This window comes from Schistosoma haematobium, chromosome 2, assembly GCF_000699445.3.
Source record: "Schistosoma haematobium chromosome 2, whole genome shotgun sequence".
NCBI lineage: Eukaryota > Metazoa > Platyhelminthes > Trematoda > Strigeidida > Schistosomatidae > Schistosoma > Schistosoma haematobium.
The window spans coordinates 17,478,296-17,539,243 of record NC_067197.1 but is presented as its reverse complement, the minus strand read 5'-3'; the positions used below and the strand labels follow the sequence as shown (position 1 = coordinate 17,539,243).

At 36.8% G+C, this 60,948-nt stretch overlaps 3 protein-coding genes across 5 annotated transcripts; 1 reads left to right on the top strand and 2 right to left on the bottom strand.

The window, feature by feature from the left end:
• Positions 1-3,733: 3,733 nt before the first annotated feature.
• On the bottom strand, positions 3,734-11,971 carry MS3_00000252 (uncharacterized protein). The gene has a single exon (XM_051208093.1). The coding sequence runs from the start codon at positions 9,188-9,190 to the stop codon at positions 8,387-8,389; it is 804 nt and encodes a 267-aa protein (XP_051067665.1). The 5' UTR covers positions 9,191-11,971; the 3' UTR covers positions 3,734-8,386.
• Positions 11,972-12,615: 644 nt separating this feature from the next.
• UBQ1 (Polyubiquitin-A) lies at positions 12,616-16,342 on the bottom strand. Its single transcript, XM_051219174.1, has one exon. The coding sequence runs from the start codon at positions 16,312-16,314 to the stop codon at positions 12,661-12,663; it is 3,654 nt and encodes a 1,217-aa protein (XP_051067664.1). The 5' UTR covers positions 16,315-16,342; the 3' UTR covers positions 12,616-12,660.
• Positions 16,343-25,443: 9,101 nt separating this feature from the next.
• UTP18_1 (U3 snoRNP protein) lies at positions 25,444-42,969 on the top strand. Of its 3 annotated transcripts, XM_051214482.1 has the most exons (9): positions 25,444-25,563; positions 25,595-25,731; positions 25,763-26,045; positions 28,198-28,320; positions 33,142-33,297; positions 34,382-34,472; positions 35,525-35,654; positions 40,352-40,526; positions 42,702-42,966. In XM_051214482.1, the coding sequence occupies exons 1-9, from the start codon at positions 25,495-25,497 to the stop codon at positions 42,864-42,866; spliced, it is 1,329 nt and encodes a 442-aa protein (XP_051067663.1). In that variant the 5' UTR covers positions 25,444-25,494; the 3' UTR covers positions 42,867-42,966. The 3 variants fall into 3 exon arrangements, with proteins under 3 accessions (XP_051067663.1, XP_051067661.1, XP_051067662.1); XM_051214483.1 differs by having other exon boundaries at positions 25,595-26,045; positions 42,702-42,969; XM_051214481.1 differs by having other exon boundaries at positions 25,595-28,320; positions 40,352-42,966.
• Positions 42,970-60,948: the final 17,979 nt, after the last annotated feature.

Genomic DNA, 60,948 nt, shown 5'->3' with positions numbered 1-60,948 from the left:
GATTGTACATTTCCGTTCCCTAATTATTACTATTATTATTACTACACTACCCTACACTAACCTCTTCGTTATTGTTCTCTTTTTTTTCGCCTCGAATTCTCACTGTTTTGTGTGGCGCATATATATTGGCGCTCTCTTGTACCGATATTTATGTGTTCAAATAAAATAAATTACTAAAATAAATGGTGAAACAGAGATTGTTGATAACTGTGTTGACGTCATTTATTTTTTATGTCATAATCACATCTCAGACAATAATCGGCGTTTGTGTCTAAGGCAGTATATGAGACTGTTTTTCGAAGCCTAAAATGTTTACAAAATGTATGATTCATCTCACTGATATTAACATCGAACCGGGCAAATTTGGAAAAAAACGACAGTATTGCGGAAAATCTGGAAATTTCAGTTACTGAGTTGGAAACTATGGTTTACCGAATGTTCACTTTCCACTCATGATTTTCAAATGTAACAATAGTTATTATTAAAAAAATAAGCGAAAGTCATGTGGTATAACTATGGGGAATGTTTAATAAATAAGCTGAAAAATATTTCTATGCATGTGATTGTTAAAATCAAGACGACAACAGATTATGACTAATATAACTGATTTATTTGATTTTTCGTAATTTGAGAAAAACATGCTCTGTCGAAATATTTTAGCACATGTGGTCCAACAAAGATAGGAGTTTTTGAAAAAAGACAACAGCAATAATTCATATGATGACGCCTAATATGCACTTTTCTTGATGCAAAACGATATGATTCCATGTTAATGTGATACAAATTATATGTTAGGTTTGAAATGGCAATCGTATACAAGAGTCGATTGCGTCACAAGTGAGATGGTAGCATATCTTGGATATAGGTGTAGTCTAATAGACCAACTAACTGGTTAAAATGTGGGATGACTATCGAGCGGTATGTGGGTCGTGGTTCCTCTGGTATGTGAGTTGATGTACGAAGTTTACCTAGTTTTAAAATAAACCGAGGTAGTATTTCAGTGTTCCTTACTTATCCTAGCTGATATATTTTCGCGATGAAAACTATTTCCAGTGGGATATATTCCTTTATAAAAGAATAAATGTCAATAGCACCCTCTCCAAATGCTGATGTAACTGGTTCTGTTAAACTGCAAGCTAAGCGTCACTGAGTATTACAGCTCATAAAGTTAGATCAATACTTTGATCTCTAAGGATTTATGATGAGTTGAAATAAGGTTAATTTTACTGGGGTACTCTCATTGAGCCAACGTGTTTTTGAGATAATTTGGCTATGTAATGCACTAATAAAAATGTAGAAACATTCGATTCTTCAAGGAAATGTGGTTTCTTACCATCATTTTTACCAAGAAGAAACGTCTTGGAATTGATACTAACTGATCACTCAGCAGTAAGCTATATCATGTTGTCAAGTCCTTATTTCTGAAATGTGGATGTCAGTTACAGATCCACGGGTAACATAATTGGTTGTGATACTGGCCAATGGGAGTGTAAATTCTGTTTGGAAAAAACAGTACCCTCGGGAGTGTAGGTACAGCTCTCCAACGAGCGCCGACGTTCACGAAACCTAGTTCTAGAACCTCCAATATCCTAACAATGCAGTTCACCAGATTTAGAGCACCAAAGATGGATTTAGAAACAATTTACCTTAGGGTTATCAGTGTGTATAATAGTTCCAGAGCAATATACATATAAATGACGATTTAATACAATGATTAGTGAAATAGTCAAACGTATTTGCTAAACAATTTTAGTAGGAAAGTATCTACTTATAAGTAGTATTTCCCACAAGTACAAAATTATGAATATTGGGTAATTTATAATTCAGTCACATATAGGCAGTCAGGAGATCCTGAAGTAATTGAGTTAGAAACTAGTGAATTCGGATGAGAGCGGCATCAAAGCCATTCTCTCATGTTACATACAATATATCAAGCAGGAACCCGTAAATTGAAACGAAGGTCCTAAAGCGAAATATCGTCTTAGGTATTACTGAGACCACGTAAGGGTCTAAGCTGAGAAATCATTAAAAACCAAGAGGCGTTGGACAGCTGTGTCTTCTTATCATGGGAACTCTCAGCAATGTTTATTCACGACTGCACCACAGGAGTCGAAACTAGGACCCAAAATGTTGTGAACCAGGTTGAAGTTACACATGTTCATCACTGGATTCCGACTCAGTATTTTTGAGGCTGGGTGTTCGCGCGTGATACCGAAGGTCCTAGTTTCGACTCCTGTGGTGCAGTCGTGAATAAACATTGCTGAGAGTTCCCATGATAAGAAGACACAGCTGTCCAACGCCTCTTGGTTTTTAATGATTTCTCAGCTTAGACCCTTACGTGGTCTCAGTAATACCTAAGACGATATTTCGCTTTAGGACCTTCGTTTCAATTTACGGGTTCCTGCTTGATATATTGTATGTAACATGAGAGAATGGCTTTGATGCCGCTCTCATCCGAATTCACTAGTTTCTAACTCAATTACTTCAGGATCTCCTGACTGCCTATATGTGACTGAATTATAAATTACCCAATATTCATAATTTTGTACTTGTGGGAAATACTACTTATAAGTAGATACTTTCCTACTAAAATTGTTTAGCAAATACGTTTGACTATTTCACTAATCATTGTATTAAATCGTCATTTATATGTATATTGCTCTGGAACTATTATACACACTGATAACCCTAAGGTAAATTGTTTCTAAATCCATCTTTGGTGCTCTAAATCTGGTGAACTGCATTGTTAGGATATTGGAGGTTCTAGAACTAGGTTTCGTGAACGTCGGCGCTCGTTGGAGAGCTGTACCTACACTCCCGAGGGTACTGTTTTTTCCAAACAGAATTTACACTCCCATTGGCCAGTATCACAACCAATTATGTTACCCGTGGATCTGTAACTGACATCCACATTTCAGAAATAAGGACTTGACAACATGATATAGCTTACTGCTGAGTGATCAGTTAGTATCAATTCCAAGACGTTTCTTCTTGGTAAAAATGATGGTAAGAAACCACATTTCCTTGAAGAATCGAATGTTTCTACATTTTTATTAGTGCATTACATAGCCAAATTATCTCAAAAACACGTTGGCTCAATGAGAGTACCCCAGTAAAATTAACCTTATTTCAACTCATCATAAATCCTTAGAGATCAAAGTATTGATCTAACTTTATGAGCTGTAATACTCAGTGACGCTTAGCTTGCAGTTTAACAGAACCAGTTACATCAGCATTTGGAGAGGGTGCTATTGACATTTATTCTTTTATAAAGGAATATATCCCACTGGAAATAGTTTTCATCGCGAAAATATATCAGCTAGGATAAGTAAGGAACACTGAAATACTACCTCGGTTTATTTTAAAACTAGGTAAACTTCGTACATCAACTCACATACCAGAGGAACCACGACCCACATACCGCTCGATAGTCATCCCACATTTTAACCAGTTAGTTGGTCTATTAGACTACACCTATATCCAAGATATGCTACCATCTCACTTGTGACGCAATCGACTCTTGTATACGATTGCCATTTCAAACCTAACATATAATTTGTATCACATTAACATGGAATCATATCGTTTTGCATCAAGAAAAGTGCATATTAGGCGTCATCATATGAATTATTGCTGTTGTCTTTTTTCAAAAACTCCTATCTTTGTTGGACCACATGTGCTAAAATATTTCGACAGAGCATGTTTTTCTCAAATTACGAAAATCAAATAAATCAGTTATATTAGTCATAATCTGTTGTCGTCTTGATTTTAACAATCACATGCATAGAAATATTTTTCAGCTTATTTATTAAACATTCCCACAAATATCATAGTTATACCACATGACTTTCGCTTATTTTTTTAATAATAACTATTGTTACATTTGAAAATCATGAGTGGAAAGTGAACATTCGGTAAACCATAGTTTCCAACTCAGTAACTGAAATTTCCAGATTTTCCGCAATACTGTCGTTTTTTCCAAATTTGCCCGGTTCGATGTTAATATCAGTGAGATGAATCATACATTTTGTAAACATTTTAGGCTTCGAAAAACAGTCTCATATACTGCCTTAGACACAAACGCCGATTATTGTCTGAGATGTGATTATGACATAAAAAATAAATGACGTCAACACAGTTATCAACAGTCTCTGTTCCAACATTTGCTCAATGCTGAGGTCAGGTAACAAAACTAAACTTATCTACTCAAGTATTAATGTGATAAGACTAGACCTTCACAACCATTGTCATTCAAAACTGGGTTCAAAGTAGGTTTGATCGAAAACCATCCATTTATACAGCTTGTTCAAAACCTTTAAGTCTCATTCGTAACCAGCCTTGGACATATTCTTATCAAACTCTGCAGTAAACCATAAGTACCTCAACGGCCTACACATCAAAATCATAGATTGATCAGTTTCCACACAGATATTTGTTGATATTCCCACCTAGGCTAATAACACTGATTCCACCGACGAAGTTACTGTGAGCGCTAACGACTGATAGACTCAAACAGTATTCACACAATTCATTAATCAGAATACCAGAAAGATCACCCAAACACCTTGTTATTCGAAGTCAAGAACTCACGTGACAAAACATAAAATGCTAGACTACAGAAAATCAAAAACAATAAACCTGCAAAGATATACACACTGGAAATTTGCAACAAATAACAGATTTATGGCTAATTAACTGGAACGTATTGAGGTGAGAAATATCACAACGGTTAGTGGGAGTTAGTAAAAGCCTACAACTCAGATAATATGAAAATACCATAAATCAAACTTTTAACATCTACAAATGAGGGATAACCAAACTGATTCCTACGAAAATCACTTCACGTGTTTTGTAATCTCCTCTTCATGTCTCATCATAATAACATCATGTGCAGACAATCAATACCACCAATTATACTCATTCATCACTTTCAATAGCCAATTCTATAGTACATCTCTCTATCTCTGTTGCTAGAAGATCTTCAGCATGATAATTTTATTCACGAACGACCATCGACTGAAATACAAGAGATTGTATGACAACGGCGTCACCCACATCCGAAACATTTTCGCAGTGTATATTAATGAATACACAAAGATTATGACTCAATGAATTAAAAGTATGGTAACTGTTGTAAAACTTGGTGAGGAGTTTGAAACTAGGACAAATTAACTTTCCTGTACCTTATTGAACCTTTCGAACTAAAAATCATAAATACGAAAAGACGACGACACTGATATAGTTCATCGGCAAGGTAGTTTCTAAAAGACAAGGTTTATATATCCATTGGCTAAATAAGTCGTTCAGTACTTAATGTTACCTATATGGAAAACTTTATCTGTCTACATTCACTTTCCTCTTGACAATCAGGTGGTTATCTGTTTCTTCGTTCTCACGTCTTCCATTGACCTTCTGAATGTATCTTAGTGATGCAAATATAGCCGATCTCGTTCTCTGTAATGTGATCCAGTGAGACCCATGTGGCTTTGTGTACGCGTTTGTGGGGGAGAGGAATACACTACCACCCATAACCATTTTGTTGAATGCATGTGAATCTGCAGATCTCTCGCGATTGTCATTCTTTTCTCCCAGTCCATGTCGCCCGATGATATCTTCTCACCTGGCGTTGTTCATTCCAACCTTGGAGTTTAGGTCTCCCGTCAGGATGGTCAAGTCCGTTCCTGTACACTTCACTACAACCGATTGCGTCCTTTCGTAAAACTGGCCTTTATCATCTTCATTGATATAGTTGGTGAGTGCATGACATTGGATAGGACTCTTTGTGATCTCCTTTGTTTTGAAGGATGCTTTGATGATTCTGGATCCACGAGATTCACATCCTATAAGTGTTTTCCATGCTTCATTGGACAGCATCTCAGCAACTTCCTGAGTGTGTGGAGCGTTTTCTTCTTCATGATCAAAGTACAACAGCATCTCTCGCGAATCTAATCCTTCCTGTCGAGCTTGGATCGAATGCGTTTCACTGATTCCGAGCACCTCCAAGTTGTATCTCCTGATTTCCGTAGCTATTTGATTGATCCTATCGGTCTCCCATATTGTCCAGACATTTCATGTACCGATCTTAGCTGTTGCTCTGGTTGTTAGAAGGGGCATCGGCCTCGTTACTTCCAAAGAATCTCGACTCTCACCATGAGGCGTCATAATCCTTCTGAATGAAGATCCTCCAACTCCCAGGGAAGATCTCAAATGGCTTAAACTGTTCATTCTGGTTAGTGTGCTTTTAGCAAGGTTGTTTTCTATGTAGTGGGGTTGTTGATTCCATGTCCAACCCTTCTCCATTGTTCGGGCTTGGGACTGGCATAAACCCTAAGAGAGCTACAGCAAAAGTTGTCTGGATTATCATCTTGCTTCAATTGGTGACTGCCATGCATTTCCTGGAATCCTAGTAAATATTTATGACATGTGAATCTAATCAGATCCACGTTGAGATGAAAAATCAATGGTAGCAGTAGATGAGGATTGTGGTTTATAAGAAATGGACTAAAGTGGTCTGACACTATGGTGTTCTTCTGCAGACCTAAAGATCTTGGCTCTCATTATATGTAAGTGCACTCCCAGTCAATGTTTGAGATTCATTGATAATACTCGGTTATCCAAACTTAAGTATGGAGCGGTCTTGCACCCAAAACCTATTAGTTGAAAGTGGGATGTTTTAACTAACAATCCATCGTTATGTTGATAGTTACTAAAAGGATTATACCATCTAGCGAGATATGCTTCAGTAAATGTCACATTTACGGTATACATCAGTAAATTTGCTTGAAATCGCTTTAGTTAATACCTATTAACAACCTAATTTTCGTAACAAATCCATCTGGATGGTTAGCAGACAATCTTGGTTTTTTAAACGTAATACTGATCAAAAACAGATTGAGGTGCCTGATCATAAGCAAGAATAAATAATCTTCATAAGCTAGACTTCAAAGCTAGTTGGGCTAACGTCCGAAAGGTCTTTTCCATACGACAACCTCATATCAGTTACACAACCAAAAACATACTTGGTACATTGATACTACACCATGCATTCAGAGTAAAACTAAGAATTGTTTACCCATCAGGTTTATAATATTTCGAATCCACAGCGCATAACCAAGTTATTTCTCTCCCTTAAAGTAATTAATATGGCGTTTACTTTTATTACTATGCCTGAGTATAGTGTATAATCTAGGAACTGAAACAACACTTTTATTTGACGTTGTATTTATACAAAGAATATTGTGGGTAGCTTGGAAGCATTTTTAGCTTCCTTTTACTCAGACTACATTTGGGAAATCGATTTAGTGTTGTCAGTTTAATTAAACATCAGTTTTCAGTAATAAATATTATAGGTTGAAGGTTGATTTGGCTGTAGCAATTCTTACACTAAGTATTTCTGTTAAGCTTTAGTTTCTTCTCAAAAGGTCCATTGAGGAAACTGATATGACTTGTCCGGATAGAGGATCTTGTCGATCTGAATAATCCATACGATGTTAATTCAGTTCCGTGATCAAATGTGTTCAGTGGGATGACCGCAGTATACTTTCTAGATGATATAAAAGTCTGGAGAATAATAAGTAGTGATAATACTAAGCTCGAGAGTAAGCTGGTTCAAATGAATGAGCTAGGTGCTCGCAAAGTTTGGATTGGAAGACCAATATCAGAAAGTGACCGAGTGCACATCAGCCACAACAACAACAACAACGACCAGAATTACATGACAAATGGAACGCCACTCTCACAAGATTAAGAACACCTAGAAACTTTAAGTCGTGACTTGAAAAAGACCTCACACTACAATGCAACAGCTGCTAAATGGTGCTGCGTAGTATGGTCACTTCGCAAAATCTTTAGATTCCTTGACGAAAATATATTTCAGATTTCATACCCCATTCACCTGACACTTCACCTAAAATACTGCATCCACGCAGCTAATCCATGTCTTTTTAAAGATACTGACACTCTCGAGCGTGTCTGACAAGTAAGTAATAACACAGTAAATGTCCTGACCAGTTTCTCGCATCATAAGAAATTACAACACTTAAATTCTCTACCTTATAATCAAATGTGCGGCCAGGTTACATTGGAATTTCGTACCCTTAACGATCAGTTATGTGCTGACATGTCTACCTTCTTGTTAGCTTGAAGACTAACCATCCTCGATGCCTTCACAAAAGATAAAAAGACTCACAATTAAACACACTCAAGATAGGATTCTATTTTCTCAGTGGTCATCGACAAGATCCTCTATCCGGACAAGTCATATCAGTTTCCTCAATGGACCTTTTGAGAAGAAACTAAAGCTTAACAGAAATACTTAGTGTAAGAATTGCTACAGCCAAATCAACCTTCAACCTATAATATTTATTACTGAAAACCGATGTTTAGTTCAATTCACGTATTTGTGACATGTTTTGGTCTGGTCGCCCCTCGCTTTCTTCCATCCTACTCCTACACCATAAAACATCGCTTGTCGGAGTAACAGAGTCAAACGTCGCCTTAAGTCGAAAAATACTACTATTGTGGAACGTCTGAATGTTCGTCTATGTTCTAGGACCTGACGAATTGGGATTATCTGGTCTATACAGCCACGTCCAAGTCGGAAACTAGCCTGGTTTTCTCTAGTCTGCTCTGCACGAGCTTTAGTTAGGCGTCGAAGTATTATTAAAGCTAATATTTTATACACTGCATTAGTCAGACTGATCCCTCTGTGACTGTTACAAGAGGACTTTTGTGCCTTCTTATAGACTGACACAATCAGTGATTGAGACCAATCAGACGGGATTACGTCCAGTTCCCAGATTCTACCTAAGACCTTAGTCAATCTCACTGCCAATACTGGACTGCCATCCTTAAAAACCTCAGAGGTAAACCTGTCAGGGACTGCTGCTCTCCCTCGCTTCAGATTTCCTATAGCTTTTTCAACTTCGTTAAGTGTTGGAGGACCTACATCAACATGCCATTCAGGTCTAATGTAGATTGAGGGGAACCGAAGTGTGGCTGAAGGCCAGTTGAAATGATCCCTAAAGTGTTCCGCCCATCGATCCAATCTCCTGGATTGAGAGTGAATGATATGTCCATCTTTTCCCGAGATAGTTTCGCTAAAAGTTGGATTCATAATACCTGTGTCCTTGACAAGTCTTAACAGTTGTCTGCTGCTACTGCAGTCAGACATAGAAGTAACTTCAAACATAGTCCACGTTCTATTCAGGAAGATCTCGGGGAAGAACAAGTGCCGCAGATAGACTAGAAAGAAGGATATTTCATCAAGATATCACAAAAAGATCTGAGCAAGTGTGAGAGCTACAGGGGCATCACACTACTATCCGTACCAGGAAAAGTTTCAAAAAAGTGTTATTGGACTGGATGGAAAGTTCAGTAAACGTTCAGCTTCAAGACCAACAGACCTGATTTAGTAGGGATCGGTCGTGCACAGACCAAATCGCGACACCAGGATCATTGTTTAGCAATCGATTAAATGGAACTCGTCACTATACATCAACTTCCTTGACTACGAGAAAGTATTCGGCAGTGTATGCAGGAGGACTTTATGGAAACTTCTTCGGCACTATGGAATGAGTACCTAAGAACATCGTCAACATCATACGGAATTCATACGACGGACTACAGTGCAAAGTGGTGCATGTAGAACAGCTGACAGACGCATTCCAAGTAAGGACCGGAGTCAAACAAGGCTCATCGGCGAACAAGGAGGACCTGATGCAGATGTAAAGGCGAGGATTGGCAAAGCAAGGACAGCATTCCTACATTTGAAAAACATATGGGACTCAAAACAACTGTCTATAAACCAATATCAAAGTCAGAATCTTCAAAACGAACGTCAAGACAGTTCTACTGTACAGAGCTTAGGCTCCGAGAACTATTACAACCACCATCAAAAGGGTACAGGTATTTATAGGCAATTTTCGACACAGTCAGTTGTGGGTTCGCGAAACGTCCCGCTTATAAGCACTGGGTTTCTTCTGGTTCCTTACAACTCATTGAAGCCCGTCGGTCTACTCCGGGTGACTGTGAGTTTGACCACAAACAAAGGATGTTACGTAGTGAAATTGGGCACAGCTTGCGTAAGGACCGAGAAGCCCGGTGGTCGAAGCGTGCTAATGAGCTGGAAGCAGCAGCTGCATCCGGTAACTACCGGAAGCTCTTCCAACTCATCCGAGCCACTGGCAGCAAGAAGTCTGGTGTGAGCGAAACAATCTGCGAGGATGATGGGATGCCAATCACTAACATCCATCGACGTCTTGGACGATGGGCAGAATTTTTCGAAGGGCAGTTCAACTGGCCTACTGCTCCGGTAACATCGGTCGAACTGTCCTGCCTTCCATGGCCGGTGACGACTGATCCATCAAATGAGGCGAAAGTCCGCAAGGAACTCCAACTCTTGAAGCGTTACAAATCACCTGGCCAAGATGATTTACCTCCGGCTCTTTTTAAACATAGTGGTGACTTTCTGGCTAAGAAACTGACGACGTTTACAAAAATCTGGGAGCTAAAGAGTGTACCAGCATCATGGAATCAGTCGATAGTTGTCCCTATCTTTTAAAAAGGTTCACATCGTCTCTGTAACAACTATCGGGGGATAAGTCTACTTCCGATTGCGTTCAAACTGTCGGCTTCCGTCAAACTTCGTAGATTGCTCAAAACCCGAGAAAGATTGACTCGCGAGGAGCAGGCTGTTTCGTTCTGGTCGAGGATGTATTGATCATATCTTCACACTCCGTCAAATGTTAGAATACCGTCATATTTATCAAAGGCCAACAATCGTAGTGTTTCATGACATTAGGGCTGCCTTCGATTCGTTGGACAGGACTGTTCTCTGGGATTGTCTATTGAAGAAGGGTGTGCCTAAGAAGTTTATTAACATCCTAAAAGCCCTATATACAAACACCTCAAGCAGAGTGAGGGCATACAACCACCTTTCTCCATTGTTCTATTCGAGCAGTGGGGTTAGACAGGGTTGCCCAATCTCACCATTCCTCTTTGATTTTGCCATCAGTGACATTCTGGAAACAGCTCTGATGGATGTAAGTAATGGTGGTGTGGATCCGTCGCCTGGAGAAAGACTTCTCGACCTTGAGTATGCGGATGATATTGTCTTACTGTGCGATAGTGCCCAAGGCATGCAATCCGCACTTAATCAGTTGGCGATCAGTGTCCGTAGGTATGGTATGTGCTTGCACCTTCGAAGTGCAAAGTACTTCTACAAGACTGGCAGGATTCTAATCATGTTCTCACCCTGGATGGTGAGCAGATAGACGTAGTCGAGAAGTTCGTGTATCTAGGTAGCAGCATAAGTGCTGGTGGGGGTGTGAGTGATGAGATCAATGCACGTATAGTGAAAGCCAGAGCGGCTTATGCCAATCTGGGCCATCTTTGGCGCCTTCGTGATGTTAGTCTGGCTGTAAAAGGTCGGAACTACAACGTGTCGGTGAGAGCAGTTTTGCTCTATGCTTGTGAAACCTGGTCTCTCCGAGTTGAAGACGTTAGACGACTCTGTGTTCGATCATTGCTGTCTCCGAAGGATTGCTGACATCCAGTGGCAACACCATGTCAGTAATGCAGAGGTTCGGCATCGTGTGTTCGGGCACAGAGATGATAATGCAATCGATGTCACCATCTTGAAACACTGACTTCGGTGGCTTGGACATGTTCTCCGAATGTCGTCCCAGAGAATTCCACGTCGTGCATTATTTGCCGACTCTGGGACTGTTTGGAAAAAGCGGAGAGTTGGTCAGTGCATGACATGGTGTCGTGGCATGAAAGGAAACAGCAAAGGACTGGCTTGTGTTGGTCCTTCACGACCCCCTGGTTGGGGTCCGAGAGATGGTACAACACTGTGGCTGGAGACGTTATTAGATATGGCTCAGAATAGAAGCCAGTGGCGATCCTGCTGTAACTTTCTTTTACTTTCTTCATAGAAAGTGGTTGTCTCCCTTAACTAAAAGATTTCTTCCGATTGTACTTTCCGTCCCCTCCTTACTACCACACTACCTTAAACCAATCTCTTCGTTATTGTTCTCTTTTTTTACGCTTATTACCTGTTTTTTTCTCTTTGAATTCTCATTGTTTTGTGTGGCGCATGTATATTGGCGCTCTCTTGTACCAATGTTTGTGTTCAAATAAATAAATAAATTCTACACAAGATACTCATTGTCCGTTGGCCGGATACCATCAGCAACAGCCTACCGCGGGAGAGAACAAACCAGCATCCAACTGAAACGGGAACTAGGAAAAGACGCTGAGAATGGGTTGGACATACAAACTCAAGTCTGATATGCGGTCGATATCTACAGGAAAGGAATGTGTGATGTCACGAAATCGGTTGTAATATGACGATCAATTTATTTGCGGTTACTTTCCCACAAATTTCAAAACGCGTATCCTTACTCAATACCATACAACTCCTAATGCCTATGTCATCAAACACATTGTGTCCAAACAACTCGTCCTACATTATTAAACCATGAATGACTTAGCTGAAATCTAACCAAGCTCGAATATCCATCGACCGTATCACACTGTTAAAACGCACTACTTAGTACAACACAACAGACCAACATCATTCGCAGCTCGCGAAAACAGAACTACGTTTAGAAATAAAATCAAACTAAAATTTATTTTTCAATTTTACTTTAACAGAAATCACATGCCTCCACGTAGGCGCAGAACAAGATGTAAGGTTGACTCTTTCTGGATGTTGTAGTCAGACAGAGTACGTCCATCTTCCAACTGCTTACCAGCGAATATCAAACGTTGTTGGTCAGGAGGAATACCTTCTTTGTCTTGAATTTTAGCTTTCACATTCTCAATAGTATCACTAGGCTCAACCTCCAACGTAATCGTCTTACCAGTCAACGTCTTCACAAAGATTTGCATTCCACCACGTAGACGAAGGACAAGATGCAGAGTCGACTCTTTCTGGATGTTGTAGTCAGACAGAGTACGTCCATCTTCCAACTGCTTACCAGCGAATATCAAACGTTGTTGGTCAGGAGGAATACCTTCTTTGTCTTGAATTTTAGCTTTCACATTCTCAATAGTATCACTAGGCTCAACCTCTAACGTAATCGTCTTACCAGTCAACGTCTTCACAAAGATTTGCATTCCACCACGTAGACGAAGGACAAGATGCAGAGTCGACTCTTTCTGGATGTTGTAGTCAGACAGAGTACGTCCATCTTCCAACTGCTTACCAGCGAATATCAAACGTTGTTGGTCAGGAGGAATACCTTCTTTGTCTTGAATTTTAGCTTTCACATTCTCAATAGTATCACTAGGCTCAACCTCCAACGTAATCGTCTTACCAGTCAACGTCTTCACAAAGATTTGCATTCCACCACGTAGACGAAGGACAAGATGCAGAGTCGACTCTTTCTGGATGTTGTAGTCAGACAGAGTACGTCCATCTTCCAACTGCTTACCAGCGAATATCAAACGTTGTTGGTCAGGAGGAATACCTTCTTTGTCTTGAATTTTAGCTTTCACATTCTCAATAGTATCACTAGGCTCAACCTCTAACGTAATCGTCTTACCAGTCAACGTCTTCACAAAGATTTGCATTCCACCACGTAGACGAAGGACAAGATGCAGAGTCGACTCTTTCTGGATGTTGTAGTCAGACAGAGTACGTCCATCTTCCAACTGCTTACCAGCGAATATCAAACGTTGTTGGTCAGGAGGAATACCTTCTTTGTCTTGAATTTTAGCTTTCACATTCTCAATAGTATCACTAGGCTCAACCTCCAACGTAATCGTCTTACCAGTCAACGTCTTCACAAAGATTTGCATTCCACCACGTAGACGAAGGACAAGATGCAGAGTCGACTCTTTCTGGATGTTGTAGTCAGACAGAGTACGTCCATCTTCCAACTGCTTACCAGCGAATATCAAACGTTGTTGGTCAGGAGGAATACCTTCTTTGTCTTGAATTTTAGCTTTCACATTCTCAATAGTATCACTAGGCTCAACCTCCAACGTAATCGTCTTACCAGTCAACGTCTTCACAAAGATTTGCATTCCACCACGTAGACGAAGGACAAGATGCAGAGTCGACTCTTTCTGGATGTTGTAGTCAGACAGAGTACGTCCATCTTCCAACTGCTTACCAGCGAATATCAAACGTTGTTGGTCAGGAGGAATACCTTCTTTGTCTTGAATTTTAGCTTTCACATTCTCAATAGTATCACTAGGCTCAACCTCCAACGTAATCGTCTTACCAGTCAACGTCTTCACAAAGATTTGCATTCCACCACGTAGACGAAGGACAAGATGCAGAGTCGACTCTTTCTGGATGTTGTAGTCAGACAGAGTACGTCCATCATCCAACTGCTTACCAGCGAATATCAAACGTTGTTGGTCAGGAGGAATACCTTCTTTGTCTTGAATTTTAGCTTTCACATTCTCAATAGTATCACTAGGCTCAACCTCCAACGTAATCGTCTTACCAGTCAACGTCTTCACAAAGATTTGCATTCCACCACGTAGACGAAGGACAAGATGCAGAGTCGACTCTTTCTGGATGTTGTAGTCAGACAGAGTACGTCCATCTTCCAACTGCTTACCAGCGAATATCAAACGTTGTTGGTCAGGAGGAATACCTTCTTTGTCTTGAATTTTAGCTTTCACATTCTCAATAGTATCACTAGGCTCAACCTCTAACGTAATCGTCTTACCAGTCAACGTCTTCACAAAGATTTGCATTCCACCACGTAGACGAAGGACAAGATGCAGAGTCGACTCTTTCTGGATGTTGTAGTCAGACAGAGTACGTCCATCTTCCAACTGCTTACCAGCGAATATCAAACGTTGTTGGTCAGGAGGAATACCTTCTTTGTCTTGAATTTTAGCTTTCACATTCTCAATAGTATCACTAGGCTCAACCTCCAACGTAATCGTCTTACCAGTCAACGTCTTCACAAAGATTTGCATTCCACCACGTAGACGAAGGACAAGATGCAGAGTCGACTCTTTCTGGATGTTGTAGTCAGACAGAGTACGTCCATCTTCCAACTGCTTACCAGCGAATATCAAACGTTGTTGGTCAGGAGGAATACCTTCTTTGTCTTGAATTTTAGCTTTCACATTCTCAATAGTATCACTAGGCTCAACCTCCAACGTAATCGTCTTACCAGTCAACGTCTTCACAAAGATTTGCATTCCACCACGTAGACGAAGGACAAGATGCAGAGTCGACTCTTTCTGGATGTTGTAGTCAGACAGAGTACGTCCATCTTCCAACTGCTTACCAGCGAATATCAAACGTTGTTGGTCAGGAGGAATACCTTCTTTGTCTTGAATTTTAGCTTTCACATTCTCAATAGTATCACTAGGCTCAACCTCCAACGTAATCGTCTTACCAGTCAACGTCTTCACAAAGATTTGCATTCCACCACGTAGACGAAGGACAAGATGCAGAGTCGACTCTTTCTGGATGTTGTAGTCAGACAGAGTACGTCCATCTTCCAACTGCTTACCAGCGAATATCAAACGTTGTTGGTCAGGAGGAATACCTTCTTTGTCTTGAATTTTAGCTTTCACATTCTCAATAGTATCACTAGGCTCAACCTCCAACGTAATCGTCTTACCAGTCAACGTCTTCACAAAGATTTGCATTCCACCACGTAGACGAAGGACAAGATGCAGAGTCGACTCTTTCTGGATGTTGTAGTCAGATAGAGTACGTCCATCTTCCAACTGCTTACCAGCGAATATCAAACGTTGTTGGTCAGGAGGAATACCTTCTTTGTCTTGAATTTTAGCTTTCACATTCTCAATAGTATCACTAGGCTCAACCTCCAACGTAATCGTCTTACCAGTCAACGTCTTCACAAAGATTTGCATTCCACCACGTAGACGAAGGACAAGATGCAGAGTCGACTCTTTCTGGATGTTGTAGTCAGACAGAGTACGTCCATCTTCCAACTGCTTACCAGCGAATATCAAACGTTGTTGGTCAGGAGGAATACCTTCTTTGTCTTGAATTTTAGCTTTCACATTCTCAATAGTATCACTAGGCTCAACCTCCAACGTAATCGTCTTACCAGTCAACGTCTTCACAAAGATTTGCATTCCACCACGTAGACGAAGGACAAGATGCAGAGTCGACTCTTTCTGGATGTTGTAGTCAGACAGAGTACGTCCATCTTCCAACTGCTTACCAGCGAATATCAAACGTTGTTGGTCAGGAGGAATACCTTCTTTGTCTTGAATTTTAGCTTTCACATTCTCAATAGTATCACTAGGCTCAACCTCCAACGTAATCGTCTTACCAGTCAACGTCTTCACGAATATTTGCATTCCCCAAATATTTTTGGAATACAGTAATGAAGACTATGCAAACAGCCGACGAATTTATATACTAACTTCTGGAACTTCCGAATTAGATGGTTAAAACAAAGGTTGCTCTCAAGGGATTTAATAATCCATGCATCAGGAACTGGTGATATGAGAATAGTCATTTGCAGTCAGGCAGATTTTAAAATTAAATAACATGATCTCATCGGTAGGAGAGACGTGATCTCATCATTGCAGTCATGTAACTCAATTATTTGCATTGTAGCGGTAAATAAATCCCTAAAATAAATAGCTCTGTAAGTTTTCGACATTGGATGCTGACCATATGTTTTAGTGGACTCATCTAGCTGAAGTCGCTCGGTCAGGCATCCGCACCAGATCACGTGTGGTAACGCCGTGCTCAACATCAACCGCAATCGCTAGCCAGATTAGATCAGAGAATTCCGATATATTGGTCATCGCCAAATATACTCTTCCGGTCTCCTCGACTCTGTCTTTTGATTTCTCTTGGTGGGAACGAAATATATTAGAAAGTGTTACTGGTAGAAGCGTTGTCAAACACTGAATACCTGTGACATCATCAGCATCCTGACAGTCCTAGAGAAGAATCACTCTCATTTATAGATCAACCATGAGGTCCGACGATCATTAGGATGAAAAAAGGCTTTGGAGCGCTGTCATCAGCCTTGGCACAGCAAATACGATGAAACGTTTCAGGTCGGTCAGAAATAAGTGAAGTACAACCCAGGTAGTTCAGTAAAAATGTGGAAATAGGTTGGCACAATCCGAGAACAGGCAGCCAAAGAGACTGTTCTTGTACATAAGTTACAGAATAAGGACGCACCAGTGATTCCTCAACGCAATTACAGTATGGTGTGGGTCCCAGTCAATGGAGGAAGACCAGGACAATGCAGAGGTCGTAGTAGACAATTCCAGGACAGTTTTCACTCATGACCATCTTCTAGACAAAATATTAGCCCTAAATCTGAAGTGAGATAATCGGTATTCTTTTGTGGAATCGTATATTGGTGTAAATGCTTGACTTTTCAAATGACGAAATCCAGAACTGTGTTCAGTACATTGGATTCCCTTAGGTGGTTTGCTTTGTAAACATTTTAACATCTCTTTACTGTCTTAACAAACTAATGAAGCCTATCGGACAAGTTTTCCCACCGAGTCATATTTCATTTGATTAATAAACCATTTAACATCTAGTCATCTTAGTTACCCGTGGTGTTGATGGTGAGCACAACATGTTCAAACATAACAGGATGTACTCTATGTTCTTGCTCCTTGAATCATGTTCTATACGTATTTTTTTAAAGCATATTCTAACTCTCGAATTCAGACGGAAGTCGAACTTAGAGACTGACACTGAAACTGAGTTTATTTTCCAGAGAACTTACCGGCTGAAGATTTACGTCATTTCTCTGATGATGCTTTAGACAGTGTCCATTCTTACTTACGCCTGTTACTTCTGTGGAGGAGCACAGGCCGCCCACCAGGGCTATCCATCTAACCCAAACCTGGAAAATCCTTCCTACGTATTTCCAGTCGTCACTCATTCTTTTCATATCTGTTTCTATTTTGTGACGTGATATGTTCTCTAGTTTCCATTCTTGACTGGCTAATAATTCAGCCCCGTCAAATGCGCGGTATTGTGACTAGTTGACAAAATGCGGATGTGGTGCTCTAATAAAAACAGTCAGGATATCGACCCGTATTTCTTATTGCTTCCTGACAGTTTTGTGCTTGCCTTGTGTCTACGCTTTTATCACGTATCAATATATTACTAATCTCATAGCTTCTAAGGACACTCTGAAGTATGTTCTATTTAAAACGCCTGTTTTAATACTTTTCTTTCTTACTTAATTGCGTACGCCTTTTGCCCCCAATCGAGCATAGACTGCCGATCAGCATTCTCCAACTTATTCTGTCCTGGGTCTTCCTTCCTAGTCTTATTCAGTTTTTGTTCATTCTTCTCATGTCTGTCTCCGTTTCTCGGAGTAGTGTGTTCTTTGGTCATCATTTTCTCTTTTGGCATTGGGGAGTCCAAGTGAGCGCTCGCCTTGTGATGCAGTTGAGTGCTTCCCTCAATGTGTGTCCTGTCCAATTCCAGCACTTCTTTCTGATTTCTTCCTCCTCTGGGGTCTGGTTTGTTCTCTCCCAAAGTAGGTTGATGCTGATAGTGTCTGACCAACGGATTCGAAGTATTTTGCGTCGATAACTTTTAACAAAAACTTGTATCTTCTAGATGATGACTTTCGTAGTTCTCCAAGTTTACGCCACATACAGTAGAACTGTTTTGACATTTGTATTGAAAATTCTGACGTTGGTGTTGGCTTGTGGACAGTTGTTTTGAGTTCCAGATGTCCTTCAGTTGTACATATACTGCTCTTGCTTTGCCTTCACATCTGCATCAGATCTACCATTTTCATCAATGATGCTCCCCAGATATGTAGAGGTTTTTACATCTTCCAAATCTTCTACGTCCAGCGTGATTCGATTGTTGCATGCTGTGTTGTATCGGGGAGTCTTGATTTTCCCTTTGTGTTTATTGAGACCTACTGTTGCTGGGGCTGCTGCTACACTGGTCGTCTCCTATATTTGTTGTTGCGTGTGCGATAGAAGATCCAGATCATCTGCGAAGTTTAGACCGTCCAGCTGCTGTCCGTTTTAAACCATGCTTCTCCCCAGATGTTGGCCTCTTCATAACACAGGCGATCACCAGGAGAAAGAGAAAGGGTGAGAGTAACCTTGCCTGACGTCGGTCTTTACCATCATAGGAATTCCGTATGGGATTGGGTATCTTTTCAGGCATTCCATAGTGTCAAAGAAGCCTTCATAGTGTTGTTCTGTCCACACTATCAAATGCTTTCTCGTAGTCAATAAAGTTATTATTATTATTATTATTATTATTCACAAACATCTTATGGGTACATAAGTGTTGTGAAGAAACCATTTCGGGTTTCTTCAAAAAATGCAATAATACACAATTTTCAATAATGTCAGCATTATATTTGCCATTCAAAAAAAATTAGAGCAATAATAGTAGAATATTAATAATAATAAATCGGGTCTGTGCAATTGAGAAGAATATTGAATTGAGTGTAAAGAAGGAAATGGAGAAAATAAGGGAATAGAAATAAAGGAGACGTTAAATACGCAAACAGTCTAATAGGCGTGTTTATGAACACAGAACAAGAATAAACGACTATGTGTGTATCGTTAAATTAGTAACAAAAATAATTAGAAAAAAACAAACTTATAATTGCAGTAAGATATGACGCTAGAATAAATGTTTGTGCAGTTATAGTTTAGAGTGATGCGATGTAAAGTGATGAATTTCATTCAATCGATTGTTCCACAATGATTCGTAGAGTTGCGAATTGGTCTGTACACGATAGATCCTTACGGAATTCAGCCTGTTAGTCTCAAAGTTTGGCATCTACTGAGTACTTCATTCTGTTTAACAATACCCTGTTGAAGACTTTTCCCGATAGTGAGAGAAGAGTGATACTCCTGTAGCTCTCACACTTGCTGAGATAGTTAGGTATAAATTCACGTAATTTTGAGAGTATATATAAGCCCTGACCATATATCCATCTGAAACATCCGAGGCATTAATGATGGCGCAGGATAAAGTCACTCGTTCCATATGCGTTATCGGTGGCATGTCTGAAAAAGAGGGTAAAAAAGAAAGGTCGAAAATCAAAGCAGACAATGTTCATGCATATTGTGGTGAAATAGTGAAAGTATGACTACTTAGTTTAATTTTTTATTATTAAGATTCTTTTTAAGCAAGAGCATTCTGGTAGGTTGAATAAAACAAGCGTAAATACGGTATGAATGGACAAAGAAATGTATAAATGGACGTGATCCAAAAAGAATCTGAAAGTATAGGATTATGTGAAGTTTTAAAATATGGTACTGAAAAACTGGCTACCTCGCTTTTTTGTCGAAGCTATTTCTGCTCATTTTTGCTTTTATCGATTCGATAGGGTCATGAGCAGGCTTCGCATTTAGCAAATTGTCTAGGATTACTCGATAGGAAGTGAAACCAAACAAACATGATTTAAAGGGGCAGTTTGTATAATAATTTAGCATCAATACCATTTGTTCATGAAATTCCACCAGACCATAAGAAGCATTAATTTAACAAAATGTTCTGCCCTATAGACATGGGTGGATAGCAGTTATCTGCCCACCATCATGTTTGCTGGTCAGTAACGCCAACCTCCCTCCTTTTGTAATGTTAGGCTCTCTTACGTTTGTGGTGTGTATGAATATTGCTTTAATCTAAGCCCCTTTCTGGAATACACTGTCTCTACTAGCTCTATGTTACAAGCAAATCAGATCAGATGGTTAAAGCTTCTATATTCTGAGTTAGATATCCATTAAGTATATCACACCGCTATGAAGATAACTAATGGTAAAAATTAGAAAACACATATCAAATTATATGTGGTTTATAGATGGCAAGGATATATAGCAAATCAAAGGATATGCAAGAGTTGAGGATTGTAAATTTTTCGGAGTAAGAAAACAAAACATTGGACGACTCATAGGAATTTAGGACATATGTAATGTGAGATGATAGTGATGAGTTTCTATGTGTGATAATGATGTGAAATGTGAATAGAACCAGACGTGATAGCTCAGATAGATGGTCCAAGTTCGGTGAGTAGTAAGGCCTTCATCTTATTGGGGGGGGGCAGTAGGATTTAGCAATATATAGAAAGCTTTAGCTACCAGTCTTTCTTTGCAGTTGAAAAAGCTTTCTTGAATTTTCACGGTATTTTTAATATAGAATGGATGGTTTTTGAAGAGGGCATGCTATTTGGAGTCTTTCAACTTCTTCCGGATTATTAGGTGACTTTTTGTTCATATCAGACGTTTTTTGGCTCAACTCAGGATTTATCGAAAATATAACGCATCACAATTAAAAACCCCATTATCGATAGATACAATTATTTGTTGGTATAAAGATAATCTCATGCTTCACATGAACTCAAGCATTTCGAAAGGTGTTAGTTCTTCAGAAGCCTCCTTCGAGTCTGTATTGCTTTAAGATCTTTCGAAGCCTTTCTGTCATACCATGGTGGTATCGGGAAACCACGGTACCAATACATGATACTTCATCCAAACTTCTACACAAATCATTTCACCTTAGTGTGTGTCGGTTTGTGATAGATAGTTAGGTTTAGAGTTAAGCATATATTTCTTTTAATTAAGCGAACATAAAATTGACGGGTAACCGTGTCCATCGTCATTCTCGTAAGTTAATTTCATGTGTGATGAGAGTGCACATATCAATTAAAAAGTTCTAAAGGACTTTCTTCTCATGATAGAGCATCATCCATATTTTTAAGTAACATTCACAGTTCAATGAAATTAGCTTATGTTCTAGGTCAAAATGTGTCGGTTTTGTGACAAAGCGCATAACGTAGATTGCTATCAAATCACAAACTCGGAGTTGCAGACTCCAACCACCTGATGTATGGTGCAGTGAGGTCTTAATGACGGTACAGCAATTATCCCTATTTCAAATGGAGTTATGAATCACATCAAAGTTGTCAGCAAGACAACCTAGAATATGATATATTCCTCCCGCATTCACTGAATCATGTGTAAACGTCATTACAAAACTACTTATACTACATCTATCATTTGCGTGCCTCCTCCCATGATGTGCATGAATGCACGCAAAATTGACATGAAATCTGACGCTTGACGGACATTTGCTGGGGTAGTTTGTCAGCAAAAATCTTTTTTGGGATACCTTTGGTTGTTTTGCCTCCAAAGATATTGCGACTTTAAATATATTACACTAACAAACCATTTTTTGTTGTAATCGATACCTCACTCGCAAACTACCTGAAATTTGGAAGTTGGCTCACATCACACTAATTTTCAAAGGAGGTTGACGCAGCGAACCCTGAGCTACTGATCGGTGGCTCTTCTCTCTATACCTTCAAAAATTATGGAGTCCGTGATATGCGACGGTATACATGACTATTTATCATCCTTAAACTTATTTTCACCCCAAGAGTATGGTTTCGGGAAGTGTCATTCTTGTATAACCAACCTGCTGACTGCGGTGGACAGATGGACAACCATAATTGATCGCAAGCTTAAGAGTGACGTCATTTATTTTGACTTCTCAAAAGCTTTTGATAGGGTCAACCACATATGTCTTATCAACAAGCTCAGGCGATTGGGTATCAGACCACCTCAAATTGATTGGCTCACTTCATGTCTAAAAAATCGACATTTTAAGGTCAGGGTTAACTTCACTCTCTCTCAGGCTATGGGATGTACAAGTGGGGTCCTCCAGGAACCAGTACTAGGACCTCTTCTTTCCTTGATCTATGTAAACTGTCTTCCACAATAAGTATTGTCTTACTTATCACTTTTTGCTGATGATGTGAAACTTTGGAGAGTAGTACGCAACCAAGAGGATATACTGGCACATGAGAAGAGCTGACTGGACCTCAAAGTTGGGCATATCAAAATGGACATACCTTTAACACTTGTAAAGTAGTCCATCTGCGACATGTCACAGACTACAGTTATAACTTAGGAAACTCCTCTCTAGAAGCATCCCAAGTTGAAAACGATTTAGGAGTCCTGGTACCTTTCGATTTGAAGTCTTACGCTAACTGTCGCAAAAGTGCCTTTCGAGCATACCTTGCACTGGTAATATTGAAGCGCATTTTTAGCCAATTTGACAAAAGAACTTTTCACATAATCTTCAACAGTTTTATTTGTCCCCATTTAGAGTACGGAGACATAGTATTTTCTTCTTCACTCCAAAAGGATATGGGCACTCTGGAGCATATCCAACGGTGAGCCAAGAAATCAGTTAGAGGACTCGAATTCAAACCTTATGAAGAGCGCCTCAAATAACTAAACATTTACCGATTAGAGTACAGGCAGCTCAGAAGTGACGGTCTAATGACTCGCAGTATCCTTAACACTTCTGGACATCCCCTTAAACATTAATTTAAGTTTAGCTCCAACACAAACCTAAGGCGTAACACCCAGTCATCGGAGACAAAATACAGCAAAACGGAATGCAGACACACCTTCTATTCCTTGAAAGTTGTCAAATGCTGGAAGTCGCTGCTGGCTGAGCTAGTCCAAGCGAATTCCAAGGAGTCCTTTGAGAGGAAACTTGACCTATTTGCACTCAAGCAGCCCAATAAAATATTCTCGTACATAAAATACAGAACAAGGATGCATCATTGGATTCCCAATCTAATTAAAGAAGGAAGTGAATCTGAAATGATAGAGGAAGATCAGGAAAACGCAGAGGCTATGTATGACTATTTTGGGACAGTTTTCACTCGGGAACCTCCTCTAGAGAAAGAATCAGACCAAAATAAACAGTCAACAAACCATCTGCTCACCGTGGACTTCGATCAAGAGGATGTGCTTAAGGCTCTTAGCACTTTAAACATGGAAAAGTCAACAGGACCAGGTGAACTACATCCCAAAATCTTGTGACATCGCACAACACATCGCCGCCCCACTGACTGATATTCAACATGACACCTGATCAGGGAGTGTTACCTATGGACCGGAAGGACGCGATCGTCACTCCCATACACAAAACAGGTCCGCGACAAGTTCCATCGAATTACAGACCTGTAAGCCTCACCAGTGTGGTAATTAAAATACTGGAAAGAATAATCAAACGGACCATAACGGCATTTATGGAAACCAATAACTTGCTGAACATGGCACAACATGGTTTTAGAAAAGGTCTATCTTGTACAACGAACCTCCTTATAGCTAGGGAGTTCTGGATTAATGCGCTAGACAACAGAAACTCAGTGGATGTTTACTAAATAGATTTCAGTAAGTCTTTTGACAAGGTGCCAACTAATAGACTGCTATTGAAGTTGGCAAACCTTGGTATTGACGGACCTCTTTTAAAATGGATTAAGGATTTCCTAGTAGGTCGTAGGCAAAAAGTAAGAATAAATTCCAAGTGCTCCATCTGGAGACCAGTACTTAGCGGGGTACCTCAAGGTTCCGTCCTAGGTCCTTTACTTTTTATAATGTATGCTACTGATCTTCCAAGTATAGTGCGATCTCCAATGTTATTATGCGCTGACGATGTAAAAATTTGGCGAGTAATAACTGGAGACAAAGACGCATTTACTCTTCAGGCAGACTTAAATAATATGATAAACTGGTCTAAAGAGTGGCTGATGCCTATCAGCGCGGAAAAGTGTGTCTACATGCACTTGGGGGATTCAAAGGTTAATAAGTACAACATAGGGGATGTGCCATTACCCGTAGTCCGATCTCATAAGGATCTAGGGGTGACAGTGAGTAATGGTCTTAAGACGACGGCTCATTGCCGGGAGGTCGCAGCTAAGGGGTTTCGAACCCTCTGGGCTTTAAAACGGACATTCACTAAGTTAGATACTACCAAGTTCACCACAGTATACACATCATTAGTGAGAACTAAGCTAGAGAAATGCGTTCAGGCTGTAAGCCCCTGTTTAAAAGGTGACTCGGACATACTAGAAAAAGTACAGAGGGCAGCTATCCGAGCAATTTCAGAACTCCGGGGTTTATCATACAAAGAGCGGCTTGAAAATCTGGACCTCTTTACTCTGTCCTATCGCAGAGTGAGGGGAGATCTAATATTGATGTACGGAATACTGAGAAATGATTTCGGACCTAACTTATTCTCTCTCTTTCTTCTCACTAGATTGGGACACCTTAGAGGACGTAGCAGGCGAGTAGAAAAGCCAAGAACGAACAAAATACCCGTGGCATACAGGTTTTCACACCGAGTCATCAATACTTGGAACCTGCTGCCTGAAGCAGTGGTGTCCGTACCTTCAATTGACTCTTTCAAAAGAAGACTGGACACTCACAGAAGCATACTAGAAAAGGAATGACATAGGCCGTAGGCCTTCTATCCTCGCTACACAAATCTGAATCTGTTGTTAAGGAATAAGGAGTTATCAATATCTTTTTCCTCTGTTATTGCTGATATATCTAGGTTCCTGCCTGAAGATATTGGTGATCCACTGCTACTAGGTACGGAAGTACGTTAAGCGAAAGCTTCTCTATTCCGCCCACAACCATTTGAACCATTTGAAATACCACCTTGACCTTGTAAACAAGCGCATCTTTTGAGTCTCAGCGCGTGGTTGGCCAATGCTGAAATTCGGCATCGCTAATTCTACTGATGACTTTGAAATAGTAACAAAAGTCCCAAAGCTTTCGGTAGGTACAGTTGTTTTACATATTTCGGCAGCGTAAAAGACCTGAAACTGTGATTAAAAGTGCAAAGACCGGGAAGAAAAAATGCACAAAAAAGGCTAAGGAAGAAGATCAAGTTTTGAAACCTGCGTGGACGGATGACGATGATATTACTCCACAAATATCAATTCGGTGTGTTTGGTTCTGTTAACTCATTTTATAGGCCTCCACGAGCCTTAGACGTGTTTGCAAAAATAGATCAGCTTAAAAACGTGAAATCAGTTGGCTCAGATGATGAAGGGAATTGCATTTACTCTCGGAAATCTGCTGCATGTGATGAGAAAAGCTCTAAAATACTCTCTTACGGAAAAGAAATAGGCGTTAAGAGACTTAGTGATGTCAATCGTGAGAGAAGGTCAATGGCTTCAATCGTATCAACTGAGTTCAATACACACCACCGTATGCTTTTAACTGCAAGCGTAGATAGTACTATGGCTTTTTTCAAGGTGATATTGATTTACTATAGGTGTTCTATAACCTTTGAAACCGCATCCAACTGTTTTGTTTTAAATGTATTAATGTTTATCAACTGACTCAGTGTTCATTCATACTTAAATTGTTAGTTACAGCGGGGTTTATCCTGACTTTCTTTGGCAGGTTTTACCCAAGTCTTGGTGACTATCGTGCTAATATCGATACGTAACTTGTGCAGCTTCACTGGATTGTTTTTACTGAGGATATTTTTATGCTAGTCCGATTATTTAAGGTTTGAATAATTTTTTCTGGTTAGCGTTTTTTAGCGAGTTGGCCTTCTACGGGATGGAGTCGCTAACCCCATGCCCATCCCTCCTTCTTTATCCGGGCTTGGGACCGGCAGTAGCCCTCGGAGGGACTCCAGGCGGAGTTTACGTAATACGTTGAGAACTTCACCTTTCAATGAAACGGTGAATTACTGGTTTTCAAACCTAAACCATCTACTCTAGTCCAAACAGCTGGTTGATATGATTAAGCCTCAGAAAAAGCAGTGACTCAAATTCTGGTTTGAAATCTGTATTTCGGGTTATAAGGTAATGATCACTTTTCATGTTTTAACTCCTTTGATGTTACCAAGTTGAAGTCATTCAAGTTCAGTTATCGATAGTAGACTCATTCTTTGTAATACCTCATTGACCTTTTGAATACTTTACCAATGTTGAAAGTTTTGTTTAAGTCCTATTCAAAGTATAGAGTATCATCATATGACTGAAAAATATACATAGGATGAACCAAATTGTCTATTTCGTGCTGAAATTATAAGTGTAAATTGGGATTGCTTTTGAGGTTAAACATCACTTCTAATTTTCGTATGTGTATAGTTTGTTTTACAGAAACAAACTTAACCTCTGTCGAAATAATAAGCATATATCACAGTTCCAAAAGTTAGATTCATTTTCTTTTGACTCGTTTGCCAAACCAATTACTGTGTATTTGATATGTCGCTAGTAAAAGTAAATGTAACTCACCAACGAGCGTGAACTGATAGACATTCAGGTCACTGTCTGTTAATTATGCGATTTGGTTGCTACAGATTTCTGCTTTGAATTCACTGAATATAGACCACCTATAATTGTGTTGAATGAAGCACTTTCTAGTCTATACTGGTTCCCTGTTTCGGTTTGGGCACCCGGGCAGTACCACAACCCTCACACATATCAAATGAGATCTGTGTGACGCATATCTATTTGTGGCCTCATTGTACCAATATTTATGTGGTAAAATAAATAAATACTGGTTCCCTATTATTGGTTGTGAACCGCATATCTGGCGTAACGTGACTCGTCTGTGTATAGTATAGCGACCGAGTACAATCTCAATCACCGGTCCCATTATCGTAACAAAAAATAATTTTTCCCTCCGTTGCATCATTCATTATCAAATGGATTAATAGACTTATTACATAAGTCCACACTCTTCTAGAGAATCTGCAGAGATTATCTGTGCAGCTCTCGTAGAAATATTTGGGAGACATGTCATAGAGTAACATCTTATCGTTTCGGAGATTCGAGTAGACCAATGTGTGATTGATGGAGATTCAGGCACCCACTTGGTTTCATAGTCACTGTATACCTGGGAATATTTAATCAAAAAGGAACATCGACATCGGTTTTGTGGCAAACATCATCAAGACAATCATTTCAAAACGTTTCGATTTCGTTGTAAGAATCTACATTTTATTCTTTTAGTTTCACAGCCTACTCATGTGTAGGTGGATATACATTTTTTGAGTAGTTTTGAGACGCTTTTCTTAATCCGAGGTAAGCTTTTTCAGCTCGTCAGATTCAAAGTCTGCGTCCTTATCTTTTCATGCCTTTGGAACTTCGCATTGATTATCGAGTTCCAGTTTTGAATACTGCGAATATTTATGATAAATCTTGTAAAAGTTATTTTCAGTAATTTTGTCGGTTACATTATCAATGTTGCTGTACCTTATGGTGGTCTTGTTTGATTATGGTTTAACTACACATTAGGGCTAGGGGATATCTCGTACTTCCAAATTCTAAGTGGTTGCTCTCACCTTGACCTAATGGTTAAAGCAGTATATCGTATTCATCGATTACTGAAATTACATAATCCTGTGAAGTTTAATTATCATTTATATTATGTCCTGTTGAAATATAGGTTGATGGCTCGGAAAATGCACTACTGCGTGATCGTGTGTATGAAAACTTTTCTCTTTCCTCAGCTAAGTTTACAGCTTACGGTGATAAAGTTATTTTTACCGGGAATGTTGGCTCGTTTCGTGTAAGTAGGTTTTAATCCTAACTGTTTTAATTTTTCTTGATTTTCTGGTCACAGTAAATTTTATTAATGTTGATTTGTAATTATGAACAGTTATTAGATTTATAGTGTCTATGTTCTCCAACTTCCTCATAAAGATTTACTGAGACAAATACTTCTAACCTGTTATTATTAGGTTACTTATACTAAGTAGAACGTTGATTTCACTTCCAGCTGTTTATTGGTACAAATGGGAATTAAAATGAATATGTGCTACACAAATATGGGAATGAGATAGTGAAAGAATAGAGGAAGAAAGGAGATTATAGTCTAGTAAATAGATGAATGGAAATATGTTGTCGGGAATAAATTATGATGGAAAAAACAAATTAGTTGAAAAAATGGAACTAGGAAGAGTTCTTTTAGTTAAAGACATTTCTTTCACTTCTACGGAACATGTAAATGAAGATTATGGCAGGACTACCATTGCCATCTTTTTTGAGCCATGTCTAATAATGTCTCAAGTCACTAATTTGCACCATCTGTCTGACCCAACCAGGAAGTCATGATGGACCGACTTATGACAATCGTTTATTTTTAGCAAACACAAATTTTAAGCATTAGGAGAGACATCGTCTGACATCGCGACCTTATACACCAAACCAACAATGGACTCAAATAGACCATATTGCCATCAGCCATCGTTGGAGAGGGTCGGTAGAGGATTGTCGCTCATTCTGGAGTACCTGCTTGGACTCCGACCATGCTCTAATATGGGCACACATCTACTTGCGCCTCACTGGACGCAAAAAAGCCACATTAAAAAGACCCATTAGAACCGAGTTGAGTAACGAGAAAACCAAATGTAGGTTCCAGGAACAACTGAGGTCACACTTAGGTAGTTCTAAAAACGAGGCTGACCCAGATGTTGCTTGGAAAGATATACAAACAGCTGTGGAAACAGCAATGAAATCTATTAGTGACTTAAACCACAGAGTTACAAAGAACCAGTGGATTTCTTCAAAGTCTATCACACTGATGGATTCTCGTAAACTCATCCCATCAGGCTCTGAACACGATGAAGAGCAACGACAAATCAGATCTAGGTTAAGAAAAAGTCCAAGAAACGACCGTGAGCAGTGGTGGGCAACGAAAGCAAAAGAGATGGAAAAGGCGGCGACTATAGGGAACACAAGACAGCTTTACAGACTAATAAAAGAAACTGGAACTAATAAGTCAAGTGTAAGTGAGATTATTTCGGAAAAAGACGATACTCTCATCTGCTCTCAGTCCGGACGTTTAGAACGATAGGCGGAACATTTTAGAGAACAGTTCAGCTGGCCTCCAGCTACTCTACAACTACCCTCCATTCCCAGACAGTGTAAATGGAACATTGAAGCAGGTCCCCCAACTCTAGCAGAAGTTGAAAAGGCTATAGTTAATCTGAAACGAGGAAGGACAGCTGGTCCAGACGGATTGGCTCCAGAGGTCTTTAAGGATGGTGGTCCAATTTTAGCGATTAGGTTGACTAATATTTTAGCAAAGATCTGGGATTTAGACGTTATCCCGTCTGACTGGTCACAATCACTTATCGTCCCAATATATAAGAGAGGGTTAAAATCATCTTGTGACAACCATAGAGGGATTAGTTTAACTAATATAATATCTAAAATACTAGCCTGGATAATTATCAGACGCCTAACTAAGACTCGTGAACTGCAAACACGAGAAAATCAGGCTGGCTTCAGAACTAGTCGTGGCTGCATCGACCACATATTCACCATTCGTCAGGTTCTAGAACACAGGCATACTTATCGGCGTCCGACAATGGTGGTCTTTCTTGACTTAAAAGCAGCATTTGACTCGGTAGACCGCGAGATTCTGTGGCAGTGTCTGTCATTGAAAGGCGTACCCCAGAAGTACATAAACCTTGTAAAGGCTCTTTACTCGAACACTACCAGTCGAGTCAGAGCTTATGGCGAACTGTCATCTACTTTTGCAACCTCAAGTGGTGTCCGTCAAGGCTGTCCACTTTCTCCATTTCTGTTTAACTTCATCATAGACCTATCGATGGAAATAGCATTCTCGTCAACTGAATTCTCGGGTATTGATCTCCTTCCAGGAAGTCCACTTATCGACTTAGAATACGCAGATGACATAGTCCTGTTTGGTGAAGACGCTGACAAAATGCAGAGTCTTTTGGTAGCACTAAGCAACAATACCAGAATGTTTGGAATGCCCTTCTCTCCCTCTAAATGCAAGTTGTTGCTTCAGGACTGGTCTGCATTAACACCTGAACTAAGGATAGGTAGTGAAGTAGTCGAACGCGTTGACAACTTCACTTATGTTGGAAGTCTGATCAGCCCTAATGGGTTGGTGTCTGACGAAATCTCAGCACGGATTCGAAAAGCTCGTTTGGCTTTTGCCAACTTACGTCACCTATGGCGAAGGCGAGATATCCGTCTATCAATAAAAGGACGAGTATACTGCGCGGCAGTCCGTTCAGTTTTACTTTACGGCAGCAAAACATGGTCTTTAAGAGTAGAAGACACTCGTAAGCTACTAGTATTTGACCACAGATGCCTTAGAAATATCGCTGGCGTCTGTTGGGATCACCGGGTAAGTAATAGTGAGGTTCGACGCAGGGTATTAGGGAATGATGGTAAATCAGTTGATGAGGTTGTAAATCTTCATCGACTGAGATAGTTGGGCCACGTGTTACGTATGCCTAAACACCGATTACCACGACGTGCAATGCTAACCGGTGCTGGAGGTGGTTGAAAGAAAGTTAGGGGCGGCCAAACCAAAACGTGGCATCAGTGCTTGAAGTCACTAACTTCTAGTCTGAGCCATGTTGGTAGATGCAGACTACTTGGTTGGGATCCGCGTGACTATCGTAACCAATGATTGGAGACTCTTGGTGACATGGCTCAGAATCGATCACAATGGCGTAGGTGTATACACTCCCTGTCATCCCTTAAACTAAGAGATTAAAATCGCTTCATATCTTTCCTCCTACTAACTAATTCTTTCTTCCTGTACTATATCCTTATATGCAATCTTTCTTTTATAGGTTACCACCTCTGAATTAACTACTTTTATGAATCCGGTGTTCATTTTGTGCTAATGCGGTATGGCAACTTGGACCGATGCATATATGTGCCTGGTCCTACGTTGTAGCTGACTGACTGACTGATGAAAGTCCTACACAACTTTCTTTGATAGTCAGTCAGTCAGGTACAACGTAGGACCAGGCGCATATATGGATCGGTTCAAGTAGCCATACCTCATTAACACAACAAGATGGACACCGGATTCATAATAGTAGTTAGTTCAGAGGTGGTAATATATAAAAGAAAGATTGCATATAAGGATATAGTACAGGATACCTCAACCCCATCTCATAAATTGGGTACCATTGTACTTTTTTCCAACCGGTTTCAGCGTTGGCAAATAAAGCATGATGTGAGAGTCACTGTTATTATATTCATAAGAAATGTCCAAGTCGGTGTTCGAAGATGGTGACACGAAGTGATTTATGGTCACTGTACCTGAACATGCGTTGGTGAACCTGAGCCTTAATGATACGATGTTTGCAGTAAATGTCAGCGATGCTTCGGAGACAAGGATAATGAAGAATAGAGTGTCGTCTAACATTATGAACTTGTATAGTCTAGGTTTGAAAAGTGTAGAGGAAATACTGATCTCACTTTTGTGTTGTAATCTGAATGTTTTACAGCCAGGTTAACATGATAAGGGCGCCTCGATTCATCGACTTTTCGACCACTTTTAGCGGTTTACCATAAAGAGCGAGTGCAGTTAGGGCCTCGTTCCGGTGCTGGAAGATTATTTTGCATTTGGACGGTAAATAGAACATAAAAAACCTACTGACATTAATTGTCAAGTGATTAAGTGTGGATTGCATAGCTTGAGTGTCATCCTATGGTAAGACAATATGATTGGGGTATTAAATATTTACACTTCTTTCTCCACCACTACTTTTTCCAAAGTGTCATCGGTGGGAAATTTGAAGTAGAATAGTAAGATTAAGAAAATGTCTAACCCCACTGCTGGGATTGAACAATGGGGAGACGTGGTTGCATGTTCTCGCTCTACCCGAGTTGCTTGTATATAGATGCCTTAATATGTTAATAAACACCCTAGATACCCTCCTTAAATGGATAATCCCATATTACTGTATTGTGTGGCGCATATGTATTTGGTGTCCCCTTGTACCAATATTTATGTGTTCAGATAAATAAATAAAATACAGTCCTGCTCAACAAGTTGAATAACAACAATTGTTTTCCTGAGATAAATATGACGATGTTTCAATATTTATCAGTGTGAAGACTGGGTCAATACATTCACGACCGAAAATATAAATTAACCCGCTTGTAACGAATCAGCCTTTTAGTGGCTTTAAACAGTTTGCAAATTGTGATGGAAGTCAATCATTTGGACACAATCGGAAGTACTATTTTATTGTGGAGTAGTTAAGTTAGGTGTTATCAATGCACATGTTTCACTGGCAATATAATAAACCACTCTTTTTGGTGAATTTTTCTAAAACTTTACAGCATTATTTAATACGTATGCCTTCCTTTTGTTATACACGACCTGTGGCATACTACTGATTGTTGTTATCTATTTGTATGATGTGTGATACCTTATCGTATACACTCGTTCTATGGTGCCAGTGTTTTTAGTAAAACACTACACAGTTTTTTTTATCAAGCTGGTGTTCGACCGAATTAGACTTTAAAAATTCTACTTACTGTATTGTTTGTTTCTTGTTCTTTTTTTCGAAATGAGTTTTTTGTTTGTTATTTATGTGTCTTATAGATTTATAATTTAGAAACTGGAAATGAAAGTCGTGCAAGACGATTTATTGGTTCATCAACAGACGAAACAATCACTAAATGTTTTATTTCACCAGTTCATCCAAATTTGGTAGCCCTGGGAACCAATGGAAGTGCTGTGTATCTGGCCGATTTACGAGTTAGTTTAAACTACTTATTTCAAAATAGTTACCTTGTCTTTAAAGAGAGTAAATCATTTTTTATGCTAACTGAATGTGACATTAATAAGTTGGTTATCTAGTAATTCTATTGAGTTCTCCCAAGATAGGGAATGATTTACTTTTCTATGTAAAAAAAACGAGTTGGTTGTCTAAGCAAAGCTGTGGGTTGGTGTTCGTAACATCCAACTAGTAGATCATAGTCTCAAATCCTGCTCCACGTACTTCGATTTTGGCAGCCGGATAATATCACTAGCCATCATAAAAACAATGTGATTCATAGCCGAGGAGATAAAATCTGTACTTGATAAATTAGTTACATTATTAATTTGATTCCGTTCATATGCACGTATTTAAACTACTGATATATTAGTTAAACAAATCATAATTTTCTTGTTTCTTATTAATTATTAGTTCGATTAGTATATGTGTATACATAGATATATAAATATTATCCCACCTATCCCTGTGGTATATTTTTAAAATCTTCAGTAAATAGTGTTGACAATATAGGTTGCCTGTAAGTTGTCTTTGATTTTTTTCTTTGGAAACATCAGTGCATGATATATTACAAATTTCTTTATTCACTCATCTAAATATGACTATCAACTTGGTTTAAAAACTAACACTTATTAATTAAAAGAACTAACAATCATCAATTTTCATCTTCTTTTGGCACATATTGTTGTTTACCACTAACTGCTATCCGTAAGACGCTTTCATATGAAGAAAAGCTGTCAGTGTTGTTAATTTTACTTCCAGGATGAAGCAGTGTTATTTCAGATAACATCGATAATAAAGTTTGTACCATTTAATGAGTATTTGAAGATCCAAGCTCAACCTGTCTAGTATGATACTGATTATCTCTTGTGTATCATCAGTTCACTTGTGTATGTACCTCATATTCTTGTCCACACGAGTTGATCGTGTCTCCTCTACAAGGGTCTGAAAATAACGATGATTACATTTAAAGTACAATGAAATACAGTTCTTTCATAAGTTAGAAAATGATGAATCATCCTAAAATGAATGAGTTTCTCTTATTTCTCGCCGTTGTTTTTACAGAGTTTAGAAAAAATTTCAGTTATGAGAGCAAGTGGTATAACCAATTCAATTTGTTTCACTCAAGATGGAACATTTTTGAATACTTATGGGGGTAAGTTTCAAAACAAAGCTTTACATTGAATAGTTTGTTTAGTTTTATTTGCACATTCCTTTGAGTAATGAAGGAGAAAATATGATGCGTGTTTTTGTATATTGATTATTTAACATCAAATTGTTTCGCATAATTTGCAATGTAAATGGTTCAACTCATATACACTAGAATGCAGGTATTCGGTTGGAAAACTACCGTACTCATATGTAACTCCATTCTTCGATCTCATCCTTTTGAACTGTTTCCCATCTGCAGACTTTTATTGTTTTCGAAATTACTCACTGTCTCATATTTTTCTTGTTCATTTCCTCTATGTGTGTTGATGTAAAACGTGTCATACCTTACATTGATGACTGTCTGGTTGGAACGTATGTGCAACTAATATCAGTACAATCCAGTTAGTCAAAATTGGTTGAATGAGTTTAAACCAGCGGGAAAGTTGAACAAAAATTGGGTTAACGTTTCCACGAATTTTATCCATACTTTTAGCATGATTTATGTTCGGCCATCTTTTCTGATCGTCACTATTATGAAAATGTAGCAAATATACTGATCAGACAGATAAAAGTAATTATCATTAGACTTGGTACAAATATGCATCTGTTCGCGTTGTCAAAGTTCATATCGCCAAAAGAATAAATTGACAGAATAGGAAATAAAATAATGGTAGTGGTCAACTAAATAAATGCAAATTGTAAAAAACTCACGAAATCATAAAATGTAAAATATTGTCATACTCAGTACTTTGAGAAAGTTAAAAAAATGAATGGATGGTTTTCGATAAGGATAGTCTTGAACTATATCACCTAAGTTCACTGACCATGGATTACGGTTATTCTACAAATCCTAACCGGGAAGTTTGAGCCTCAACTGATTAAGAGAGTATCATAATAAGGGCTCTCTCAAATCGGTGCTTCATTGTAATAATAATGTTTTGTGTCCTACTTACCTTTTATAATTCATATAATCAATGATAACTGTTTACTATCTCGTTTTAAATTTACAATTTACTTCTGTTAGTTCTAATAGTTTTCTCATCTGGTTAATTTTAGCTGAAGGTTCTATCTATGTATTTGATCTACGAGTTAATAAAGCTAGAATTATTCATCGTTGGTTTGATCAAGCCAGTACAAATGGTTTATCTATCTCTTCTTCACCTAATTCACAATGGATTGCTTGTGGGTAAGATAACTGATCTTAACTAATCGTCTACAGATGATCAAAATTATATGAAAATTGGTAATCGTTAGCAAATGCTTTACTAATAGTCGAGTTATATCTTTACTTTATAAATTCAGATAAACAACACTGTTTGTGTGAATTAAATTTAATACATATTAAATATTTATATATTGTTAAGTGTTTTGTTAAGGCATTACTGTTGTTAGTTAATGAGCCATAGATACCACCATAACTACATGTTACATTTTACTGATAACTAATTCACGTCATCTATCTATAATTATGTTACTCAATCTCTGTCCAATTGTTAAATAGGTTGACTATACTGTGAATCTATCTTAACTGAGATGATTGAAATGTAGATAACAGATATCTGACCACTGTTTATTGTGATGTTCCGTACTAAGTAGTTTACGAGGGGTGGGGTAAGTTGGAAAAAAGATCGGAAGCAATGAGATTATTATAGAACACCAATCTACGAATTCATTAACTATTAACTTTGCTGTTTTTGAGGTCCAAATATATATTAATTGTTGTCACTAAAATAACTGTAATCAATGGTTGGACGACCAGAAGTATCTCGGCATCAGTCAAAGTGGTCTAGATACATTTATTTCTTATTATCATTTAGTCCTTAAACATAATACTACTTCTTATACATATTCAGTAATATAACGTTTCTATACTCTGTTTGTGTAGTATTTTGATGAAGTTGCAAAGTGGATTTTAATCCGCATATATATACTCTCTTAGAAATACTTTTCACCTTAAATAATTTCATGTTATAAGGGCATAAGTCACTCATTGGTTCTACTTTTTTTCGTCAGTACAGATAATATTGTCAGAACACCTTGTTTGTTGACTTTAAACAGTGAACTAACTGTTGTGTAAAACTAAATTCTATTGTATAGAGTTTCTTCATCTTTCACCTAAGGAATAAATATTACTCAATACGCACTACCACCTCCTGAATATTGAATAGCAAATTATAAGAACTTTAGTCAACACAGTGACTTCATGATACGATCTTTAAAATCTATTTGTTATTTATTATTATTATTATTATTATTATTATTATTATTATTATTATAGTGAACAACCGACTGTTATTCACTAGACAGGACCACTTGATTCCTAACCATTAATCAGCAACTCACTAATTAGACTATTATTGTTGGTTATTACAGGTTAAAAATAAATCAGTGAACTTAAATAATCATAATTTTCTGTATTGCAGTTATTCTAGTCTAGTTAATTCTTAAGTAGTCCAAATTGTTGCCTAGCTATCGAAACTAAGTTTAGACATGATGATTTGAAAATATTTAGGTATTGGGTAACAAAAATACACATATAACATATAGTTAAGGATCTATTTGATTTAATAGTTAAAATAACAAACCAGAAATTTGACAAAGGTGGAATTATAATGAGCAATGATTTGATCTCACTTTATACTAGAACTCCTATTGTCAAAAGTCTTAATATCATTTTTAGCTTAATAGAATCAGACATTCTATCAAAAATATGTACACTGAACACCAGCTAAATAACCAAGGCCATAAAATCTTTCTTCGAAACGAATTACTGTATATTTAGAGGGAGCTTATATCAACAAACAACTAGAGTAGCGATGCGGTCACCTGCATCATCTTTAGTTGCAAATCTATTCATAAATAATATATACAGGTGTACATTCGGTGTATTCTTAAGCATAATTAAGCTAGAAATATACCTAAAAACACGTTGATACTTTCGTGGTATTATACACCACTTGTTTTTGTGGAAACTGAACAATGAACACTCCTTCCACAAGCGAACTTTGTCAATACGGATATGATGAGGATTTTTCTTCACATTAACACATGCTGTTTCTTATATTTTTTAAATTCACCAAATCTAACAATCTACATCTGTCTGTTTTCCTTATCAATCCAGTCGCTCTACAACGCAGAATTACTTTGTATAAAAGAACTTTGATGGGATTATAATGTATGAGCTGAGATATATGTAAATTCTAGTTGACTGGTGCTTCGATAAGACTGTTATCATCAGTAAAAACAACTTTGTTTTATTTTCCACTCATTGGAAAATTCATATATCTATGTTAAGGATGCTAGATCCCCAGAAATCATTTGGTAAACGTCTTATTTTGGAAGTTTGAACTTCTAAATTTTCGCGACAAAAGCGCACACTTTTACCTTCAGTTTGTATTTTTTACTTGGAAGGACCTTAAATGTCATTGGTTCGTTCCCTTTCTTTAGTACGCTATTTTGTGGTGTTTTCCAAGGATATTTTTGCACTGTATATATACACATGATTTGTGGAATATACATTTCCCTCAGCTGACTATGATCTTCTTCCTCTAGTTATCAGGGCTGGGGCGCAGTGGGATAGCATAGCTTGTCCTGTTGTAGTGTTGCTGACTTTCATTCCGTTCGCCGGTTTTAGGCGATGTCGTGATATCTTCAAACGTACCAATCTAGTAATACTAAATAATCTAAATGCTCGATTAAAAAATGTGAAATTTTAAAAATCTCTTATGATCTCCCAACTTACTTGTTTCTCATGTTTTATTCACTTTCAGTGTTGTCTATTTGTTTATTTAATAGATGAATGTTAAACTAATATAAGGCACTATTTACCGAATAGTTTCATTCATTTCTTTTTTCTTTTCTTCCCACTTTTTCCTTATTTTTTAAAAATAGAATCTATCTAATCCATAGAATTTAATTATTTCTCAGTATACTCATTTTAAAAATATCACTTTCAGGGCAAAACAAACTCACTTTTAAGATATATTGTGATATTTTCCAAGCATTGAAAACTTATTGTTGTTATTCATCTGTTCATTGTTTACATTAAGTTCTGAAATGAAATGAACATTGCGTGTAGGGCGCTTTCTCATTTCAAACCTTTTTATTTCCATGTGATTTCTAAATATTAGTCTCTACTCGATTTAATTTATTCGCGCTGTCACGCGTTTGTTTGTTTGTGTGTTTGTGTAAATTTAGATCAAGAATTCTGGTCAATTAGATTAAATCTTTACGATTTATTAAAGAGATTATCGGAAATGTCTTTATTTGATAGACTATCGATGTAAGTTTGTGATTTCGATAGGACCATTTGTCTTGATTAGTTTTACAGTTTAATGTCTGAAATGGTCGATTTTTAGTCATATTTTAAGTCCGGTTTGTTTAGGCAGTATTTCTATCTATGCTGACCTTGCAAACAGAAGAAATCTGCAGTAATCTACATGTAACAGTTTGTTACAAACTGTTGATTTGCGATTTTGCTAGCTAACTATTATAACATTTACTCATGCACGACTTGTATGAATCAACTTACTACTTAAATCTGCAAGCTCATGCTTACTAAATGTAATATTGTAGGAGCTGAACTTGTCGTCTTGATTCAGACTTACTGTAATTTTTCGGGATAGACAATATTTCAAACCGCTTGATTGTGAAAAGCCACTGATCAGGTTGATTGATGTGAACTAATTACTTGATTTGACGTATAGTGTGGTTAAAGTAAAATAAAGCTCGAAGGTAGATAAGGGTTAAATCGTGAGATGACACTAGTTCATGACGATATTAACTATTCGTCTGTGTACTGTAGGAAGGCTTATACTGTGAATAAGGTTATTGGTATGACAGAAATCAATAGTCAGGAAAGCCTTCCGTAGCATTGATCAAGTTTGACCAAAGTAGCGAAGTACCCAAATCTTGTTGGTCCAAATTCTGGATACCCTATCACTTTCCATATGATTCCCTATCCTACCTCATATCCTTGTTTATTTTAGTCTCTATTCTTTTTTATTGATTTCCCTAAGTGCACTGTAGGAAGTTATGATCTTTTCAACCAGTGTACTTTTCTACGACAATCTATTTGTCACTGATATGGTAAATACAACATTCTTTTTACGATGAGCTTTTTATACATTTGACATAAAATGCTACATACTACGCTTTTTTTCAGTCAGCATCAAATTGAATAATTACACATTTTAAGATGAACTGAAATTAATCATTCTAATTTGTCTCAAGTAATTTTTATCATATTGCATTCAAATATTCTTTAAATTTCTGTCTTGTTTTACACAACTTTCAATGTCAAAGTAGATTTTATTCTTTATCATTCACAATAGATTATAAACTGCACGTATTTTGCATTCTAATTATTTTCTTCGATTAAATGGATGTTATACAATTGTAATCGAGAGGTAAATCTCTTGGATTACCCGTTCAACTGACGAACTTATCTTTATCCCTTCTGGTAAGATGATTAGAACTAGTAATGATTCATGAGCAATTTTACCACATGAAGAGTCACTTCAATTGCTTGTGTTTTCAACTTATCTTTAGTTACATCAATTAGGTAAGGAATCTTGGCATTGTCCAGAAAGACAATGAAAGTTTCACAGTAATACCATCTTCACTGAGTACAACATCAAAATATTCGTTTTGAACTACAGATTTTGTCCATCAGTACAGAATTTATTGGTCAGAATGTTCTTTTCTTGTTATTGATAGCATAATCATTATTGTAAGTTTGATTATCTGATTATGAATTTATCAGAAAGCTGTTTGCTTCGTTAACTAGTTCCAATACAATCATAATTTATTTATACACAAGGAATTTCTGTTTTATTTTTTTATTATAATTTATCATACTTTCTATGTGCTTTTACTCAACAGGGCAGATAGCGGTTATGTAAATGTTTACAAATGGTCATCTACAATGAATACAGAGAATCCACTACCTGATAAAGCTATTGGTAATTTAGTTACCGGTGTTAATTCGCTTTGCTTTCATCCCTCTAATGAAATTCTTTGTCTGGCTTCTTCACAACGTCCGGATGCTGTTCGACTTGTATGTTTTCCTAATAGCTGTCATATTTGGATAATTTATTAAAGTGTCATGTGGCGGTTAAAACTTTTGACTTTCACGGACTAAGTTTCAAGTTCAAACTCCGCTTTACCTATTTCGGCTTTGGCAACCGAGTGGTATCAGTAGCCTGCACACTTTGAGTATGGCTCATTCTCAAACACCTGACGAATAGGTTAATCAATTATCCGGATTAATTTTTTTATTCAAATCATTACATAAGTTCTCAGTGAAGCTGACAGAGTATACACCTATATTTTTAGACGGAAACCCCACAGAATACGTGTGTTTTATAAGAGTCTTAGTGATGTATCTGTCTAATAAAGAGTTAACTGACGAATCAAAGTTAATGTATTTGTTAAAACAATAGACAGGGGTTGTTTCCAGTGCGATTCAATATTGTGAATTATTACTATCATTTGAAGGTCAGAAGGGTACTTCGACTGGTTTTGGAAGGTCAACAGAAATTTTTGAGATGATGAAAATAAATGGTCGTTAAATTAAAATGTACTCTTAGGATCTTATGGCCTTCCTCGTTGTCTGTCAGTGTACGGTAACAATTTGATCTGGTTCATAAATTTATTCCCATGTCAGTGGTTGTTAAAGCACTTATTATGATCCCTTTTTCCCAAAAACTTGTGGGTAAGCACCTGTCTACTACTTATAAAACTAGTGTGTTCTGCCTGATCTCCGTCAAAAAAATATAGGCGTATATTTTCGGAGTTTAAACCATATCCTATCCTGATAAATTAACATATCTGATGGATTCTCAACCTCTCTCATATAATACAGTCTCTTGTTCAATCATGGCGAAGTTATTATTGTTATGGAATGAACGGATTCTGATTCAGTTAGAAAAATGTTAGTGGTAATAATACATATGCTTCATTGAGAGAAATACTGACGTATTTTTTGTTGATTATTAGGCACCGACAATAACTTACCCCTTAAAATCACATATAAGCTTATAATCTAAAACATTGATTTCTGGTTCGTCAGTGTCTTATGTAAACTTTAAATGTCATTAAATTCAGTGTATAACACTATCTAATTGAACAAATGCATACATTGCTACTAACTTTACCATGTTATTACAGCATCTTTCCGAATTAAGAAATCACCTATATCCATATAAATCATCCCTAATCTATGCATGTAAAACTAATTTTGAAGTGTATCTTTTAGTTGTATTATTGTCTCCTTACATTTTTGAGTTTCAAGTGGCTTGTGGGTGCCTAAAGTTTAGAAGTTAATTCAAACACCAATGTTTGATTATAGGCATGAAAATGTCCTATTTCTCTCTTCCTTTGGGGCGATAAAATGCGGTTTACATATTGCCGGTTAAACTAATGTTTCAGTTGATCAGTGACCTTTGAAATACTACCTAATTCAGACTTTAACACGTTCTGATATTTTAAAATTTATTTTCATTCATATTTATAATGGTAGGCTTTCATGTAGCTTATAGATGTGCTTGATGTTTAATAGTAGATTTCTATCATCTTTAATATTCACATAGATAATCGTTAATAAGGTCGAATGTTGAATTGTATCCACTATTCTCTGCTTGTTAATATTATCTATCGTATTCGATTTAATGACCACAGCAAATGTTGGACATCGAAATGCTTCCTTAATATATCATCTTTTCTTGGAATATTTCTTTCGATTATCTTTAATCTTAAATTTCTCATCACAATTTTATGTAGTTGACAGTTGAACTAGTCATTATGTAAAATTCCATCAATTTAGCCTTGTTGAGACATGTCACCCTAATGTTAGTAGGAAAATATACTTAAAACTATCGAATAATAGTAGTAACGTTTTGTAATGAATTCTAATTCCTTAGATGTCTACCATTCACTGAACAGTGGTTGAATTAGAATCGAATTAATGATGGGGTCAATTTCAAAAGCTAGTTGATTACTATCTTGTGTTAATCGAGGTTTTTTTAAACCTTCATCATCACTTGTGTTATTAAATTAAAAGTGGTTGATTATTTTGTATAACGAGATTTTGTTAAGACTAGTTTAGTTAGGGTATAATGCATTTGAATATAGACATTCAGTGATCAACCTTTTCTTTATCTCTTAATAGCTTCATATCGATTTCGCCATTTTTCTTCCTGTTTAATTTCTTTTTGTGCATATTTATTTTCAGTATGATGTAAACGAAAGTATAATCTTTGAAAACTTTCCCGCTCGTGTTGGTACTTTAAACAAACCCACATCAATTGGATTTAGTCCTGGTGGGCGATTTCTTTGTGTTGGACAATGTAATGGTCGCGCTGCTCTTTACGCTTTGAGTCATTACAACGACTATTGATCTGAATCAGTCACCATTGTACATAGGTACTTTCTATTTGATTTTGTTCTCAAGATTTGTGTACACATTAAATTGTTTAAAATAAAATTAAGTTCGATGATTATGTGATATTTTTTTCACTGATGAAAATGGTTATATTGTTGATTAGTACTTTTTTCCTTACTAAGATGTATGGAGGCGAATTTAGTTCTTTGTGAACAATTCCCTTATTGTCAGACTAGCGTTTTTTATTTTTATTTATTTGATATATATATATATATATATATATATATATATATAATAACATCTCGAGGCACTGAGTTGCACCATCTGTGTGACCCAACCAGGGAGTCACGATGGACCGACTTATGACAGTTCTACAGAACTTTCTTTGATACCTCAACCCCATATCATAAATTAGGTACCATTGTACTTTTTTCCAACCGGTTTCAGCGTTGGCAAATAAAGCATGATGTGAGAGTCGCTGTTGTGATATTCATAAGAAATGTCCAAGTCGGTGTTCGAAGTTGGTGACACGAAGTGATTTATGGTCACCGTTCCTGAACATGCGTTGGTGAACCTGAGCTTTAATGATACGATGTTTGCAGTAAATGTCAGCAATGTTTTGGAGACAAGGATAATGAAGAATAGAGTGTCGTCTAACATTATGAACTTGTATAGTCTATGTTTGAAAAATGTAGAGGAAATACTTGTTTTTGATTAAGATCATGAATCGATTGATGTTGGACCACCATCGAAAACCTGGAAGCACTGGATGACCGTTTCATCCTAGTACGGAACTCCTCAACAGTGCTCAAATCGGTACTGAACTTCGGTGTTCGGTTCATCAGTAACGGATATCATTAGGAAAACTATTTAGTACTGAAGAACAGTTGGAAGCTGGTCTGCTTTAGTTTGAGACTCATATATAGTGTAGATCTATGCAGTTATGATTCAGTGGCTTGATAAAATCCTGAGCGTCACAAGATTTTTCAGATCCAGGTTCCATTTTTTTGTCGTGTACGTTGTACCTCCAAGTTTCAATTGCATTTTATTATTTTCTGTATCAGTTAGTTCACGTAACCGTCGTAAAATAAATCGTTGGTAATTATTCATTTCTCTAAATTCGTATATGTTTATCTGTTGATAATAGCGGCCACCTACCTAATAACTGGTAACACTTCAGATTACTCTCCAAACCTTAACCGGCATTTGAAGATGCTTCCCTACCTAATAGTTAAATTTCAGTCGCCGATTCGTGATCAAATAATTAGCGTACAGTTTTCATTTTAATATATCTTGTTCATCCAGTTTCATATCCAGTCAGTCAGCTACAACGTAGGACCAGGCACATATATGCATCGGTCCAAGTTGCCATACCTCATTAGTACAGGAAGATGTACACCAGATTCATAGAAGTAGTTACTTCAATGATAGTAATATATAAAAAGAAAGATTGCATAGAAGGATATAATACAGGAAGAAAGAATTAGTTCGTAGAAAGAAAGGTATAAAGTAATTTTAATCTCACAGTTTAAGGGAAGACAGAGTATGTACACCGACGCTATTGTTATCGATTCTGTGCCATGTCACCAAGAGTCTCCAACCATTTTTACGACGGTCACGCGGACCCTAACCAAGTAGTCTGCATTTAACAACACAGCTCAGACTAGAAGTTAGTGACTTCAAGGACAGATGCCTCCGTATCCGAAAAGTAGTTGTCTAATTTTCCGAGCTAGTGAAAAATCTGACCGAAAAGAAAGATCAATCTATTTTCAGTAACTCACTACTTACTTACGCCTGTTACCCCTCATAAATGTACATAGACCGCCCACCAGCATTCTCCATCGAACTCTGTCCTGAAAAATCCTTTTCAGCTACTACTCATCCTTTTGATGTAACTTATTACATTTCACATTTATTTTAGTACTATTAAATTATTGAGTTGAGAATCACGGTGGTAATGTCACGTTTACGTGATTGTTTAATCTACTGAATATATTCATTATTTAAAAATTCCAGTTGGTGCTCTTCAATCACTTCTAAGCTTGAAAAAGCCATTAGTATTTTATAATAAATCTCAGATAAATATATCCTCACAGTGAATGTCTAGAGATTTCCTATCATTTAAGGATAATTTTACTACATTTTTCGGATCAACTCCGTCTTTTCATTGTTCTATCGAAATTTATAAAAAGGACTAATTGCTTTAAATTTTACTATGAGCTAATGTCAGTTGGAATACCGTTAAAATCTAGAGATTGCTAAGTATTTGTTTTGTTTTTGTTTGAGACTTCTCATCGGTACAAAGCTACAAAAGACCAAACTCGGTTATTTTTTTAAAGTTAGTTGGGAGAGATTTATTCAACTATTCAATGCCCGTAGTATAGCTTTTAGTATTGTAACTTGTTCTATCAATAACTGAATACATGGCGAAATTCTATTTTCAAAAATTATATATTTTTTAAAAAAATTTACTATATTTAATCTCGGTCACACTGATGATTAGTTTCACATGTCAACAATCAACATATGCTGGAATACTTGAGAAACAGTCACATATTAACGTACAACTTTAGGAATGGTGTAGATTCTTTTTTTCAAAAGAATTAATACTGCTGTTAGTGGATAGCTTATTTCAAGAAAAATATGAAAGGAACAGTATCAAGTAATTTAAGTGAATAAGTATTTTAATAGAAATTCAATTGACATATTGACGGCTGAGTTAAAGTATGATGGTGAATTTGAGCGATTTTTCTAGATTGACCTTGGGAAACGTTTGTTCCCCTATCAGTCAATAGGAGGAAAAATATAAAGGGTTAATTTATAATACGAAATGAAAGAATTTACTATGTAAATTTTCTGAGTGATTAGTGAATATTTCTAGATTGCTTATCAGTTATTCCGCCTTGAATTCAAAGAAAAAAATCCGACATAGCCATCCGTCCACATGCATATATACCGTTTTACCTCGGGTACTTTTAAAAAGTCTTAAGCGCAGTTACATAAAATAATTACTTACATATCCGGCGTTTTTCCTCTTTTACGTATTATGGCTCTTTCCATATTAACGACTACGCCGACACTATCAAAAGATAATAGTAGTCGTATTGTCTGGTTCTGAAACATTTGCCAAAGAAGTTTTAGCTGTAAGCAGGATCTTTATTATCCAATGCATTATCAAGAGCTTTAATTGTCCTAATATTAAAGCAGAACGAGAGAAAAAAGACTCACTGCTGATCGACTTCCTGTTCACAAGGTATTGCTGCATTTTGTAATTCCTTCGATTCCTTGGTAGCAATTTTATCTCGCAGACGAGTGTTTTTCTTAACAATCCGAATTCTTGTGCTTGATCATGCTCACTTAATTAGATTGAGTCATAATGTTATCAGGATCATGATGCGATGTGTTTACCATCACCTTGAGACCACTTTCTTGACTCAGGTTTGGTATTATGTTTAAACTTAACCACAACTGAAATTCGGCGTCTGTTATTAGGCCCATATCCAAATGCCTGAGGATCAGCAAATATTCAATCAGTACATTTAAGTCCAGGTTTGAAACTAGCCTGATTTTCTCACATTTACCGTTTGCGAGTCCTAGTTAAGTTTTGAGTGATTATCGATGCTATCCTCTTGGATCACAATATTAGCCAGACTAATTCTTCTGTGATTATTATTGGAGTATTTGTCCCTACAAACGGACATTCAGTGGTTGCGATCACAAGATACTGTAAATTTTTAAAGAACCCAAAGAGAATTTCAAATTTGAATATGTAGGTTTTCGTATTGCAGGTATTCTGTCGAACTGAGTAGTTTAATTTCCAATGATCGAAAATGGGATTCGACAAATCGTTAAACTTTGAACCTGATACTGTGCACTTTATTCTTAGTTTGCTGATAAAGAAATTCATTACTTTTTATAAGATAACCCTAGGTATTTAATCAGTTACTCAAACTCTCAGTTATGATTTTAATTACTTTCTGTATTCATTTTAACTTGCGATCAAACGGTCCCTCGGATGATTATTATGCAATCAACACATAATCGGTAACAAGTCTGCACTATTTGAGAGCCTTACTCTCCTTCAACTTTCCAATGCATTCATATTTATTACTAACTTTTGTTGATTACCGTACACATTTATAAAACTGTTTAATTTATCGCTTTACACTTTAGAGTTATCAATTAGAAATTACTTCATTGTGACATCATATCAAACAGTGACATATCTAGTAATCTATAATTTGCTTTAAATATAGTTTAATTTACCAAGATCACATTTAATAGTTCTATTTATTTATTTGAACACAAATATTGGTACAAGGGGGCACCATATATATATGCGCCACACAAAACAATGAGAATGGGAAGAGAAAAAGAGAGTAGGGAGCGTATAAGAAAAAAAGAACGATAACAACCACAGATTAGTATAAGGTAGTGTAATAATAATAATAATAATAATAATAATAATAATAATGTGGGAAACAGAAAGGTACAACCAGAAGAATTCTTTCAAGTAAGGGAGACACAACCACTTTCTATGAAGAAAGTAAAAGAAGGTTACAGCAGGATCGCCACTGGCTTCTATTCTGAGCCATATCTGATAACGTCTCTAGCCACTGTGTTGCACCATCTCTCAGACCCCAACCAGGGAGTCGTGAAGGATCAACAGAAGCCAGTCCTTTGCAGCTTTCTTTCATGCCACGACACCATGTCATGCACTGACCAACTCTCCGCTTTTTCCAAACAGTCCCAGAGTCGGCAAATAATGCACGACGTGGAATTCTCTGGGACGACATTCGGAGAACATGTCCAAGCCAACGAAGTCAGTGTTTCAAGATGGTGACATCGATTGCATTATCATCTCTGTGCCCGAACACACGATGCCGAACCTCTGCATTACTGACATGGTGTTGCCACTGGATGTCAGCAATCCTTCGGAGACAGCAATGATCGAACACAGAGAGTCGTCTAACATCCTCAACTCGGAGAGGCCAGGTTTCACAAGCATAGAGCAAAACTGCTTCACCGACGCGTTGTAGATCCGACCTTTTACAGCCAGACTAACATCACGAAGGCGCCAAAGATGGCCCAGATTGGCATAAGCCGCTCTGGCTTTCACTATTCGTGCATTGATCTCATCACTCACACCCCCACCAGCACTTATGCAGCTACCCAGATACACGAACTTCTCGACTACTTCCATCTGCTCACCATTCAGGGTGAGTACATGATTAGAATCCTGCCAGTCTTGTAGAAGTACTTTACACTTCGAAGGTGCGAAGCACATACCATACCTACGGACACTGATTAATGAAAAATTCTATTCACGCTTCAATTAAGAGTCTAAACGTTTAATAGTAAATGGTTTAATAGATAAAATCATCTTTTGGCTTATTTTAACTATAATCAAATTATTTCACTGTAATTTGATCTTTTGATAAATGTCAAGGTGTATGTGCATAGTTTACTTTCATCATAAATAACATTTGACAAGAAGAATAAATTAAAAATAACATTTATTTGTCTATATTTGATAAAGTGTTTCATAAACATAAATAAACATTCCAACTCATATATATATAGTCCGTTAGTTTTAATGAAGAGCAGTTTATTGTCACTTCGTTAGAATGTAAAAATTAATTTATTAAAGCAAAGTGGAAATTTTCGTTAGGTATATGCGAAAGACAATTTTCACTAGTAAATATACAACTGAATTTTGTGTTAGTTAAGATTTGTTTGTTCAAAGAAGTCAGTTTAATAAAATCTCAATAAGTGAAGCATTTATTCATTTTGAGCTTTTACAAATGAAAGAGAATAAACGATAATTCCTGTTTTAACTAGTAAGATGCAAACATGTTGTTTCTTTTATGTTTGCTACTTGATTGATACAGAATATGGTATACAACTAAGGCACTTGGACGTATAGAACCCTACAGTTGCAAAACCAAAAGAAAGCTGAAGAAGTGTTTATTGGGTAAGAATCAAATCGTACAGAAAACCGTGGGTATTTATAGATATTAGCGTTTGTTATATCAACATTGTAATTCAGTCAATCCGCAAAGAGGCAAGTTATAATACTGTCCAATAGTAGCACGCCCCGTTGATATTCTAGAAAACTCCATCACGTACTGGTTGGATGGAGACTCTTCGGCTCCTTTAGGATTTTAGGAGGTTCCGTCGTAGTTCTCTGAAGCCGTCCCAACACCTCTTCGGAATAAGATTTCTTCCTTGGGTCCATTTGTAACCTGACAACTGGTTTGCGGTGGCGTTCCAGTTTTTTTCGCTGTCTTTCTTGTTCAAGTTTTCTTTTCAGTATGTGTCATCGATGTATCTGAGATTAACTCTAGTGGAAGATTAACCTAGTTATCTTGGATGTGCATCATTCCTCTATCATTATGAATTTGGTCCATGCCTCTGATACATGTCCCGCAAGCTTCTCGAACTCTGTACAAAACACTTCCCAATCTTTGTTCGAACTTTCCCGGTTCCCATCCATTCTTTCCGAGGTAGGACTTAACGGACACTTTATCTCCAACGTTAAAATTTCGGATATTAAGATTTGGTCTGTGCCCGTCCACTGTTTTGGGTGGTAACATGGCATTGAAAATAGTTCGAACACGTCTTCCAAACATGGCTTAAGTAGGCGAATTTCTACCTGGGACAGCTGGATTCGGAGTGGTTCTGTTAGTCGTTAAAAATTTTATTATTACCTATCTGGTTGTCTCCTCATCTCCCCATTTCAATAATGCTCTTTTAAAAGCGTCGAAAAAACGTTCTGCTTGACCATTCGATCGGGGATGATAAGGCGCTATTCCATTTATACTACAAAAATACTTAAATGAGTCTGAACGAATTGTGAGCCATTATCGGTCACTAAGATCTCTGAGACTCAAAAACAACTGAACAACATATACAACTTATGAATTGTTTCAGAGGCTGTACAGTTTGGCATTCTATATATACTTCTAACCAATTCATAAATACATCCACAATAATTAGAAATATTTTACCTTGAATTGAACCGGCGAACTCTTCATGAAGTCTCTTCCAGGGTCCTGAAGGTGTCGGCTAATGCTGTAGTTCGCATTTTGAAGGATGATTAGCAGCTTGAAGACATGATGGACAGTCAGGGAATTTGTTTTCGATGTCTTTGTTCATTGAGAGCCAATAAGCATAACTTCGTGCAAATGATTTCATTTTATTGATTCCAGAGTGACCACTGTGAAACTGTTTGGGAACCTTGTGACGCAATACTTTTGGAATCATAATTCGATCACCGAACATAATACACGAGTCGACAACCATCAGCGAGTCACTGACGAAAATATTGTAAAAAATCTCTTTCAAGACGATTGTTTGACCATTTGGTTGAAAGATAGCACTTAACTCTGCTCAATGTCATATCGATTTCAGTGATTTTCTTGATAAATTCGAAGGTAGCCAGGAGTCCATCGATCGCGCTTTCCAATACTTCCAATATATATATGTAAATATACAGGTGAGTGTAAGCAGTTTTTATTTGGAAGTTAATAATCATAGAGGATTGACTTTGTTAGATTAGAATATAAATATATTTGAAACATCAATTAACTTTGTATACTACTTATTGTTCACATGAAAAATACCTACACTTAATTTGAAATGACTAGATCATAAACCAGCGAGCCAAGAAATTTAGAAGAGAGTGATTTGTTAAGAGAAATTCGATTTATTTGAATATATACACTAAAACTGACTGTGCATTTTCCACAAATATATAACTAGAATATAGTTAACAATGACTCTACCACCAACAATATGGACAGTGATGACCCTATTACAACTAAAAATATTCGAAACCTTAGTATTTTTACAATGTGAGTAGGTGATATTAGGGAATTAACTTCAAATTCATAGCAGTGATAGAATTTAATAAGAGGCTTAAATCTACAACCCTATTCAAAAACCATCTTTCTCATATTTTATTGACTCTAAAGTCAGATAAATAGGTTGGAAGTCTTTATCAGGCTTTTGAAGATTTACAAAATACAAGAAACTTTCATAAGTCTAATCATTGAAAGCATTTGATGAATATAAAATTTCGACGTATTTACATTTTCTCTGAATCTAATAGATCAAGTACAAAAACCGTAAATAATTTTATTCCTTTTTTTCTTCAAGTTTATAACTCTAAGGTAACTTGTAGCAACAGGATAATTATTCTTATACTTGTTTATTCAGGGGTTTTTTATCGATAAGGTTAAGTTAAGTATGAAGTCAACATCACATGAAATCGGTTCAAAAAACTTCAACAAAAGAGTTTTGTTCTCCAGCTCAGAGAAAAAAACTTCATCAAAATCATCCACCTGAGCTACAAATCTCCAACATCTCAGTATCAAACATTGTTCTAGTCATTAATCACTAGTTGATATTCTCTATTCATTTTATATTTTATCAAATTTGATTATTGTTTTGTTGATTTGAAAATTTCATAAGTAGTCTATTTATTATTAGATAAGTTTAATTGTTTTTTCAAAGCAAATAATCTAACAGAAAATATCTGTAAGATTAGTAAATAAAATTTAACTCCGTCATTTTCAAAAATTTACTCTTAATTCTTTCTTTTTTAATGGAAACTTTACACATTATGATTTTTGATTAAGATCATGAATCGACTGATGTTAGACCACCACTGAAAACCTGGAAGCAATGAGTGGCCGTTTCATCCTATTGTGGGACTCCTTAACAGTGCACATTCACGATCCTGCCTGCGGGATTTGAACCTTAGACCCTCAGTCTCGCGCGCGAACGTTTAACCTCTAGACCACTGAGCGGGGATCCAACAATGTTAATGTCTAACCTCAACCCATCAACGAAACGGACGTCCAGTGCTTCAAGGTTTTCAATGGTAGTCCAACATCAATCCGTTCATGATCTCAATCAAAAACACAATAATCTCCACAACCCCATTCTGATACGTGATTTATTTGATTGATTACACTACATAATGGTTTAATTTAGGTATAATCCACTTCATCATGTTAGGAATTTCTCGGAAGCTAGAGGAGATCAAATATGTTTGTTATTTCAGTATTGTATTATCCTAATAGTATGTAGTGGTTGTAATCAGAGGGAGTTGCTGTAATCCTTGGAACCGGAAACCATTGTATTATGGACACGAAAATTGATTGGAGAACGATATTTATTTCGCTCTTGGAAACACATGTCAACTCTAAATAAAAGATGAATTCATTTATATATCGAATTTTACACACGGATTATGACTAATTATCAAGTATCCTGTCTAGACAAAATACATAAAATTCTTACAAAATACACGGTGCATCTGCTGTTGGACAAAGTTCATACTGAACCAGTACAACGTATATCATAGTGAATAAATATCACATTGAAAATAACATCAATATTATACTAAGCGAAATGGCATATGAAAATTAAAATATTATATTATATTGAAAAGAAACGAATTTTATAGTTAGTAGTTATGAAACTGAATTAAAAATGTAACACAATAAAAGTCACATTGTGTTAAGAAATCGATCTCCATTCTAATAATAGTATATTCTTATCAGAATGGGTTTTGTGGAGACTTTTAGAAATTTCACTGGTTGAAATCGTGAGTCAATTGAAGCTAGACCATCATGGAAAACCTGGAAGCACTGGACGGCTGTTTTGTCCCAGTATGGGACTCCTCAGCAGTGCGCATCCACGATCCCACACCTCGCGAGATTTGAACCCAGGACCTATCAGTCTTGCGCCAGGCGCTTAACCAACTAGACCACTGAGCTGGCCGGCATCCAACGGTGTTAATGTCTAACTTCAACCAATCGACGAAGTTGCGCCACCATTGTCTTCAGTAAGTTGATATCTCATAACAGACCTGGTTGAACTCCATTGGGAACGGCTCGCACGCGAGACTGATAGGTCCTGGGTTCGAATCTCGCGGGATGTGGGATCGTGGATGCGCTCTGCTGAGGAGTCCCATACTGGGACAAAACAGCCGTCCAGTGCTTCCAGGTTTTCCATGATGGTCTAGCTTCAATTGACTCATGATTTCAACCAGTGAAATAGTATATTCATCTATTGTTTGACTATTGCACCGACTGGTTTGAATTTCTGTTACTCACTTCATTGATTTAAAGATAATATGTTAATTAAGTAACTTGTAATTGTGTCTTCTGTATTGAATTTAATAAATAATGGATTATAATATCTAGGAAATTACAAATAAATGTGGACTAACTTCAAAAGAAAGAGAGAACGAACGAGGTTCCAGTGGAGGAAGAAATCAGGAAGAAGCGTCGGAAGTGGATAAGACAGACATTGAGGAAAGCACCCAACTGCGTCACAAGACAAGCCCTCATTTAGAATCCTCAAGGCCAAAGTAGAAGAGGAAGACCAAAGAACACGTTACACCGAGAAATGGAGATAGACATGAGAAAAATGAACAACAATTGAATAGAACTAGAAAAGAAGGCCCAGGACAGAGTAGACTGGAGAATGCTGGTTGGCGGTTTATGCTCCACTGGTAGTAACAGGTGTAAGTTACTTCAGAAAAAATTATTCTTCTGTGATATTAGTTTACCAGTAAAAAGCACCAAAGAACTGACAACTTGTTTACATAAATATGTATATTAATGAATGAAGATTTATCATTTTTACTTGAATGTAAACCTTAAAATATCGACATAAAGGTCAGTGAATCATGATAGAAAATGAGAGTAAATGTACTTTTAAGGCAAGATGATAAATTGAGGTTTATTTTTTATTCCCACGATAAGTTTTATAATAAATTACTAGAATTAATATGAATAAGAAAAGAAATTCTTCTTTCATAAATAAGTTTATTCTTATAGATACATTTTTCTCACTTGTTTTCCTCGTGTTGAAATTTCTCCCAATTGTCAGTTTATATCTATCTATCTATCTATCTATCTATATCTATATATATATATATATATATATATATATATATATATATATATATATATATATATATCGAAAATAGGTAAATTAAAAACATTGTAAAAAAGTGAATTATTATTTAAATCTTGACTTAAAACATTTAAATAGAATTTTGTTTCCATAGAACCAGTGTCCACTAACAGTGTAATACTGTTTAAATTGAGATCCTAGACTCAGATATTTCGAAAAAAAATTTGGTCATAAACTTGGAACACTGTAGAATATATTAAGGAATTAGAAAAAGTCATTAGGAATTCATCAACTTGGTTTTTTTTTTCTAGATAACACTCACTAAAAAAGCTCATCTACAATCTTGATAGAAAATTTCTTTTTTCAATGTGCTATGTCAGCAATATTAAAATTGAACTAGGTCCAAAGATGTATGACGATTGCTTCCAATAATCTAGAACCAAAATATAATACATCACAATGTCAATTCATTTAGACTTTTGGAATTGTCGCAACGTCATTGATATAAATTAATCAGTACTAGAGATTAAACATTACATTATCTGTTACTGACATTTATAAATCAAAGTATAGATTACATAATTAAGTGTTGACTTTATGAAATTATGAACGGAGGAACGAAAAATCAATTGATTCTAAATAAATATAAGTAAAGAATCAGTATTCTTACTAAATTAGGCTTAAATTTTAAATAATTCTATGTTGTTTCACTGTTAAAAATTATACCAAGATTGTTGTGTCCGAAGAAGATTACATTATGGATAACTTCTGGGAACTATTTATGAACTGTTATTATATATATTCTTATTGTGTAACTATTAAGTAACTAGATAATATATTGTGATAAATAGAAGTATTTGAATTGTAGTATGAACTAAGAATCTCAGAAATAAATACTAGATAACCACAAACGAATGTATTGTATTTAGAATTCGAAATCAAGTATGCAACAAGTACAAAGGTATCATTAATTCATTCAAACACCACATATATATTTATATTTCTCCTATATTAAGCTTTCATTTGGCTACTATTATACGACTTACTATTCTTTAGTTATTCCCTATCAATTACTTACATTCTCTCACACTCGCAGCTACATTTGGCTTGATCTGGTATAATTAATATTTACCATTTTATGATGTAATGCGGTTCGGTCTGTTTGTGTATAAACCAAGTATGTCTGAAATATACGATTCATACAGTGGAAGATGAGATTGTGTTCTGAACTCAACGGGCAGAGCGAGATAAGAATAAATAATGACTCAAAGTTGATTCTAGGCTCATTAACTCGTCATTGGTTTGGCATTAGATCAAGGTTGTGTAAGTCGGTGTTCTGAATAGCAATTTTGTCACGTAATCTTTTGACAGAGTTTATGATATAACAAATATACATATGTGAGTAGTAAAAAATATGAGAAATAAGTGTTACATGTTTCAACTATCAGCATAATTGAACTAAAATGACTACAATTTACGAACTAAATGAGTTGAATTTTAATTCTGAATTTTGTTTTTTGATTAGTACACACCGAAGACTCTATTGCTTATAAGTCATATCTAAAATAAGACAACTATTCAATACGACCTAGTTCACAATTGTTTTATAATTAATATCAGTTTGTTTTATAACAAACTCCGCCTGTAGCTTTCCTAAAGTTACTGCCGGTCCCAAGCCCGGGTAAAGGAGGAGGGTTGAGCATAGGGTTAGCGACCCCATCCCGTAGAAAACTAACTCTATAAAAAAACGCTAACCAGAAAAAATAATTCAAACCATTTAAATTCTGCCCTGGTTGTTAGAAGGTCTTCATTTAGAAGAACTATGACGCCTCATGGTGAAAGCCGAGTTCCTTCGGAAATCACGAGGCCGATGCCCCTTCTAACAACCAGAGCAAAAATTTTTATAGGTACATGGAACGTTCGGACAATGTGGGAGACCGGGAAGACCAGTTGAATAGCAACGGAAATGAGGAGATACAACTTGGTAGTACTCGGAATAAGCGAAACCCATTGGACCCAAACTGGACAACACAGGCTAAATACGGGAGAGATGCTGCTATACTCCGGCCACGAAGAGGAAAATCCTCCACACACTCAAGGAGTTGCTTTAATGCTGTCCAAAGTATCACGAAATGTACTTGCAGGATGGGAATCTCACTGATCCAGAATCATCAAAGCATCATTTAAAAAAAGAAGGAGGGGATCACGATTAATATTATCTAATGTTATGCACCCAACAATTACAGCAACGACGATATTAAAGATCAATTCTGTGAGGGGCTGCAGTCAATCATAGAGAAATGCCCAAGAAAGGACCTCACCATTCTGATGGGAGATCTAAATGCCAAAGTCGGAACAGACTACACCGGATATGAAGATATTATGGGACAACATGGACTAGGAGAGAGAAACGGAGATGGGTAAAGTTTGAAAATCTGTGTGCATTCAACAAATTGGTCATAGGCGGCACAGTATTTCCACACCAACGTATACACGAGGCTACATGGATCTCACCGGAACACACTACAGAGAACCAGATAGATCATGTTTGAATCAATAAGAAATTCCGAAGGACAATGGAAGATGTGGGAACCAGGAGGGGAGCTGACATAGCTTCAGATCACCACCTAGTTGTGACCAATTTAGAACTGAAGCTAAAGAAGAACTGGACAACTGGACAAACAGCACTACAAAGATTCACTACAGCCTTCCTTCGAGATACTGACAAACTCAATGAATTTAAGATAGCTCTCAACAACAGGTTCCAAGCCTTACAAGATCTACTGAAAGAAGAAGAAACTACTATGGAGGACAACTGGGAAGGTATCAAGGAAGTATCAACTCCAATGTGTCATGAGGTTCTGGGCCTAAAGAAACATCATCATAAGGAATGGATCTTTATAGAAACACTGGACAAGATCAAAGAAAGGAAGAACAAGAAGGCAGCAATAAACAACAGCCGAACACGAGCAGAGAAAGTCCAAACACAAGCTGAATACATAGAAGCAAACAAACAAGTGAAGAGGAGCATTAGAGCCGACAAGAAGTACGTGGAAGAACTAGTAACGACGGCGGAAAAGGCTGCAAGAGAAGGGAATATGAAACAGCTTTACAATACAACGAAGAAACTATCAGGGAAATACAGTAAACCAGAGAGACCGGTAAAGGACAAAGAAGGCAGGCAAATAACTGAAATTCAACAACAGCGGAACAGATGGGTAGAGTACTTCGAGGTAATCCTGAATAGGCCGGCTCCACTTAATCCACCAGACAGCACACCCAGATCTTCCTATAGATGTCAACCCACCAACAACGGAAGAAATTAGAATGACCATCAGACAAATCAAGAGAGAGAAAACAGCATGATCCGACAACATACCAGCTGAAACACTAAAGTCAGACATCGAAGTAACTACAAACATGCTTCACCTTCTATTCAAAAAGACATGGGAGGAGGAACAAGTGCCGATGGACTGGAAAGAGGAACACTTCATCAAGATTCCAAAGAAAGGAGATCTGAGCAAATGTGAAAACCACAGAGGCATTACACTACTGTCAATACCAGGGAAAGTCTTCAACAGAGTGTTGCTGAACCGGATGAAGGATTCAGTAGACGCCCAACTTCGAGATCAACCATCTGGATTCCGTAAGGATTAGTCATGCACAACAACCACCATCAAGAAGGTACAAGTATTTATAAAGGGTTGTCTACGCAAGATACTCAACATCCATTGGCCGGATACCATCAGCAACAGCCTTCTGTGGAAGAGAACAAACCAGCTTCCATCTGAACAAGAAATTAGGAAGAGACGATGGAAATGGATAGGACATGCATTATAGAAATCACCGAAATGCATCACGAGGCAAGCCCTAACTTGGAATCCTGGAGGAAAACGGAAAAGAGGAAGGTCAAATAACACACTACGTCGGGAAATAGAGGCAGATATGAGAAGGATGAATAACAACTGGGAGGAGCTGGAAAGGTTTGCCCAGGACAGGGTTGGATTGAGAATGCTGGTGGTTGGCCTATGTTCCTTCACGAGGAGTAACAGGCGTAAGTAAGTAAGTAAGTAAGTAAGTAAGTAAGTAAGTAAGTAAGTAAGTAAGTAAGTAAGTAAGTAAGTAAGTAAGTAAGTAAGTAAGTAAAGTAAGTGATATGAAACAATTTTTGTAAATTAAAAAAAATAATCCATTAATCATTAATTGTAAATCAGCTGTATCTTTTGTTTTTCTTTTTGCCTAATCTGTACTTTGAATTATCTCACTTTATCAACTTGTAGATTTGAGTATTATCATACCTATAAATCTTTCTAAGGATTCATTCCAAAGATTTTTGTTTTTAATAATCAAGTAACTGTCTCAATTTTATAAATCCTTAATATTTAATTGAACATTGTTACAGAAATCGATAATTATTTCCAAAAAAAAGTAAATGACATTTTATACAAGGATGATAATACGATGGTTCTTTTGAACAGTCATACATTTTTTTCTTGTTACTAGGACTAATACACTTTAAGATTTTCAATATCATTCAAAGAAAATCAATATTTTTTGAAAAAAAATGTATCAAACTTTTTATTGATTGTTAAATTATTTCATTTTACATTACAATCTGAGTGAAAAAAATGCTTTTTTCCTTTGAAAGAAAACACAACTCATTGAAGATTGTGTTTTCCCTTTATCATTTTAGAATCTCTTTAAATAAAGCAGGAAATAATTAAGTAACTTTAAAAAAATAAAAAAAATAATGGCTAAAATAACACATTTCTAGCTAAAACCAAAACAAAACGAAACAGAAACAAACGTTGTCTACAGAATTTAATTTTTATTTTCAATAATTTTAGTCAAGTAAATGGTCGTTCACTGCTTCCAGGTTTTCAATGGTGGTCTAACATCAATCGACTTTATGATCTCAATCAAAAACTGAATAATCTCTACAACCCTATACTGATAATTACTATGTGCTTATTAGTGACTAGCTTCGTGGGAGAATTCTCGGAGTTCTAGTGTGAAGTTGTGACCAGCGGAGCTAGAGATAGGTATCTACCTCAGTAAAATGGGAGATAGTTGCGCAATTTCGTGGACTGGTTGAGGATAGATATTAACACTGTTGGGTACCGGCTCAGTGGTATAGAGGTTAAACGTTCGCATGCGAGACCGAAGGTCCTGGGTTCAAATCCCTTGTGCGGGACTATGGATGCTCACTACTGAGCAGTCTCACAATAGAATGAAACGGTTGTCCAATGCATCCAGGTTTTCAATGGTGTTCTAGCATTAATCGATTCATGATCTCAATCAAAAACATAATAATCTGCAAAACCCCATACTGATAAATGTTTACAAATTAACTAACAATAATAATCTTGTCAAAAAAACAACAAGAAAATACCAAATAGTAATTTGTAAATTAATTTGTTAAATTTCTACTTGAGTAATTATTTCTTATTTATACTAATTGTTTTCTTGTTGTTGTTGTTTAATCTAACAAACATTTTATCACCTGTCAAAATGACTAGAAATTTAATTAGTTTTTCTTTCTTTTTTGTCAATAAAACTTAACCAAGAGTGAGAATTCGTGCGAAAGAATTATGTAACTGTAAGAGAAAGAGGTATCAAAAGCAATAAATGACAAATAAAAAAAATAACAATAACATATCAACAGTACAATAAGGTGTAAAGTAAGCAATACATTATTTTGATAGAACAAGGAGAAGACGGAGTTTATCTGGAAAATGTGATGTATTTGCGCTATGCATTTCGAACAATCTGGTCACACATATACTTGTCAAGGCATTTTTATATGAAAATTAATAAAGGTCAATTAGATAAAAGTTCAAGTAAAATAACAAAGGGGGGAGAAAGAATAAGAAATTGTCGCATTATCCTAGGCTATAGAATGAATTAACGTACATTATTATTATTATTTTATTTCTAAGGAACTTGAGAATAGGTTAATGAAATCTGATTACATGCAAAATATCTGTTGATTAATTGCATTTACAAATCAATGTATTACGTAATACTGGTTTGAATGAATTTTCTGTTAGGATTTATTTATATTGGTTTATAAAACTAATCGAAATAACGATAATAATATATGGCATTAGAAGTTTGCTCAAGAAAAAATGTGTCTAAAACAAAGTGAAGAAATGGAAATATTTGTTAAAAAAGTGTTTTAGAAAGGGGAATATGTATACTTTTGTTCTTTATTGTAAGTAAATAAAGAGATTTTGAACCGTCAATGTCCTATAGACATATAATTGTTCTTTCGTGTCATGCACAAACTGTTTGAAGTATATTTGGAGACATCCAAATTAAGGGTTTGTGTGAATTCGTTGTGCCCGAATACCATCATCAACATCATCATCATCATCATCTTCTTCTTCTTCTTCTTCTTCTTCCGTGAGTTGTGCACTTTCTATACTATGTGAGTGATGCATAGATGCAGCAATGTATCCTCGGGCACACTGATGATATTTTAGTTGGTGTGACTGTTTTTCAATCCCTTCCTATATCGGCTTAGAGATATGCTGTGATTATTTTCATAGTGGGTTTCGCACTGTATATTATTTCCCGACTCTACAAGTGGGTAAAGAAAACCGAGGTTTTGAACAGTTTATGGCGCTGAACAGTGACATGAAAAATAGGTGAATGGAGCTGAAAACTGTTGATTTATCGTGGCTAGAATTCTAGAGATCATGTAATTCAGTGTATTGAGACGTTATCAGTCATAGCTTCGAATAGAAATGAGTGCTATAGCTTTCTGTTACCTCCTTCATCAAGGTTAAATAAACGTTCTTATTTGAAAAGAGTCGACATCGGTTATATCATTATTCAAACCATTTCTTTCATTCAGTATCATTTTTGTTCACTTACGTATTAAAAATAAAGGCTTTTGATTTTTTTTTTTTCAGTGAAATTATTATTTAATTTGCTGTGACTAATTATTTTAGTGTTCAGTTATATCGAACGTTTTGTGTTTTAGTGATACAAATAAAATATAATCATTTATACATTTTTGAACGTACATGCTATTTATCTAGAGAATACAACTAAAGATTTCTATCAACTTGTTCGAAGATTATGAAGGAATTTCAAAGACGATATAATAATAATTTATATATTCTGAAAATAATAATTACAGAATTCACGCCAGTTT

What these genes read in the sequence shown, in the direction of transcription:
- MS3_00000252 (XM_051208093.1), bottom strand. Translation starts at nt 9,190, where the DNA reads ATGTTTGAAGTTACTTCTATGTCTGACTGCAGTAGCAGCAGACAACTG.
- UBQ1 (XM_051219174.1), bottom strand. Translation starts at nt 16,314, where the DNA reads ATGCAAATATTCGTGAAGACGTTGACTGGTAAGACGATTACGTTGGAG.
- UTP18_1 (XM_051214482.1), top strand. Translation starts at nt 25,495, where the DNA reads ATGCTGAAATTCGGCATCGCTAATTCTACTGATGACTTTGAAATAGTA. An exon ending in ACTCCACAAATATCAATTCG is followed by an intron (nt 25,732 to 25,762) that starts GTGTGTTTGGTT and finishes CTCATTTTATAG; the next exon opens with GCCTCCACGAGCCTTAGACG. An exon ending in GGAATGTTGGCTCGTTTCGT is followed by an intron (nt 28,321 to 33,141) that starts GTAAGTAGGTTT and finishes TGTGTCTTATAG; the next exon opens with ATTTATAATTTAGAAACTGG.